Raw genomic sequence first — 69,766 nt, 5'->3', positions numbered from 1 at the left:
TTGAAGACAATGAAGTTTGTCCTATGTCATTACTCACAGGCATTGGGGAACTGGTCTTAATTTAGACCGCTGGAACTGAAATTTGTGCATATCAGAACTGTGCAAAGTGAGGAGTTATTATACTCATTTCCCAATGAGAAAGTGATCAAACCGGTTTCTGGCAGAAGAGGTTATCAATGCAGAGGTTCTACATTAATCATTTTGTAGTCTTTGGAACCAGTTCACTCAGGTCAAAGGTGAAACCTTGGGCTTCCCTGTTGGCGCAGTGGTTGAGAGTCTGCCTGCCAATGCAGGGGACACGGGTTCGAGCCCTGGTCTGGGAGGATCCCACATGCCGCGGAGCAACTGGGCCCGTGAGCCACAGCTACTGAGCCTGCGCGTCTGGAGCCTGTGCTCCGCAACAAGAGAGGCCGCGATAGTGAGAGGCCCGCGCACCGCGATGAAGAGCGGCCCCCGCTTGCCGCAACTGGAGAAAGCCCTCGCACAGAGACAAAGACCCAACACAGCCAAAAATAAATAAATAAATAAATTTATAAAAAAAAAAAAGGTGAAACCTTGATGTATAGCAAAGGTAAGTCTGTATTTAAGAGAAATGAAGTACAATCCATTTCTTGGAAACAAACAAGTAAAGTTTGAACCAAGACCTTCCTGTTAACAAGCAGGCAGGTTGAATGTTCCATTGAGAATTTCCTGTTCTCTATTAGTTCCTCCCTTCTCCTTCTCCCCTCCTTTTAGTCACTGAAACACTTCTAATCAGAGATTTTTAAAGTTTAGCCTTCAGAATCACGCAGGGCTTGCTAAAACACACATGACTGGAAATTCACATATTCTGACAAGCTCCCAGCTGATGCTAATGTTGCTGGTCTGGGGACCACACTTTGAGAACCACTGCGTTTGATGGTAGACTCAGGAATGGAATTGAAATCTCTTTAATTAAGTGGCTAATTCACAAATTTTTTGACTAGCAAAAGCTTGTGATCAATTGATGAAACATGAATACTTCTCTCAGGCCATAATTTAAGTCCCTTAAGCCAAATCCACAATTCTACAGATGCCACTTTTTCCAGTATGAATTCAGTTTGCCTTATTGTACACCTATACAAACATTTAAAAATCTTCAGAATACTCTCTAGCTATTTTGAACATTTACAAAAATATTTGTGACAAAAATTAAAATCTAAAGACAAAAAATACAATTTGTTTTGCTGTGTAACAGAAAGAAATAATGTTTATGTTCTTAATGGCTTGCTTTTTGAATCAAGTAGGTTTATTTTTATTTATTTTTTTATTTTTGGCTGTGTTGGGTCTTCGTTGCTGCGTGCGGACTTTCTCTAGTTGAGGCGAGTGGGGGCTGCTCTTTGTTGCGGTGCACAGGCTTCTCACTGCGGTGGCTTCTCTTGTGGAGCACAGGGTCTTGGTGCGTGGACTTCAGTAGTTGCAGCATGCAGTCTCAGTAGTTGCAGCATGCAGGCTCAGTAGTTGTGGCACACGTGCCCTAGAGCGTGCGGGCTTCAGTAGTTGTGGCTCACAGGCTCTAGAGCACAGGCTCAGTAGTGGTGGCGCACGGGCTTAGTTGCTCCACGGCATGTGGGATCTTCCCGGACCAGGGTTCGAACCCATGCCCCCTGCATTAGCAGGCGGATTCTTAACCACTGCGCCACCAGGGAAGTTCACCTGAATCAAGTAGGTTTTGAAACATAATTTAAAATGTCACAAGAAGTTGGAATGAAGTCTGTGGTGTAGTAATGCACCAATGCTAATTTCTTATCTTTGATAATTGTAATATGATTATGCAAGATGTTAACATTAGGGGAAGCTGGGTGAAAGGTGGTGTACAAGAACTATCTGTATTATTTTTACAATTCTTCTGTAAGTCTAAAATTATATCACAATTTTAAAAGTTTTAAAAAACTCATAGCAAGAAGAGCACTCTGATATATGTATACTTATAAATCGAAAAAAGTTTTCATCTGCAGAAAATTACTTGGGTTTCCTCATTTATCTCTACAGAATAATTCAGTTGCCACGTTCTTTCTATTTCTCATAGTCTCATGATAATTTCAGAGATGGTCTAAATGGATTTTATTGGGATACCAGTTGAACTTTGATGGAGGTGTAGAAAATGCCTATGGATGAGGTTTTCTGAAATTGGTAACCTTTACTATTATCCCCTTCAAAAAATGCTTATTTTTATTTTTTGAATAGGTAATATATTTATAAGACCTAAAGTTTAAAAGGTACAAAAGTGTATATAGTGAAGAGCCATCCTCTTACTCTTGTCTTACTGCCACCTAATTTTCTCCCCAGATTCAACCAATAATATTATTCCTCTGTATCCTTTAGGTATAGTTGTTAACACATAAGCAAAGAAACGCATGTCTATTTTACAGAGAGTGATAGCGTAGTTTACTTCTGTATCTTCTTCTTTTATTTATTTATTTTTTTACTTAATATATTTTGGAGATACAGATTCTGTATCAGTGCATAATAGGCTTCTTGATCCTTTCTTGGGTCTGCATTTTATCCTGTTGTGTGGATGTACACAGTTCCTTTCACTCATCCCCTTCATGGATATTTAGATGCCTCCCATCTTTTGCTATTACACATGATGCTGCCATGAACAGGTTTCCCCCATCATTATTTGCACATGTGCAGTTATATCTGCAAGAAATGTAAATCAAGGGTCATGTATGTGACATTGTAATTTGGAAGAGTGTTATTATATGAACTTTTTGATAAGCAATTATAAACTTTGTACAAAGTGCAAAAGAACAAAAGGGTAAATGGTGAAAAAGAAGTCTTCCTCATACCCCTTTCCCTCTAGCTCCTCTCCCCAGAGGTAACCTCTGCTACTTGCTTCTTGGCTATGGACAATATTTCTGGCCACTTTAATCCAGTTTTTCAAAATCTTTAGCCAGTGTGTTGGTCCTTCCTTCTTCCCTGCCTTCTCCTTCTCTTCTCTTTCTCTTCCTCCTTCTCCTTTTTCTTCTTCTTTAAGATTTCTATTTTAACATTACCCTTGATTAATTTAAGATGGAAAAATCAATGAAGGCATTGCTATATACGTGTAGGGCCTTAAAACAAAATTCTTTTACAATCTCTCCTGCGAAGTGTATCCAACTGTTGTTAACAGACAAGGGTATTCCAAACCTGGGAATAAACTGTCTCTTAGAAGTCTTTTGCGGATAGTCATTGTGTCTACCTTTCTTTGTGGCTGTTTCCACTCATCCTAAACAGATGCTTGCAATCACGAGAGCACACTCATATCAACAACTCTTCACTGGGTTCCCAAGGAGGAGAGGAATGCCATCTCTCAGCATCGTTTTCAACATTGAGAGGCTGGCAAAAAAAAAAAAGGGCAGCTTTTACAAGACTCCAGGGCAATTCTGGAAAAAACTGCAGCATACAGATCATGCCCATTCACTCCTGGACTCTCCTCCTTGATGGCAAGTGCTGAACTGGACAAGGCGAGGGAGCAGATCTTTGCTAGTCTGGGGAGCAGCAAAGACAGTTGAGGTGAAAATGACATCCTGTGAGTGTCCAAAGCTTCTGAGTTTGGGGTCAAGTTGTAGAAATGGGTAATATATGAAAAAGTAGCCCTAAGAGACTGGAGAGTTGATAAAAATAATAGCAAAGGTGACTAAAAATCAGAAGTGGCTATTTTATAACAGCCATAGAGAGATAACAGTGGAAATCATAATAATTCTTTTAGCAGTCAGGAACCTGGGTACAATCATGAAGCACTCAAAAGCATCACAAGGATCAGTATAAATATTGGCACACTTGCACAAAGGGAGAGGGCACACACAGAGGTGTGACAATCTTTGCTCCCATGTCAGAATATAATTTAGGCAAAGAACTTCTACCTGCTTCATGTTGACAATAGATGGCATACCCAGAGACCAATTTTCTTTTCCCAAACTGCAAGTCATCTCTCCTCTGTTATATATAATTTTTAAAAATTATTAACCTTAATGTAACTTTTGATATGTACATATGCACTCACACACATATATAGTCATGTAAGTTTAAATGACAATACTTAAATCTTTAAAACTCCAGCTCTTAAAACAACTTTATCAAGTATATCATAATTTGATGTTTATATGCTTTTTAATCTTAATTTGAGTATTCTAAAGGAAAAAAGTATTCATGCATAAATAAGAATACATATATAAAACCATGCATAGGTGTTGTGTAGGAGCTATGCATTTTATTTTTTATTTCTCTCTGTGCCGGGAGACCATTCTCCATGGGGTTCTCATGATTCTGCACATCATAAGAGCAGAAGCAATGATTAACTTTGTTCTGGACTATCTTTCAAAGATGTTTGTACAGTGAACAAACAGGAGATAGAGATTGTGTCTTCCTCCAGAGCAAAGGCTGTTTTTATTTATTGCCCATCGTAGTGATGTCTCCCTCCAGTACAAAGTTCAGGTGGGCTTACTGCTCATTATAAAATATTCGTGTTCTTCAAATTCAGGGTTCCCCTCCTGTAATGCAATCCACTGTGTGGGCAATGCGGGTATCCCCTGACCCTCTTTGTGTCACTCTGTGGGAACTGGCACTTAGGGGACTGGTGAAATGCTGGGACTGCTGGGAGTAATACTATCTCTGACCCAGGTGTCCTGTGTCTTCTGCCACTGTCCATGAAACTGTGGAAGGCTAGCTTGTTGGCTGAAATTAGAGTAAAATCTTAGATTCTTCACAGTTCTTGGCACTCTGAATTTTATTTTATTTTATTATTTTATTTGTTTGGCCACACTGCACGGCATGTAGGATCTTAGTTCCTGGAACCAGGGATCGAACCCAGGCCCCCTGCAGTGGAAGCACAGAGTCTTAACCACTGGACCACCAGGGAAGTCCATTGGCACTCTGAATTTTAATATTTTTCAAAATCTCAGGTAAATATTGATTCTTAACTAGGTATCTCAATAAACTATTAGTCTAAGTTTCCAAAGACAATTTAAGATTTTAGAAAAATATATTAAGTTGGCATTAAAGTTCACTAAATACTATTTAAAAACTTTTATCAGAAAGATATCACATCTTCTAAGTTTACACATAAAGGGAAGTGAAGAAACTCTCCAGGTTCTCATAAATTGCAATATCATCTGAGGTTTTCAAGACAAGTTTCTAATGACACCAATCATTCAGATAAAAACTCAGCTCAGTTGTATGCCCATATTCATGTTTATATACGTTAAGCAATAATAATTTATAAGGCGAGTGTTTAGAATTTTGGAATTTTCATTTAATTTAGCATTTTGTAAAATGCTGTATTTCTCACATTTGCTAAGTTTGCATTTTTATTTCTCATATAGCAAAACCAGGAGAAGATATGTAGCTATCTTTCACACCCAGAATACATAAAACAATTTATTAAAGTATTTGAGTAGTATCACATAAACTTAGCTTATATTTTACTTTTTATTCATGCATTTAAAAAGTAATATGAAAACTCTATGAATCTTCATTAAACGGATTTTTAAAAGTCTTTTCAGTTGGAAGCTGTGTCTTTTTAAAAAATCATTCTATATATATATCTATTTTTTAAATTTATTTTGGTTGCACCAGGTCTTAGTTGCGGCAGGCAGGCTCCTTAGTTGCAGCTCACAGGCTCCTTAGTTGTGGCTTGCAGGCTCCTTTGTTGTGGCATGCAAACTCTTAGCTGCAGCATGCATGTGGGATCTAGTTCCCTGACCAGAGATTGAACTCACATCCTCTGCATTGGAAGGCGGATTCTTAACCACTGCACCACCAGGGAAGTCCTAGGAAGCTGTGTCTTTATAATTCATCATCTTACAAATGGAAAGGGTCTCCTGTATTTGTTTTTTCTTTCCCTTTTTGTAACTACTCATTGTTGGCTTGTTGTCAATTTTCCTACCTCTATTTTTTTTTTTTTTTTAATATTTTCTGTACCTCTTAGGGTTGTGATTTTTTTTTTTAATTATTTATTTATGGCTGTGTTGGGTCTTTGTTTCTGTGTGAGGGCTTTCTCTAGTTGTGGCAAGCGGGGGCCACTCTTCATCGTGGTGCGCAGGCCTCTCACTATCGCGGCCTCTCTTGTTGCGGAGCACAGGCTCCAGAAGCGCAGGCTCAGTAGTTGTGGCTCACGGGCCCAGTTGCTCCGCGGCATGTGGGATCTTCCCAGACCAGGGCTCGAACCCGTGTCCCCTGCATTGGCAGGCAGATTCTCAACCACTGCACCACCAGGGAAGCCCCTACCTCTATTTTTTATGTTATAAATAAGAGAGACAACAGGTCATTCAATGAAAGTTAAATTTTCCTTTTTCTCATCTAAAAATATTTTTGAGAGTGTTTATATTAGAAAACAATAGACATACTCTTTAAATTTTCATTAATAACTTAGTTATCTTTATATCATAATTTATATGTTTTAAGTTTTATTTTGGTCAGAGTTTTAACTCTCATCTAAAACTTAAACTTTTCCACTTGGAAGGCACCTTTTCCTAGGAAAAAGACTTTTTAAGTTTCAATTTTCTGAAGACTAAACGTTAGCCTACTTGATGCCTTTCTATAAGCCATAGAGTATAAGTTTACTGCCGGGCACTTGCAGATAGAGTGACAGCCCAGTATCTATCTTTCCTCACAGCCTGGAGATTTTTTCCTCAGGCGTAACGTCTCATTTTTTTTTAGAATCTTTATGATCCCTTCCCCTAGACTCATAAAGTCTTAGTGGTCTTTTGTCACCAATTATAGGCATCCCATTAAATTTGAGATATTTTACTGGACTTTATTTTCTAATTTCCTCCATGGGTGAGTCATCCTATATAATGCAAAGGCTTCTACCAAGGGAGGCTCTGTCCTGTGTCTTTTGTGGCATATCTACACTGGTCTGCCAGAACAGAAAGCTTTTACTGCCAAAGCCTTCAGAAAGGCTAGAGTCCCTTTTGGGGTCCTACATCCTCCTGGGTACATATGGACTTTCACATAGAAAAATAACCATGGCCATATAACAAAAGGAATCAGTAAGCTCTTAGGCAAACTGAAATGATACAGCAGCCCTGTAAGAACAAGGAAAAGAAAGGATGCAAATGTATTCATTAAGAAGAGAAAGCATGTTTTCCCAGTGGACTTGAGTTTCCTATAAAGACCTTCACTTCTTTTTTTTTTCAATCTTTAATTTTTTAAATTGGGGTATAGTTGTTTTACAATGTTGTGTTAGTTTCTATTGTACAGCAAAGTGGAGTTCCCTGTGCTATACAGCAGGTTCTCATTAGTTATCTATTTTATACATATTAGTGTATATATGTCAATCCCAATCTCCCAATTCATACCACCCTCCCTTCCCCCCTTTGTGTCCATATGTTTGTTCTCTACATCTGTGTCTCTATTTCTGCCTTGCAAACCAGTTCATCTGTACCATTTTTCTAACTCCACATATAGGGGTTAACATACGATATTTGTTTTTCTCTTTCTGACTTACTTTATTCTGTATGACAGTTTCCAGGTCCATCCACATCTCTACAGATGACCCAGTTTTGTTCCTTTTTATGGCTGAGTAATATTCCATTGTATATATGTACCATGTCTTCTTTATCCATTCATCTGTCGATGGACATTTAGGTTGCTTCCATGACCTGGCTATTGTAAATAGTCTTGCAATGAACATTGGGGTGCATGCGTCTTTTTGAATTATAGTTTTCTCTGGGTATATGCCCAATAGTGGGATTGCTGGGTCATATGGTAATTCTATTTTTAGTTTTTTAAGGAACCTCCATAGTGGCTGTATCAATTTACATTCCCACCAACAGTGCAAGAGGGTTCCCATTTCTCCACACCCTCTCCAGCATTTACTGTTTGTAGATTTTCTGATGATGCCCATTCTAACTGGTGTGAGGTGATACCTCATTGTAGTGTTGATTTGCATTTCTCTAATAATTAGTGATGTTGAGCAGCTTTTCATGTGTTTGTTGGCCATCTGTATGTCTTCTTTGGAGAAATGTCTATTTAGGTCTTCCACCCATTTTTTGATTGGGTTGTTTGGTTTTTTGATATTGAGCTGCATGAGTTGTTTATGTATTTTGGAGATTAATCCTTTGTCCGTTGATTCATTTGCAAATATTTTCTCCTATTCTGAGGGTTTTTTCATCTTGTTTATGGTTTCCTTTGCTGTGCAAAAGCTTTTAAGTTTCATAAGGTCCCGTTTATTTATTTTTGTTTTTATTTCCATTACTCTAGGAGGTGGGTCAAAAAAAATCTGGCTGTGATTTATGTCAAACTGTGTTCTGCCTATGTTTTCCTCTAAGAGTTTTTTGGTGTCCGGTAAAGACCTTCACTTCTGCATTTATCCTCTGGGGGGCAGCAATTCCCCGTAAAGGAGGAAAGATATCCGTGGGAAAAGTGAGGGCCACTGGCAGTCATTCATTTCGTTTCTCATTTTTCCTGGCAGTGAGGGAAAACTTGCTTCTTACTGGGGCTGGACTCTCACAAAAAATCCTCACTCACCTGAATAAGATTTAAGCTGAATCACCTCTCAAATGTAGAAACACTTATTCAGAAAGGACTATTTTGAGTCAGCTGCTCACAAATCGGTCTCCACCTATTTTATGGATCCACCTTTTGTAATATCAGTACAGTAACAGCAACAACAAATACCATACTTACTGAATTTTCTTACTCACTAAGTTTTTCAGCAGTGTATCATTATTAAAAGTTATTCATATATTTATCACAATTATGAAGGAACTTATGAAAATCAAGTCTAAGGGCATAAAAAATGGTCATGATATTTGTTGAATTAAAAAATAGAGATTATATGTTTTATTTACAGCATGATTTCCTTTCTGGAATACACATACCTACAGGCATTTTGAGAAAATATTTCTGGAGAGTCATAACCAAAATTTCAACAGTGGTTTCCTTTGGCTGGTGAGATTACAGGAGTTTTTATTTCCGGTTTTAACTTATTCTGTGTTTTCTAAATTTTCCATACTAAGCATTAAAGTATGTACTATAAAATAGTATATAAAATAAAGAATAGCGATATCATGAACCTTAGAGAAAAATTAATAGTGAAATTCAACATTTAAATGAATACTTAAATGTGAATAGCCTCCATCTTAGTCCTACATTTTCCTGTTACATGTTCTGGCTTTTATTTATTAATATTTACCTAGCATATAGAACTAGCATAAGGTTGTTTTGGGGTAAATAAGATTTCAGAACTGAGTGGTAGTAGATGTTCAAAACAGAGAGAAAAAGTGCAGGAGAGAGGCAACTGCTCATTATTACTCTTGCAGGGCAACTGGGCAAATGTCACTGCCCACGTCTTGTTCCTTCTCCTCTTGGTCCATCAGTTCTAGATTTCCTCATTATAGGATTCTAGAATCTTGGAGGAGGATGGGCCACCCCTGTCATCCTGTCCTGCCCTCCTACCCAGCTCAGAGGCTCTTCCCAGAATACCTCTAACTTCCTGGCCTCTTCTTCAGCACCTCCAGAAATGTGGAGCTCAGTACTTTTGCCTGAAATGCTTTCCCCCTTTCTCTGCCTGCAGCACTTCTACTCATCATTCAATATTCAAATCAGGTGCTCAGTTTCTCTGAGGCCCATGTGGCACAGTCATTGGTGCTTCTGAGTGTGGACTCTGGGGTCAGAAAGACCTGGGTTCAATCCTGCCTCTTCTCCTAACACTTGCTGTGTGATCTTAGCCAGTTTATCTCACCTCTCTGAGCCTCGGTTTTCTTACCTGTAAAATGGGGTTCGCAGATGTGGTCATGTGTGTGGGCTCTTCATGTGGTGTCCAGTACATAGCAAGCAAGTAATAAATGGTAACTGCTACCATTAACATCAGTGGTTTCAACGCTGACCTGCAGGTTAAAATCACCTGCAGAGCTTTTAAAACATGATTTAATAGGTCTGGGCTGATGCTCCTAGCAAAGTTTGCATTTTTTGAAAGTTGCCCAAGTGATTCTAATGTGTAGCCTGCCAGGTGGGGAACTGTTACACCAGCAGTTTTGAAAGTATGGTACCTGGACCAGCAGCACCAAGGAACCTGTTAGAAACTCAAATTCCAGGGCCCCCTAGCAGACCTACCAAATGAGAACCTCTGGAAGTGAGGCCCAGCAATCTGGGTTTTAACAAGCCTTCCAGGAGATTCTGAGGCATGCTAACATTTGTGAACCACTGCACTAGATTGTAAGCTAAGTAAGGGCAAGAACTGTTTGTCTTGTTCAATGCCGTACATATTCTTAGGGCTTGACACTGTGCCATACACAAATTCAGTTTAGTTCAATCAAGAAATGTTGGGACTTCCCTGGCGGTCCAGTGGTTACGACTCCATGCTTCCACAGAAGGGGCCTGGGTTCAGTCCCTGGTCGGGGAATTAAGATCCTGCAAGCTGCACGGTGCGGCCAAAAAAAAGAGAGCTTCCCTGGTGGCTCAGTGGTTAAGAATCCACCTGCCAATGCAGGAGACACGGGCTCAAGCCCTGGTCCGGGAAGATCCCACATGCCATGGAGCAACTGGGCCCGTGAGCCACAATTACTGAGCCTGCGCGTCTGGAGTCTGTGCTCCACAACAAGAGAGGCCGCGATGGTGAGAGGCCCGCGCACCGCGATGAAGAGTGGTCCCCACTTGCCACAACTAGAGAAAGCCCTCGCACAGAAACGAAGACCCAACACAGTCATAAATAAATAAATAAATAAATAAAAGAACGTGAATTTCTTTAAAAAAAAAAAAAAGAAAGAAAGAAAAGAAATGAAGAATTGTCGATTGAGCGCTAATTTTCTTTAAGGCATTGTGCCTGGTCCTGGGGATACGATGCTATACGAGACAGGTGCTCGTCCTCAGGTTGCTTGCAGCCTCTCAGACTCAATTCTTCCTTCCTGCTCTCACTGCTCCTTAAGCACACCTCTACCTACCGTTGTAAACTTTATGCTGATTTATATATTTTTTTTGTATGTCTTTGTCCCCCACTAAACTGATCTCCTCAGGGCAGGAACAGACTGTACTCATTTCCTAGGAGATGCTCAAAAGCAGTTGCTTTGCTGGGCCTGGCTCTGCATTTAAGACCAATGGAATGTGTTCCCCTAATGAAAAATGATAGGAGGGAAAAGGCTGGTGTGTCAGTCAAGGTTTGATCAGGGAAGCAGAACCACCGTGAGGATTACGGTACAAAAGATTTTCCTTAGAAATTAGACTTTACACCATCCTGGGAGGGACTAGGGAAGTAAGATCCAGGGAAGAGGAGTTGGAGGATCAGAGAAAAGTTACAAATCAGCCTTGGGTCCTTTTTTAATTTTTTAAGTTTTATTTTATATTGGAGTATAGTTGAGTAACGATGTTGTGTTAGTTTCAGGTGTACAGCAAAGTGATTCAGTTATATATATACATGTATCTATTCTTTTTCAAATTCTTTTCCCATTTAAGTTATTACAGAATATTAAGCAGAGTTCCCTGTGCTATACAGAGGCATTGGTACTTTCAAGAAAGCCGGAGCTTTTAGGGAAATCTGCCCAAGCACATCCAGCTGCCAGAAGGACAGCAGAGAGTTAGTGAGAAATCTGCAGAAGGCTGTCGTCCCGGTGGGCCTCATGTGGCTGGAGGTCCACATGGCCGGTAGTGAGAGGGGGGTCACATACAAAACAGGGAGGATGAGGGCGGGCAGGAGCTCTCAGCGCCTCTGTGTCTTACCCCACGCCTTTCGGGAGGAGCAGCTCTGTTTCATTTTCTCAGTCACATATCAATTTCTCCTCTGAACGACTCTAGCCTAGAGCCACATAGCAGAGGGGCTTCTTTTATAATCCCTATTTAGCCAAATTGACATAGTACTAAATCACCCAGCTGGTAAATATTACTTACCTAAAAAGCTGGTATTTATATTCTCTCCAGGAGCTACTGTTTTACCCTTTACTTACTTATTTATTTTTTTGCTCTGTGTGGTTTGCGGGATCTTAGTTCCCCGACCAGGTTTTGAACCTGGGCCCTCGGCAGTGAAAGCGCGGAGTCCTAACCACTGGACCACCAGTGAATTCCCAGCACCCATTTTTAATAGCCATGATAGAATAGTGTTATTCCTAGACGCAGTAGGGTACCATCTCCAAATGCCATACAGAGAAAATAAAAGGCAGGAGAGCTGTTATAACAAAGGTTTGTTGCTAGATTCGGGTTTCTAGTTCAGTAGTAGAAATAGAAGTTAAGGTTATTTTCAGAGAATAATTTCTTTCCTTTATGTTCTTTTTGATACAAGCATTCCTGTAATTGCAGGTCCCCACGTTTCTCACAAGCTTAGTCCATGCGTATCTAATGCTACATCCCTGTTTATATGGCAGGTGCCACAGATACCAGAGAAAATGAAATGATTTGAGGTGGGACATAGCAGTGTTTTACACTTCATTTGTATATAGATTTCATATGTATATTCAGCTACTGAAATATCTTAAATTATGACCATTGGGGTCAGTCTGTTTATGAGCTACTAGAAAGCACACACCCACTCCCCATTTCCTTGTTTGTGTTAATGGCATCACCATTCCCTTAGATCTTGAGACTGCAAAACTTTTTGTCATCTTTGGTTTATTCCTGTCCTTCATTCTTCATTCTCAGTAAGTAATGTGTTTGTAAGTCTTTGAAATGCCATACATACCCATCTTGTACTCTCCATTCTTATTGTGACAATCCTAGTGCATATAATACTTACACTCATCTATCTCTCTGTCCATCCATCCATCCACCCATCCATCAATCCCTTATGAGTTTCATAACCCTACTTTCAAACATATTTGAGTTAATAAAATAGAACAATGTAACACTGGATAATTAAGATTAAAAAGAGAACAGAGAGGGCCTAAATCAAATGGATGTATTAAAATCAATGGAGAACTTTTGAAAAATACTGATACTCAGGACTATTCCCAGAGATTTGGATTCACATGGTCTAGAGTTCCCTAGGTGATTCTAATGTGAAGCAAAGGTTGAGAACCTGTGGAATTGGAAATAGGGAGTAGTTATTACTGGCCACTTGATCTGAGCTGATTACAACATTTGAATCCTGAGTATGGCTGCAAAGGCAAAAAGGAATATATGCTGTGTTAAACACATCCCATTGTCTGACAAAACATTTTTTCCCCCCACGGAGTTAAGCTCTAAAAGGAATATATTGTGTATGTCTTAGTAATGTAATAATAGCTATTCTTTACTGTGTGCTTTCCATGTGCCAAGCATTCTGCCAATTAAAGGAATTATCTCTTTTAAGTCTCACAACACACCTATGATGTGAATATATTGTTAACCTAATATTTCAGATGAGGAAACTGGGGTCTTGAGACGTTAAATAAATTGCCAGCCTTAGGACTAAGGCTGTATAACTGCAGAAACCTGATTTTTAACCACTTCACTACTGCCTCTAAAATGAATATGCTGGGCAAGGCCTCCAATGAAAGTTTTGCAAAAGATAGAATGGTGTTCAAATGGAGATTCTTATAAAATAGAGGCTGAAGGCACATAATTTTAAAAAGCAATTTTGCAATGTGTTGAGACAGTATTTTATTTTCTGATCATCTAACATTATAGGGAGAGACACTGGAACTTCTGAAAGAGTGGAATGTTATACTTACTGGATCCTCGTAAGTCTTCTGATGGGAGCCTTAGAGAGGCCTGGCTTCTTCCACAAGGTAAAGGCACAGAGCACCAGCAGAGAGGGTGGAGCCTGAGTGCCAGACAGACTGGATGAGGCCAACAAGCATTGTCTTTTGGAACCAGGATTAGAAGCAGGAAGTGAAAGATGGGGTAAAAAGCCAATAAGGGCATCCTACTTGAGGTGCTAGGACTAGACGAGGTGAAGAATCTGGGTTGGACTGGACAAGAGGAAATTCCTGCATTGAAAAGAAGCACAGATGGATGAAGCTGTGTGGTTCCAGAGCCAAGGTCATGAACATGGGTGTGCCTTTGGCTTGGGAGTAGGCGGAGGGTGCAGATACTTCAGAAGAGTGAAAGGTAGGTGCTGGGTCTCAGGAAACTCATGATTATTTTATCTAACAAGGGTCTGAGGTGGAAATACTTCCTGTTGTCGAGTAAAGTGAGACCTGTAGACTTTGTATAACAGCCCTGAGTGGTCATTCTTCTGTTGAGACGTGATGGTCTGGAGATACCCAGAACACTGCCTTGAGTCCAGGCTTGTCTCATCTAATCAGTGCTCTCCAGAATCTTCAGCATAATGGGTCTTAAATGCTCTTTTAGCATGTCTTAGCTCAGGACATGTAAAAGGTACTCTACTGCCTACTTCAATATAAACTCCCACTTGGTAGCACAGGAAACTATACTCAATATCTTGTAATAACCTATAATGGAAAAGAATCTAAAAAAGAATATATATATATATGTACACACACACACACACACACACACACACATATATCAATCATTTGTTGTATATCTGAAACTAACACATTATAAAGCAACTATATTTCAATAAAAATTTTTTAAAAAACCGTCCCACCTGGGCTTCATTTTATCTTTCCAAGTTGGTCCCTCCATCTCTTCAGCATCTTCCTGTCACATTAGTCGGGTTCACTGCTCCACAAAGATCCTACTTGGATTAAATGTCTGTTTCATATGCTTTCGTCTAGGCTTCCCAAAGTGATTGTAAGCTCTTTGAGGGAAAGCATTTATGTCTTTTAAATTTTATTTCTCTTCTTTTGCCTTGAGGTTCCCATAGGCTGAATATGTGAACACAAGTCAACTAAAGATGAGTAGAAGCACCCGATCACCACACTCGTGCTCTGAGCACCCAGGGAACCCCAAAAATGTGATGAGCCGGCAGGTATTTAAGCTAAGACTGACAAAAAAGTAGGCTTACATCAATTTCTGTCATCTTATTGGTGGCATCTTTATCTTACTCCGTAATTCTTCTTCTTTTTTTTTAAAGACATAGATAATGACTTTTTTTCATATATAAATTTATTTATTTATTTATTTTTTCTGCGTTGGCTCTTCGTTGCTGTGCGCGGGCTTTCTCTAGTTGTGGCGAGCGGGGGCTACTCTTCGTTGCGGTGCACAGGCTTCTCATTGCGGTGGCTTCTCTTGTTTCGGAGCACAGGTGCTAGGTGTGTGGGCTCAGTAGTTGTGGCTCGCGGGCTCTAGAGCTCAGGCTCAGTAGTTGTGGCGCACGGGCTTAGTTGCTCCGCAGCACGTGGGATCTTCCCGGACTAGGGCTTGAACCCGTGTCCCCTGCATTGGCAGGAGGATTCTTAACCACTGCGCCACCAGGGAAGTCCCTTACTCTGTAATTCTTTAAAATGATTGCACACGTTTCTCTTTGTTGACTTTCTCTTCGATCTGGACAGTACAATGGAGTGGGATGTTTTAAATAAAAATTCAATATTAAAAAAATAATAAGTATTTCTCTTTTTCTCAGGACTGACTATGGTAAATAGCCAATGCCTGTGCTTGACTCCATTCTAGTTTACCATGAGCAGGACTCAGAACAGCACCAGCCACAATGAGATATTTCATAAAGGTTTTGGAGCGAAATAATAATCATCTCAGAATCAGAAATTATCTTGGTGTGTTTTTTGTAATGACAACATTGATGATAAAGCCTTGTGATAATATGGTGTAAAGGCGTTCAAGGTCTGAGTTTGAATGCCAGCTCTGTCGCATATTAACTTTGTGACCCTGGGCAGGGCTCCGTGAGCTACAGTTTCCTCATTGTAAAAGAAAGGTGATCACGGGGACCTCAGAGTGGTTGTGAGGACTAAGTTACACATGAAAAGGAACATTCAATAAGTGTGTTTTGTTACAGAAAATTTTAAATCTCTTATTTTTTATTCTACTGGTTTTCTATTTTTTCCTTTACCCGGATCAGAAAGATAATTTTACATTTCCTTTCAACTTTTTTGAGACTTAATATTTTCTGATAATAAGAAGTTGGTAGACATCATATTAACAAAAGATTTTTTTTTCTTTTTTGGTAATTACCTGGATCATAACAAATAATAATAAAACAAGACAAATTTCTCTCAGCTTTGGGCTGGGAATCAGGAGGAGGAGGAAGAAGGGAAGGGAGAAAGAGAGTCCTTTAGACTGGTGGTAGAAACATAACCCACTAACCCTTGATTGGGCACCCGTGACGAGGTCTCTGTGGTGGGGAAGCCCCACCAAAGGGATCCTTTCTCGGTGAGCAAGAATGCTTCAGGGCTGGGCTGTGAGCTCCAGGGCAGAGCTCTAGTGCCCGCTCTCTGATCAGCTCGACTTTGCTGCAGGTTGGTTGTGACTGAAAGGAGACCGCTGTGAATTAACTAGGAGGGAGAACATCAAGTCGGAACTTTATTTCACCCAGCCACAGAGGGATACAATGGCATTCTTCTCTATTTAAATTCTATCCCATCTTCTTGTCCTTCCATGCAGGGCTGCTGACAGAGGTTGTCGGGGCAATTGTGCCAGGTGTGGAGATTCTGCCCACCGGTCAATTGACCTCACTCTCAGATGTTGGCTCTGCCCCTGTCTCCTGAGGTCGGCCCTTGTACTCGCAAGACTTTATGTGCCTCTGTAAGTATAGTAAAACTCCATTAATCTGATGTTATCATTCAAAAAGAGAAAAGTGAAACCACCAGTTGACAAGATGAGACTTTTTCCTGACATCATAGGTTATTTATTTGCAAATACAGATAATATTTGAGATGAAATAAAAACTCAGAGGCTCAAATGCATCCAATAAATTGAAGGAGCAGTGACACATGCATCCACAAGTGAGTGTAGCTGTATAAAGCCCTATCTGTTTCCCTAGGCAAAAGCACAGCAAAGGTTATAAAATATATGCCTCCCTCACATTAAAGATAATCATATCATTCTCTTTTGCAAAGTCCGTACACTTCAATGTTGTAGCAAAAAAAACAATGCAATTATAAAGTGAGGCTAGAGAGGAATTTCTCATAAAATTCCTGAACAAAATTTACATCACATCTCGTGATAATCCCTTATCAATCATTAAAAAAAGATATCCTTAAGCCTTTGTATTACTTCTTCTGCTTTCCATCCTTATCATTAAACTCAGAGCTACTAAACACTAAGGACTACTCAATCTAGCCCTGGCAACATATAAACAAACAGAAAACTCCTGTTTGAAAGCCCTGTTGCAAAGCACAGTTAATAAGTAAACAGAAGTAACTGACTTATAAGAAACACTCTCACCCAGAAGGAGAATTATCAGAATAGCTTTGTCAAGTGGGAGTAACTGTTTAATATAACTAGCCCATTTTGGAAACAGAAAGTCAATTAATTTACTTTCTCTCTCCTGCCTTTGGCCAATCTGTCTTTCTCTCTTGTCCCTCTTTGACCTCTGGAGGTTTTTATTATTGTTTTTTCCCCATTAAGAAGTTCAGCATTCAGTCTCTTGACTTCCCTTATTTTCACATGTGTTCAGGGCCCAGATGTCACAGTTTATTCAAAATATCAAGAATCTTTGTATGAAAATTGATGATGTACGTTTTAAGGTACACATTCGTTATCAGAAAAGCAAACTGCAGTAGGCCACAAGTCACATTAGTTTGTCCATTTTCTGTGCTAGTTGAGAAAACTCATGAGGAAGACTCAGAAAGGAGTTTGACTTCTGCGCACAGCTTTATGTCGTCCGTAGAGATTGATGGTGTCCCCATTAGGAGTCTCACCATTTCTCTCTAGACTGTTCTGAACGTTCATGGTCTTAGTTGTATTATATCAGGATATTTGGACAATGGGGAGAGGGGATGATGAGATGTTAAAGAAATACCTGTGGCCACGTAAATTAATGAAGAGCATCAGAGAGACTGAAATCATGAAATTCTTTCATTTCTACAGTTGGATTCACTCCATTAACTGGCTTCCAGGGGCGTCCAGGACATTTGGGGGAAGTTGTCTCTGGAAAATCTGGAATCAATTTAAATGCAAGGCTATTTGGCTCTATCTGGATGTCAGGGATCCAATCATCATCACTCTCTGTGGGAGGTGGTAGTGTATTAGGCGTCACAGTTGCAATGAGATCTGAGTCCTGAAAGTCAGGAGAGGTATCGGCTACACCTGGCTGGGCTAGGGAAGGGAGGGTTGTTGGCCCTTCTGTCTTCTTTCGTATCTGTGCAGAAGAGGTAGTACTATCTTCATAAAAATTTGCCAAATACTCTGTTCTCCAACCATTGTGCTTTCCATTGTTTTTTCCTTTATTTTTATGTTTTCCGTGGCCATGACCATGCTTATGTCCATGGCCTAGGCCATGTCCCCTTTGATGTCCATGACCCCCTTGGTGCCCATGGCCAAGACCATGACCCCTGTGGTGCCCATGCCCAAGACCATGACCCCTTTGGTGTCCGTGGCCTTGGTCATGCTCATGTTTATGGCCATGGCCAAGGCCATGTTTTATTTGCTTTCCATGGCCCCAGCCATGCCCATGAGTGGGTCCTTGTTCTTTTCCTGAATCCCGCTCTTCATCTTGTACAGGTGCCAGGAAAGTGTGGGGTGGACTTACGATTGTTCCTTCTGTAGTTTTCTCTAGTTGTACTGATCGGAAAGGTGAAAAACCTGGAGGCCTTTTCAACAGTGAGATCTAAACAGGAGATATTAAGATGAATGCATTACTGTGAAAACCACACTATCAAAGAAGAAAGAAGGAACAGGGACCTGGCAATGTTATCTCAGTTTACAGTGGGTCATGTCTTTGCCAGATTTTAAGTACTATATTATAATAATAATCCAAAAAGGATGAAAATGAATAATATTTTTTCCTTTTTTGATTGATTTTATAATTTGTAGATATTGATTCTTTTTCTTAATAATACTCTAAACTAGAAAATTTTTTCTTTATCTGGAAAAACTGGATGGTTAACTATATAATCTCTAGGGTACTTTCTAAGCCTATGATTCTGTAAAGCCATGGCACATTACTTATTAGTTGATGCTATTTCTATTAGCACAATTACTGCTTCTATCCAAAAAGGCCCTACCTAGCTTTAAGAATGGAATACATAGGCAGCATATACCACAATCACTCTGTTGAATTGAAACACATTAGAATATATATGTTCATAAGCTTGAAACACAGCCTTTGTATAATGTTTGTATTAGAGTATATACATACCTACACATGGCAAAAACCTAAATGAGAACAAAGGGAGCAGAGGCAACTTGCATTGAAGATACGGATTTGTGTTTTGTTTCTACCTATACTTTCACTACCTATGAGGACGTGGCAGTCGGAGGCACTGTTTGGTGATGCAAAGAGCATGGTCTTTGAAGTCAAACAAGCCAGACCTTACTAGTTACCAGCATCATGGTGAACAGAGTGGGCTCTGATTTGACCTAGATTTGAATCCGAGCACCACTAGCTTCCCTCTCCTCATGTGTAAGATAGGAATGATAAAAGCACCTGCCTCACTGAGTTGTCAGGAGGAACATATGTGTCAGGTCCTCAGTACAGTGCCTGGGAGGGAGGAAGCACTTGAGAAAGTTATTATTCACTTTAGGACTTTAGCATCTTCGTAATTTTTAGTGTCTCAACCTTGACAGTGGGGAAAGTATTACTTACCTCCCAGGGTTCTTTTAAGAATTAAAAAAATGATGCAAACTAACGCTTCTCAAACTTGAATATGGGTATGACTCCCTTGGGGACTGTGTTAAAATGCAGCTTTTGATTCAGGAAATGTGGGGTGGAGTATGAGACCTGCGTTTCTCCCAAGCTCCTTGGATGTGCTTCACTAAGAGAGCCTGTGGACCCATGGGGCACTGACAGTGTCTGAGGAGTAATTAAGAGGACTGCTGCTCTCCTTTCTAGTCATAAAAAAAAAGAGATCAGCACAGAAATGTGAGAGTTCTCCCCATTTTAAAGGATAGTCCCCCAATTCACTTAATTAGTGGTTCATTTTCAACCCCAAAATATGATTTTTCAGAATGAGCATAACTAACCCAAACCAACTGTAATTAGAAGCATACCTGTCCAAGTGATTGACAGTTGACAGTAGGGTAAATTTTTTTCTCCCAAGGTACCACGTAAACATCAGCTTTACAGTTTAGAATTAGCTATCCACGAAAACAGAAGCCAAAAGACAGAACAGTGTTATTCATGGGATACATAAACAAACATAAAACATCATATAGGTTTCCAGGGAATAAGTAAGACTGTTGTGTTACTACTCACACCATGTTTATTGATCTCACAACTTGTGGTCAACTCTTCATTACTTTCCTTAGAACATGTGGTTTCCCTGGCTGTGAACACAATAGAATATTTTTTTCCAGCTACCACCTGGAAAATGAATTAGTACAAAATAGGAGCTTAATTAACACTGTGTAATAAATCATATGTTTTACCATAAGGGCTTTTAGGGGAGAATATTGAAATTTTAATTATACATTGACCAAATGAGAGCTACACTCAAAAAGCACAAATATTTGACAACAAAACTTTGTTTGTATGCATGTTAAAATATCTGGCTATTGGTTGGGCTCATTTCCTTTTCTAAATGGGAAAAGAAAACCAGGCTATAACTTTTATTTTTATACTTTTCTGAGTTTTATTGTTTAGCAGCTGCAAAATTCACTAGTAATTCTAAGCCTCAAGTCATAATATATAGACTCTAAGAAGAGTAGGAAGTAAAACTTAAACATTTCCTTTAAACACAACCTTATTGTCCTGCCAAATCTTGAATCAGAGAAATACTGAGTTAGTACCACTGTAGATATTATGTGGATTAAATTATGTGAATAGGAAAATTATTTGGATTTCTAGCTCCCTTCTCTGAGTTTTTTAATATTAAGAAATTATTTTAAGCTCTAGCACTCTAGCAATATTTTTAATCATTATACAATGCTGTCTTCTGTTAACATTTGTGGCCCAATTTTTTCCTTTCTTTTTTTTTGGTCTAGAAGAGGCACACTTTATTTATTTAAAAAGTAAAAATCATTGTGTGTTTTTTTTTTTAATACACTGACTTCAACAAAATTCCAAGCACAGTTTTTTTTTAAAGCCTTACAGCCTTTATATACTTGAAAAACACACTTTATAAAATGTTTTAAAATTATATATGTAAATTTAAAAGTTAGGGACTTCCCTGGTGGCGCAGTGGTTAAGAATCTGCCTGCCAGTGCAGGGGACATGGGTTCGATTCCTGATCTGGGAAGATTCCCACATGCCGTGGAGCAACTAAGCCCATGTGCCACAACTACTGAAGCCCACGTGCCTACAGCCCGTGCTCTTCAACAAGAGAAGCCACCGCAATGAGAAGCCACGCACCGCAACGAAGACCCAACACAACCCAAAAAAAAAAAAAAAAAGTTAGTTGATGTGGCTCAATTTTCAGGCTAAGTTATTCAGTATTTCGTTCTAGGATTTAAATGTGTGTGTGTGTGTTAGTGTGTGTGTTATGGACTGAATGTATCCCTCCCAAATGCATATATTGAAGCCCTAAGGTGATGGTATTAGGAGGTGGAGCCTTTGGTAGGCAGCTAGGTTTAGATAAAGTCATGATGGTGGGGCCCCCATGATGGGATTAGTGTTCTTATAAGAGGGAGACTAGACCCCGTTCTCTCTCTGAAATGTGAGGACACAGTGAGAAGGCAGCCATCTGCAAGCCAAGAAGACAGTCCTCACCAGGGAAACAAACTGGCTTGTTTTTGGACTTTCCAGCCTCCGGAACTGTAAGAATAAACTGCTGTTGTTTGTCACCTTGTCTATGGTATTTTGTTATGGTCGCCTAAGCAGACTAACACTGTGTGTGTGTGTGTGTGTGTGTGTGTTTAATATTAAATAGCTATCAAAAAGAATATATCACATATATCTGTTGACCTGGAGGGTTGACCATTATTGAAAAAATAAAGTTATAGGGTGATAGTATAATCCCATTTTTGTAAAAGCAAATCATAACAGTCTTTCCGATCTCTTTATGTTTTCTAAAAGCATGGAGAAATTATGGTGGGAGGAGGATGAGGAGAGCAAAGAGTCACAGGAAGAACTAAACTCCTCCTCTACATTTTCTGGCATCATTTTGCTAGGTAAGCACAGTTAAGTTTTTAGGACAAATTTGATAATTAACTTTTAAAACTCCAGATATGTATAAGTTGGGCAGAAAGGTTCGAAAAGCGTTTTAGAGTCTATACTTTGGTGATCATGAATTTTGTTGCTTATTTCAGAGTATACTTTAATCCAGTTTGTTTGACGTTACAGTTGATCAATGTGATGTCACCTAAGAAAGCTGACAATATATGACACAAACTACAGCTGTTGGCTCAACACTATTCAAGGTCCAGAGGGGAGGAATAAAGTAGACCTAATAACATCTTCTGTTCTAGGGCCTCAAGATCGCATCCATATTGCCATTCTTATCAGGTGTCATTCTTATCAGAAGTCTTCCCTGTTTAAGCCCATCCTGCCCAAGTTTTGTTTTTAAGGTAGAGAACACTATGTAGCAATATAAGTTCCAAGTGCATTAAAACATTTAAATTAAAGTAATAAACTAGAAAGATATAATAAACATTCATCAGTTCTCAGGATGATGAAGGCTTTTTGTAGGTGAAAAGCAGAGGAAGCAACCAGGAGGAAGGAAAAAAGGTCTAAATTTGACTAGACAAAAATGAAAACTGATTCTCAAAAGTCACCATAAGTAAAGTAAAAAGGCAAACTGGGAAGAATATGATGTAGGGTCAATATTCTTACACATAGAAAGCCCAACACTAAAAAACTGGACAAAGGACATGACCAGATCTTTTGGAGAAGTTAAAATGGTCATTAATCCTGAAAAAAAGTTTACCTTCACTAATAACCAAGGATACGTATGTTTAAAAACAATGCAACATCATTTTTAACCTTGCGTGTTGGCAAAGATGAGAAACAGCGATGACACCTGGTGTCGGCCAGGTGTGGGAAACATGCATCTACATGCATGTATACATTCTTTCTCATATTCTTTTCCATTACACTTTATCACAGAATATTGAATATAGTTCCCCGTGTATGGCCTGTTTTCTCACTGCATATTATAACATAAGCATTTTCCACATCAAGAACTCCTCACAAAGATGATTTAAAATTGCTGCTTAATATTCCATTGTACAAATATACCAGACATTATCTGATCATGTCTATATTACTGATCATTTTTATGGTTTATTTTTTTTTGCTTTTGTAGTTAGAGCTGCAATGAATATCATTGTATTTAAAGACTCCTTCTATTTTAGACTTCTAGAAATTCAATTACTTCGCCAGAATTATAAGCTTTTTTTTAGTGAGATTTTCTTCGTATTGACAGATTATAAAAATCATCTTGGTTTGCTATAGGAGTTTGGTTCTACTTTGATTACTTTTTTTAGCTTGTATTTAGGGAAGCCCGTTTTGAGGTTCCATAAAAGGAATTGTCCATGAATATATCGGCCATAGGTTATTGGAGTTGGAAGGGATTTGGGCTCTTCTAATCCAGCCACTCATTTTACAGATGCTGTGTGAGTCTGAATGACGGCCCAGGATCACCTGGGATGTAAGTGGTCGATGCTGTGGCAGAGCTGAGTCTCCTGACCTCCAGACCGGGATACTCCTTATCCTCTATTGACAGGCATGGACGGAGAGATGAATCCCCAGAGGGTACATTTGTAGGAGAGAATGACACCCCAGGCAGGGAACAAATGACATGAAGATGAATGTGTGAAGAGAGCCTGGGGGACGATTGGCTGATGTGGCTGAGCGCAAGTTATTAAGTGATGTTATAATGAGAGATGAGTCTAGAAAGGCAGAGGATAAGTCTTGCTTTTCCTAGCCCTGAATTTTATTAATTATATATATAATCATTGCTAATATTTATATAGCACTTTAGATTTTGAAAAGTGATTGACATACATTATCTTCTTTAACCCTCACTGTTAGTCCTTTACGGATAAAAGAGACAATATTTTAAATGACTTGTCCAAGATCACACACCAAGCATGCAGCGAGGTTGGGACCTGAAATTCAAGTCTACCAAATCCCATTCACCAGGTATACTGTTTCCCAATCCAGAGCCAAGATTAGTGGCAAAATTAGTAAGCAATTTGCAATAGATAATCACTATTTTTGTAGCATAATTTACAGACCTGCACTGTTGCTTTTTCCACAGTGTCAATCTTGAAATAGAAGGTTCCATTATTCTCTACATTAAGCTTTGCGATGGAATGATCCAGAGGTTCCTCCAGCTCTGGGCTGTTGACAGGTATAGGTCTGGGGCAGCCAGCGCAAATCCTGGTGGGTGGTTGTACAAAATCTTCCACTGAAAGAGGCAGGTTTTATATCAGCGTGTGCACTGAAGGAGCCATCTAGCCTAGAATTGTACCTTTCCCACATGTGATCCAGCATCCGTTTATAGAGGGCCACGTGGCAGCCCAAGGCCCAGCAGTGAGTGGGTGGAGGTTGCCTGTCACACCTCCAACTTACTGTCTCTCCTCTTTTCCTCCTAAGAGCCAAGTGTGTTTAGGGAAACTTTCAATCAGAAGGTGTTAGTGACAATCAATAGGCTGCACTTTTCTTAAGTTTTTGCATTTTTAATGGAAACTGTACAAAGCAATGCTTAACGTAAAGGAACGATTTTCTAGTGGGAAAAATTTAAATCCTATGATTCTGGTGAGCAGGCAACTTCCATAATGCTTTATATTGTACAATGTATACAACTATCTTCCAAATATGAGAAAAGCCAACTCTTGGTATAAGAAATACTGACTTGACCTTAAACTTGCACTATCGCCCTTTCCCCACATTATAACATGCAAGGGAAAAAAACTTTAATTGAAAGGATTTTATTCTGAGTAGTTAAAAATGAGATACAGCTTCCCCAATTCACAATATCTGATGCAGGGACAGCTTGTATACAAGAAAGACCAGCTGACATATCTGAAGGCTAGCTTTGCCCAGAAAACATAAATTTTCCCTTCTGTCACCATATTCCCTTCTGCTACTTGCCGAGCAACCTCAGCTTCACCTGCTGCAGCACAGCGGGGCAGAGATGGGGCACAGTGTTCCTAGTAAGGTCTGTGGGTCATGTAGATTTTGTGGCATATCATGGGAACCAAAGCACAATATCTATGGAAAGATTTAGCCAGTTGTCTGGGACAAACATGAGCACCAACATGTATTATCCTGTACCTGGATAAAGGTCACATTTCTGCGAGAAGGAAGCAATTCTTAGCTGGATATCCACGTATGCTTTATCTGTACATTCACCGATATTCTGGTTTTTAAAAGGCATATAAAAGCATAAATTAAAAACGTTTTTAAGAATCTTTAAACAACTAGTAAAATTAAAAATAGGATGTTGACTTTGCAAATCATCACATAGAAAAAAACAAAACATAGTCTATTTTCAAAAGACAGAATAAGAAACAATGAAAAAGCAGCACCAACACCAACAACAAATACATACACACAAACACACAGAAACATGAAAAAAGATGACAAGAATATCTAATGTAGAAATAATAGCCATACAAGTGAATGGGTAACATTTTCTTTTAGCAAGACAAGGACTTTCAGATTAGGTTAAAACCAAAATCAATGTACTACATCTTCAAGAATAATAGCATATAATAAAAAAGATAAAGAAAGATTAAATATAATGGATGAGCAAAGCCACAAGAAGCAAATATGAACAAAAAAGGAGCTAGGGTCTTATTAATACTGGACAAAGTAAAATTCAAGGTAACAACTCATAAAGGTAAAAGAAAGATAATTTTATTTTTATCTAAAGGCATGGAATCAAAATGCGTAAAGCAGAAAACATATATAAATAGAAATGGATAAAAATAATTGTGCTGGGAAACTCCAATATATAACTATTATACAACAGGCAAAATGTATAAAAAATAAATAAGGTCATAGAGGACTTGAATAACATAATAAAGATTTGTTGAAATGGTATTCTCACATGATACACACGATTTAAAATGATACTCTCATAAGTACGATGCAAATAATATTTCTAATTGCTTTTATACTAGGTTACAAGAAAGTCTCAATAAATTTTGCAAATTGAAAACAATACAGGCCATGTTCTTTGACCTCAGCACCACAATGAAACAAAAAACCTCCCTAAAAATTAATAACATAAGCTTAAACAAATAAACAAACAAAAAGTACTTGGAAAAATAAACACACTTTCCTAACTAAAATCTTCCTTGATAAGGAAAATAATAAAAAACAAACTGAGAAAAACGAGAATTCCACATGTTGCCAGGGCAGCACTCAGAGTTAACTCCTGGCTTTATACACTTCCATGATTTAAAAAGAGAGGCGAAAATAAACAAAACAACCCCAACCTCAATGTTTATCTCAAGAAGTTAGAATAAGAAGAACAATAAACAGCCTTAAGGAAAACAAGAAGGAGGAAACAATAAAAATAAAAGCAAAACCGGTGAATTAGAAAACAGAAAGCACTAGCATTAATAAATAAATCCAAATAATCATTCGTGGGGTAAGGAAAAAAAATCAAATGCATAAAAAAGGAAACCTAACAAAGGATACAGAGAAATGTAAAAATATAAGAGCATATTATGAACAAGTGTATGCTAATTTAAATCTCAAAGAAAGACACTTTTCTGGAAAACTATAAATAACCAACACTGTCTTAAGAACAAGAAGAAAACTTGAATGGACCAATGACTAAAGAAGAAATGGAGAATGCTATTATTACTCTCAATTTACATCCCATTTTTCACCTCCAAACAGCATAGATGTTTTATAGATGAATAATTTTAAAAATTAAAGAAATATATACTGTATTTCCATGCTATGTAAACCATTTCTGAATACAGAAAAACTACCCAATCATTCTATAAAAGTATATTCTGGATACCAAAACCTTAAAAAATAGAATGCACACACAAACACACACCCAGAAAACTGTTACACCACTTTCACTTATAAATGTATATGTAGACTTCTTAACTAAACTAGAAATAGAATCCAAATGCATATTTAAAGAATAATTAACACTAAACAAGTAGAGTTTAGTTTAGGAATCTAAAGATTACTATTAGGAAAGTTGTCAAAACAGCATAGATTAAATTAGAAAAATATGATATTTCAATACATATTCTAAAGCATGTGCTAAATTCAACACCAATTCCTTATTTAAAAACAAAACAAAGCTCTTTAAAGAGGAGGAATGTAAGGATGTTTCCTTAACATGAGGAAGACTATCTACCTGGATCCCATAGCAATATTATACATAACTACAAAATTCTAGAGGCTTTCTCAATAAAATCAGGAATAAAACATGAATTTGTGTGATCACCACTATTTCAAAAAATATCTCTGAAAATTTGGGTCAATTCATTGAGACGTGAAACAAAAAAATAAACATTGGAAAAGAGGAGATAGTATTATTTGCATAAGGTGTTATTATAGATCTAGAACAATCAAAAGAATCAATGAAAAGACATTAGAGTTAATCAGAGAGTTCAATAAAGTTTCTGGATATAAGGTAAGTGAATCAAAATGTATACATTTGTATATAACAATAACTTATTTAAAAGAGAATGAAAGGAAAAGAAAAAAAAAAGGATTTAATTCCTAATAGCAATAACCAAAAACAACAAAACAAAACCTAGTAATAACTTTAGTGAGCATTGTTCTGAATATATTTAAGAAAATCACACAACTTTAGAAGTATAGAATAAAACTTGACTACATAGAGATACATACCAAGTTCTTGACTAAAAAGACTAAATATAGTACATATACCAATTCCTCAAATTAATTTAGAAATGTAATGCAATTCCAATCTATGTGACAGTGTAAGTTTTTCTTCCAAACCTCTTCTAAGATTGGTTTTAAAGATATAAACACTAGAATAATAAATCATGTATTCAAACTTACTATGAAGCTATGGCTGTTAAAATATGGTAGTGTTGGTACAAAAACAGAGAACAGATTTTTTGTAAGAAATTATTACGGGATAAAGTTTGTTGCAAGTTTTGTGGAAGGAAAGACTGTTAAGGTATCTGGTTATTCTCTTGAAAAACTCAAGTTAGATACCTCACAAGATACATCAAAATTAATTCCATATAGTTTCAAAAGCTATATTTAAAAATACTGACCATAGACAAACTAGAAAAAAAAACATATATATTGACTGCTGAGCAAGTTGTAGAAAGATTCAAAAGGAAAATATTGATAGATTTGGTCACCTATAAACAAAAACTATTTGTAAGTCAGAAATACCATAATGAAAACTAAAAAGTAAATAAATGAGAAAATATGACAAAACACTGATACCTTTAAAATATAAATACTATTTCTAAGTCATTAAGATTTATCCCAAAAAGAAATGGGCAAAGGATATAGAAGACAATTCATAAATTCAACCCATAAATTTCTAATGAATGTATGAAAATATAATGCTTAAATAAATGCATATTAACTATGTTGTTGATTGAGAAAATAAAAACTAAAAATGTTTTTGTCTATGAAATTAGCTGAGTTAAAAAAATACTGAATTCTATCAAGGGTAAACATTGCTGATGGAATGTAAATTGGTGCATTTAGCAGTTAACCTATATATATATCAAGAGTTTTAAGAGCTTTCATACAATTTTATACTATGTGTAAAGCCAGGACTTTATTCTGAGAAAAAAAAAAAAGCCAAACAGAAATAGCTTTATTCTAAAAGATGTTTGGTGAGTTATTAATTATAATAAAAATGGAAACAACCCATTTTCTTGGTGGATTTTGAACAAATGACCAAAAATAGGAAAGTAATTAAAAAAATAATCTATGGCATCTTCACTAGGATATTAAAAGATATTTTAAAAGTTTATCAAGAGTTCTAATGACATAGAAGAATTCTTAGGTGAAAATAATGTAGCATGTAAAATAATTACAACTACAAAAAGACAAAAAAAAAAAAAAATCACTCAAAATTGCCCATATTCCCCACCAAAACAGACAAGAGGGAAATACATTCAGATGACTTTTGGTGTTTGGGTGTGTGGTGCAACATTATTTTTTTTCTTTGTTTCTGCATTGTCTTGAAGCTTTCTATAAATGTATATTTCCAATAAAAGAACACATATATAAGAAATGTACTCCAATAAAGATGTTAAAAAAAAAAGTCATGTTTTTTAAAGATACAGGGAATACCACACTTATAGTACCTTAATTTTGGATGGGGAGAAGGATGCTGGAGATAGCTTAGAAGTTCTCAGTATTATTAGCACATTTGGTTTACCTGAGAAACTGTTAGATCATCTGACTCCAGGGACTCACCCCAGACCAATTAAATCAGAATGTCTGGTATGGTACTGGCACAAAAACAGAAATATAGATCAATGGAACAGGATAGAAAGCCCAGAGATAAACCCACGCACATATGGTCACCTTATCTTTGATAAAGGAGGCAAGAATATACAATGGAGAAAAAGCAGCCTCTTCAATAAGTGGTGCTGGGAAAACTGGACAGCTACATGTAAAAGAATGAAATTAGAACACTCCCTAACACCATACACAAAAATAAACTCAAAATGCATTAAAGACCTAAATGTAAGGCCAGACACTATCAAACTCTTAGAGGAAAACATAGGCAGAACACTCTATGACATAAATCACAGCAAGATCCTTTTTGACCCATCTCCTAGAGAAATGGAAATAAAACCAAATATAAACAAATGGGACCTAATGAAACTTCAAAGCTTTTGCACAGCAAAGGAAACCATAAACAAGACGAAAAAACAACCCTCAGAATGGGAGAAAATATTTGCCAATGAAGCAACTGACAAAGGATTAATCTCTAAAATTTACAAGCAGCTCATGCAGCTCAATATCAAAAAAACAAACAACCCAATCCAAAAACAGGCAGAAGACCTAAATAGACATTTCTCCAAAGAAGATATACCGATTGCCAACAAACACATGAAAGAATGCTCAACATCATTAATCATTAGAGAAATGCAAATCAAAACTACAATGTGATATCATCTCACACCGGTCAGAATGGCCATCATCAAAAAATCTACAAACAATAAATGCTGGAGAGGGTGTGGAGAAAAGGGAACCCTCATACACTGTTGGTGGGAATGTAAATTGATACAGCCACTATGGAGAACAGTATGGAGGTTCCTTAAAAAACTAAAAATAGAACTACCATATGACCCAGCAATCCCTCTACTGGGCATATACCCTGAGAAAACCATAATTCAAAAAGAGTCATGTACCACAACGTTCATTGCAGCTCTATTTACAATAGCCAGGACATGGAAGCAACCTAATTGTCCATCAACAGATGAATGGATAAAGAAGATGTGGCACATATATACAATGGAATATTACTCAGCCATAAAAAGAAACGAAACTGAGTTATTTGTAGTGAGGTGGATGGACCTAGAGTCTGTCATACAGAGTGAAGTAAGTCAGAAAGAGAAAAACAAATACCGTATGCTAACACATATATATGGAATCTTAAAAAAAAAAAAAAAAAGGTCATGAAGAACCTAGGGGTAATACGGGAATAAAGACGCAGACCTACTAGAGAATGGACTTGAGGACATGGGGAGGGGTACGGGTAAGCTGGGACAAAGTGAGAGCGTGGCATGGACTTATATATACTACCAAATGTAAAATAGATAACTAGTGGGAAGCAGTCGCATAGCACAGGGAGATCAGCTCGGTGCTTTGTGACCACCTAGAGGGGTGGAATAGGGAGGGTGGGAGGGAGGGAGACACAAGAGGGAAGAGATATGGGGATATATGTATATGTATAACTGATTCACTTTGTTATAAAGCAGAAACTAACACAACATTGTAAAGCAATTATACTCCAATAAAAATGTTAAAAAAAAAAAAAGACTTAGGGTTTCCCTGGTGGCACAGTGGTTGAGAATCTGCCTGCTGATGTGGGGGTACGGGTTCGAGCCCTGGTCTGGGAGGATCCCACATGCCGCGGATCAGCTACACCCGTGAGCCACAATTACTGAGCCTGTGCGTTTGGAGCCTGTGCTCCGCAACAAGAGAGGCCGCAATAGTGAAGAGGCCAGCGCACCGCGATGAAGAGTGGCCCCCGCTAGCCGCAGCTAGAGAAAGCCCTCGCACAGAAACGAAGACCCAATACAGCCAAAAATAAGTAAAAAAAATAAGACTTAAATGTTCAGTGTGTACACTGTTGGACGCTGCAACTAAAAAAAAAAAAAAAAAAATCATAATGTCTGGGGGAATGATCTGGGAATAGGTGTTTTTTAAATCTAGGGTAGCGCTTCTAAGGTGCAACATGCCCTGAGAACTACATAGGAAAACCCTTAAATCAGTGCTTTCCAAACTTTAATGTGCAGATGAATCACCTGAGAACCTTGTTAATATGCAGATTCTGATTCAGTAGCAATGGGTGGAGTTGAGATTCTACTTTGCTAAGAAGCTCCCTGGTGATGCTAATGCTTCTGGTCCATGGACCACACTTTGAATAGCAAGGCCTTAAATCTCACCAATTGTAGGCAAAATATTTCATGTCCTTTAATTACTGTAACAACTCTGTGATATAGGTGCTATTACTCTTCACGATTTTACAAATGAGGAAGTGAAGGCTCAGAAAGTTATACCAAATCTGATTGGCTTTGTGACTCCAACCAGCCTTTGCAACTCTCTGTGTTGCAAAGAGAAAACTCAACTGGGGGTTTATAAACAGATGCAGCAAGATTAAAGCTAGATAACATTTAGGCCTATATAACCTCAAATGGCTAAGCATAAAAAACAGAAGATGTTAATAGATGCTTAAAAGGCCAGACTCAACTCAACCTGACAAAATTAAATAGTGGCTAGAACCGATGTGTTTAGAGGGTTCCTCTCTCTCTCTCCTTCTCTTTTATACTATTTTTAAAAATTCTGGTAAAATATATATAATACAAAATTTGCCATCATAACCATTTTTAAGTGTATAATTCAGGGCCATTTATTACATTCACAGTGCTGTGCAACCATCTCTACTATATTTCCAATAGTTTTCATCACCCCAAACACAAATTCTTAAGCAAAAAATCCCCGTTCTCCCTCTTCCCAGTCCCTGGTAAACTCTAACCTACTTTTTGTCTCTATGAATTTATGTATGTTGGATAGTTCATATAAGTGAAATCATATACTGGTTGTCCTTTTGTGTCTGGCTTATTTCACTTAACATTTTCAAGGTTCATCCGTGTTGTAGCATATATCAGAATTCCATTCCTTTCTATGGCTAAAGAATTGTTATATACATGTCACATTGTGTTTATGCATTCCTCTATTGATGAACATTTGGGTTGTTTTCCACCTTTGGCTATTGTGAATCATGCTGCAGTGAATATTGGCATATAAGTATCTTTTTGAGTCCCTGTTTTAAATTCTTTGGGGTATATATCTAGGAGTATAATTGCTAGGTCATATGGTAATTCTACATTTAACTTTTTGAGGAACTGCCATACTGTTCTCCACAATGGCTGCATGATTTTACATTTCCATCAGCAATGTACAAAAGTTCCAATTTTTCCACATCCTCCCCAATACTTGGTATTTTACAATTTTTAAAAATTACAACCATCCTCTAGGTGTGAAGTAGCATCTCATTTGTGGTCTATATTTACATTCCCCCTGATGGCTAATGATGTTGAGTATCTTTTCATGTGCTTTTTTGGCCATTCGTATGTCTTCTTTAGAGAAATGTCTATTTAAGTCGTTTGCCCATTTAAAAATTTTGTTGTTGCACTGTGAAAGTTTTTTATATATTCTACATATTAAGCCCTTTTCAGATATATGATTTGCATATATTTTCTCCCATTTTGTGGATTGTCTTTTCAGTCTCTTAATAGTGTCCTTTTTACTTTTTTTCCCCCCATTTATGAAACAAACACATACTTGATTAGAAACATTGGGAAGTATTGAAGAGTTCCAAAAAGTATAAAAAATCAGAAAAAGCAGCCATAGTTCCAACTGAAAGTTACCCATATTTTATATTTTGGCATATTTGTTTTTCATCACTTTTTATATTTACATCTACTTTATGTACCTGAGTAAATCTGTATGTGTAATTTTGTACCGTGCTTTTTGTGTTTTTTACTTAACATACTGTAACCATTTTACTAGGTCACTGAAATCTCTGCAAACATAATTTGAATGGCACATATTCTACTGTATGGATATACTGTAATTTACTTAACCATTCCATATGTTGAAAATATGTTATTTCTAATATTTTCCTATTAATAAAAAGTCAAAATTGACATCTTGCTACCTGGATTTCTCATTTTCTTCTCATATAATGGACTTTGAGAAGTAGAATGACTAGGTCAGCGGTCCTCAACCTTTCTGGCACTAGGGACAGATTTCGTGGAAGACAATTTTTCCACAGATGGTAGGGGGTGGTGGGGTGGGGGAGATGGTTCAGGCAGTAACGGGAGCGATGGGGAGCCATGGGGAGCGATGGGGAGCCATGGGGAGCGGCAGATGAAGCTTTGCTCACTCGCTCGCAGCTCCCCTCCTGCTGTGTGGCCCGGTTCCTAACAGGCCTCAAACCAGTACTGGTCCACGGCCCAGGGGTTGGAGACCCCTGGACTAGATGAAGGGACTCGCAGCCACCCCTTGCTTAAAGCACAGACTTCTGCTAAAATACAAATAGCCCTGGGAAGGTCATCATGCCTTATCATCTTAACATGCACTAACTCCTGCCACCTGAGATGCTCTCTTTTAACATAATTTTGGTTCAGGTAATAAGATATCATCCTGGAAAGGGTCACTAAGGGAGAGAGACGCAGGATATACTTAGTAAAGATAAAAGTAGGGGAGGGAAGGTGAGACAACAAGCAGAGACAAGTTGGAAGTGAAGGATTGTCCTGGGTAGAGCTCGGGAGCCTTGTAAGGACATCAAGCACATGGGGAGGAGAGGAGACAGGAAAGCGTGAAGACATGAAAAGATAAACTTGACCGTGGCATCATTTTGTCTCAGGCTATTCCTAGTCCCTGGTTATATCTGTAAGTGCTTATTGCCAGATGTACAGACTCTGACCAGCTGGGTAAGCAGCTTGACCAGTGACGTGAACTGTAGAGTCCCAAGTGAAAGTGAATGTGAACTGGCATATGTCATCAAAAATTTTAGTGACCGAGTCTTCCTCCACAGCTGAGAGTTCCCACACCTGTAAATACTGGACACAAAAGGCTAAGAACTTTCTAATCAGATTTTCGCCTACTTACACCATTTGAAAGGGACTTGCAGTCTGGAGTTAAGAATAGAAAATTCTCCTTGGAACAGTTAGTCTGCACAATTGAGTAAGTAATTTCATAGTTCCATCCAGCCACCACCTGAAACGATTTTGGATTGAATATTTAAAGGGCAGTTTAAACATAATTCACAGTGTTAGGAGGAGCTTAGAATACTGCCTTTTTCATAAGTGCTCAAAAATACAAACTATTATTATTACTAGGCAAAAGTCATTACTGAATAAATATTGAGCACATTATGACTCTCACACCCTTCAACACAACACACACACAACACAGCTACACATCTGAAAATGAAAAGCAATTTGTAGATGGAGTTACTGTATTTCCTTAAATAAGACCTAGCAATATTTCCTCTGCCAGGCAACAGGAAAAAAATGATCTGTTGAATTTTGTAAAATATTAATAATGCTTTTCTAGATGGATAAAGAAAACTTTGGAGCTGGAGTGGCCTTGACCAGTAGGTCCTTAGGTTCCCAGACTGCCAGACAGTAAGATTTCTCCTGCTTTATCTGGGGTGGGTCCCACCCTGATAGCTGGATATGGACAGAACTGAGTAGAGCATGCATCTTGCATGAAGGCAAGTCGGAAGGTCAATTAAAAGCAGGAAATGCTACTGACCAAAGTGGGTCCCTCATAATTAGAGGCTGAAATCCAAGGGGCCCAGTCAGCTGTCAGTAAAGTCTTCATGAACTGAGGCAACGGAAAGACCAGATTTACAAGTATTTGTTTTTTTCTCTGCTGAAACGGAAACCATAATTTAGAGGGTACCCAGCAAGCTTTGCCAACTTTTTTAGGTACAATTTAATATTGGGGGGCCATGTTTGCCTCATAATAGTTAGGTGATGAGAGAGTCTTCTTAAAACCCTAAAGCCAGAATGACTTTTCCATTTCACCATCTCCAGGAGAACATGCAATGCTCATCACCCATTCATTAAAAACAAATCTCCCAGGAAGCGGTCTGATTAGGCTCCCTTTCCCCATTTACATACTGCAGTATCCAAATCATTGTGCCTGAAGAGAAAGCCTTTGCCTCCTGAGCTAGTCGTATGAGAACATGAAAGAGTTCCTCACCACCACCTGTGGAATCATATGTTTTCCTCTGGCCAAAGGTTTATTTTAGGTAATGAAACCCTAAACCATAAAGATCTAACAAAGTTTAACAATACTATGACATGGGAAAAATTAAAGAACAAACCTGTCTTTGGGCCCTTTTTACTTCTTTAAGATCAAAGAGGTGGGGGTGATCGGTGTTGTTGTTAAAGTGTTGAATGGCGTGTCTCAGAACAGGTTCCAAGTCGGGGCTTTTGGTTGATATGGGGTGCAGGCAGCCAAGGCAGTCGTACTGGGCTGTCACCACGGGGCCCTCGGCTTGACAAAGGAAGAGCAAGCAAAAGGGCAGTGTTAACGAGCAAAACCTGCATTCACATACATTGCCCTAAATAAGTCAGATAATTTGGAAGGCCCTGATAAGCAAACTTTCCAGTAAGTCCTAGTATGCACTAGAAAAAGAGAACACAAGACTTAATGATAGGGAAGACCTATCATTCACTTAGGGACATCTTATATGCATCCTATTGTGCATAATTATTTTAAATTTTTTTTGAAGTCATTTTAAATTACAGAAGTGATACACGAATTTATCCTCATAAAAATTAAAATGTTACAGATGTATTTTTATTTCTTTTTCAGCGTTAACCAAAGCTCCTTGAAGCCGGGAGCAGGATGTAATACATTTTGTATCCATTCAATTCAACAAACATGTATTTCACACCTGCTATAACATGCCCTGTGTTGAGCATGGCTGTGTAGATGCATTAATTCGTTAGTAATGGTCACTGCCGTGAAGGAGTCGGGCAAAGTCAAGGGGGAGAGACGGAACTGGAGATGGATGATTTCAATGTAATTCAGCAAGAGCCTGGAAAAGCAGGAGCCCAGAGTGAGCCCAGGGAAGCCTTTCCTGAGGAGAACACGCTGAGCTAAGAAGGGTGAAGAGCAGTCAAGGTCAACCTCTCAAAGCAAGGTGTGAGGCCTGAGGAGAAGGGAGGGACGGCTCCCGAGGAAGAAGGATGAGGCAGGGACCGTGGTGTACACACATCTTAACCAGAGCTTATAGCAGGAGGCAGGGAGGGGTGGTTTGAAGTGTGAGCAGTCTGAAGAGAGGCCTCTGCTCTGGAGTCTGAGCTGTGCTCTCTAGGCAGGCATTCCTAACTATTTTCCTGGGTCATAGGCTCCTTCGATGACCCTAATGTAAGCTATGGCGCCCTCTCCTGGAAGATGCACATACTCACAACCTTCTCCACTTCTGGGCATTCCTAGACCCTCTGAGGTGAACTAAGAATGGTCCCCTGTAAGAATAGGGAGCCACCGAATGGGTTTTAATAAAATGATGTAAAATATTTTAAAAAGGAGAAAGTCTGTGTTAAATCACCACTGTTCATGACACACAGCCCCGACTCCCTGGTCAGTAGCACTACATGTGGCAAAAAGGGGAAGAAATGAAGGAGTCCTGGGCCCCTTGGCCCCGGGGCTCTCACAGCCCGAGGATGTAAGATCCCCCAGTCAGCAGTTCAACGCAACCCCCCTTGCAACTGTTTCTCGGCATTCTCTCCATAAGTTTGTGTCAGGAAATGACATACTGTGTGAATATTCATAGCTTTCCCCGCCTCCTTTCCTTGTAGAAGTTAGGTTGAATCAGGGTAATGGGCAAAGTTAAAAAACTAGAGGGAAATAAATAAATAAATACTGTTGAAATAATATTTACATTTTTTCCGAGAAAAATATACAGACCCTTTGAATAAAATTGTTTCTAAGATGGTTTCTGTTAAAAAAAATAAAATAAAATAAAAAACTAGAGGGGATGACATGGGAAAGATGAGAGAATTACTGATGGGAAAACAAAACAAAAAAAGATGAACACAGGAGGTGAAAGGGAGAGATGGAGAAAAGCCCAGAGGCTGGTTTGCCTGACCTCAAGGGCAGCTCCCACTGGTGTAAGGGAAGCGATGGAGCAGCCTTTGAGGGTGAGACGAGCAGGGAAAGATGCAAACTCAGTTTTTCTGGGTGACAATGATTTTCCACCCTGCCTCAACATTTCCAGAGAGATTTTTAAATTAAAATGTTTCAAATTTTGAATTCTGAAACATATCTGGCCAAAAAGGTTTCAGATAAGAGATTGTGGACCTAGCACTAATTTCTGAAGGTGTGGCAAAGAGCTTTTTCTCTCATGGTACATGACGTGCTCTGCTCTGGATAATGTTAAAATGTGCTTACGAGATAGAGTTCTTAAACCAAATAATAAAAAGCTACCCCTATCAAAAGATTTTAATTACTTGTGATTTCTGTTTTGGACTATTTTTCTTTGAATGCAACTTCTTGCAGGAATGGAAACTCAAGGAATGTAGTTTTTGTGGGTACCATATAGAGGATTAAGGCTGGAATAGAAGGATCCCTACTACAGTGGGGTTCAATAGTGTGGCTGAAGATGCTGTTCTGCAGCTCACGTACAAAAACGTTATCTTGCAGAAGGCCAGTTCCAGGATGGCTTTTGTGACTGACTTCACCTAGACGAGCCCATCCTTCTGTACGTGGCACCTCTGTCACAAGAGGGAAGGAGCTAACAGTGGTTATCTGTTGATAAGTTTCTCCATACTTAGATTCTAAAGGAATATTGTTTGTGGAGGGTCTATTCCACCAACTCTGCTAACTGCTAGCTGTGGGGTCTTGGGCAAGATATTTGACTGTTGTGGGCCTGTTTCCTCATCTGTGAACTGGGGATATTAACATTTGCCTCATAGAGTTGTTCTGAGGATTAGATATGTTAATACACATGAAGTGATTAGAACTCTGGCTGGTAATAAGGGCTCAATAAATGTTAGCTATTATTACCTTTACCTTGATTATCATTAATACCTTATTATGATTACATCTTCAGGTGTATCATCTAGTTTCATTCTAAACAATTGTGCAAAGTGGGAATTACTGTGATCTCCTTTTATAGGTAAGGAAAAGGAAAGCCAAGAAGGTGAGAGCTTTGAAGATTCCAGGCCAGATCTGACCTCAAAGCCTGTGCTTCTCTCACTCTAGGACGCTGCCTACAGTTGAAGCCAGTTCTGTGTCTTCTCATCCTTTTGCACACACCTAATACAATGCTGCTCTTGAGGAAGAGAATCAGGATAGTGCCGAGGAGCGTGAGCCCGGTCCCACCTCAGGACTCTGCGGCTCCACTCCTCCAGCGCCCCCGCAAGGCTGCAAGTGGTATCGCCACTGCTGCCCTCCGAGAAAGAGGGGTCTTTGGTGCCACACAGAAGAGGTTCGTTTTTCCCCAGGGCAGCACCACCAGGCACAGCAGCTACCTGGAGTAATCTGGCAGGTCTGGGTAGCCACGGAGAACTTCATATTCCCCCTCTTCGCCACCGTCGCTGTGCATTCCCCTGTAGCCTAAGAAGAAAAAAAAAAAAAAGATTTATCTTAATCTTTCAGATGAAATCCACCTAGTACTATTGCTAAATACGGCTTTCCTTTTTAAAACCTTGTCAAGATTTTTGTTTTCTAGCAGAGTTTTGAGACACAAGAATGAACGTTTTGCAGCCTAATCATTATTTTATACAAGCCACTGATATTCGTGAGATATTGGAGGAAAGGCAGTTTAAATGGCGAGGTTTTAGAGTATGAATCTTTGTTTTGAGCCCCGGAGATATTTCTATTTCATCAAGATGCACACAGTGCCTGAGAACCAGCCTGCTAAACCGTCCTCTTGATTTACCTTTCAATTTCAGTGTTCAAACTGCATACAGGAAGCCAGGGTTTTGACACTGAAGAGGTGGCTTCCTGGACTGTGGGGAGAGTGGCTTGCTTCCTGGCAGGTACCATCACACTCTCCCTCAATTACGGCCCAACAAGAAGCTGTGCTGTGCCAGGGCAGGGTAGGCGTTAGGTTAAGACAGCCCTTGGTAAACTTGGCCGAGCAAACTGGAGGCTCGGAAACTGTCAACACACTCACAGCTTGTGCAGAGTCACCGTAGTTACAATCCTGCCAGGTTTTGTCACTTTGAACAGGACAGTCGCCTTCCTTGATTTGGTACTTGAAGGAATAAAACGTGTCGGGATCATCCTGAAAAACAGCAACCAAAGATACGTACGGTTCATCTAACTGACCCAACAGCAAATAATTTGAGTGGGATCTGGTGCAGTTATATTTGATCTTGATTTGATTCAATTAAGGCAAAAACATTTATTAGAAATATTGAAAGTTTATAAATATTTACTTGGAAGAATGTTCATAATATACTATTTACAAATATATATATATTTAAATTACAAAGTAGATCCATAGTTTTAGCCCATTTTTGTAGAAACCAATTTATATGTAAATATATATAAATTTTTTTTTTTTAAGTCTGGAAAATTATGCAGGAAAGCTGTTAAAATGTGCGTCTTTCAGTGGTGGGAGTACAGTTCTCTTTCACTTTCTTCTTTCAACAAACATTCCTGAATTGTCTATTTTTTTTGAACAAACATATATTATTTTTACAGTTAGAAAACAAACCAGAAGACTTTTTTCATTAAAAAAAAAAAGTAACAATTATCTGGATGGTGGGAATAATTATGGGTAATTTTAGTATTTTTATTGGCATTATTTTGTTCTCTATTTAATATAGCATGACATGAAATAATAAATTAAACTTTTAAAGTATAAAGGTGCTGACTTAGATGAGCCTTCAGATGCAAAGTCCTGGTGTGTCAGAACAGCAAGGGACCTCAGAGGGGATGTTGTCCATCTTCTCAGTTTGCAGGTGAGAGAAAGGAGGCCCCAGGTAGATGGCCTATGCCTTAGGCAGCCTCCCCACCTTGGAAAGGCAGCGCCAGCTCCGGATGGCAGGTCTCCTGACTCGCCAGGCAGTGCTCTCTCCACAGTGTTTGCATTTGGGAGATGATGGAATCAGACAAGATAGACTCCAAGGTTCCTTCCAGGTCTCAGATTTTAATAAAACCTAAGTGGTCATGGTACAGGCAGTCCCCACACAGCAAGGTAGAGATAAAGAGTGATTCTATGGACATTTTAGAAAAAAAACCACATTTGCCATGGATGTCTGCCAATAAAGACTACAACCATACTAGAGAACACTAGGACTCACAGGACTGCACGAGTTTGTGAAACAGAAAGGCCGGACTTTCAGAAAACAAACAAACAAAAACATACCTACTGTACTTTTTCCTTTTTCCTTATCATATCAAATACGTGGGGTTTTTTTCCACCAAAGTAATCAATTGCTTAACTATCACAGAAACACAATGTTTTATAGTGAAATTCACTTAAACAAACGATTAAAAGATTTGTAATTCTTGAAGTCACACACCCTGTCAGGGTTTGTCTCCATCCTGAGTGCATCAATCAGTGATTTTAAAAAAATGCTAAAAACCAAGTAGAACATGGCTGTCACCTTGATGCATTCAGCCATACGGACTTCATGGTAGGTATTTTGTCCAATGCAGTTGAACCAAGTTAAGCTCATTTCTGACTCCTCTTAGACAAACCTTCCCTTTCCCCTAGCTTAACTGAGGTATAATTGACAAATAAAAATTGTATATATTTAAGGTGCACAATCTGATGAATTGATACACATGTATATTGTGCAATGATTACCACAAACAAGCTAATTAACACACCCATGACCGCACATACTTATATTTTTGTGGTGAGAATACTTAAGATCCAGGCGTTCAACAAATTTCAAGTGTACAATAAAGTATTATTAGCTATAATCACCACACTCTACATTAGATCCCCAGGACCTATTCATCGTATAACTGAAAGTTTACACCCTTTGACCAGCATCTCCCCATTTCCCCCACCTCCCAGTCCCTGGCAATCGCCATTCTACTTTCTGTGTCTGTGAGTCTGAATTTTTAGACTCCACACATAAGTGAGATCATATCATACTTGTTAGACGTACCCCTTTAAGAACCCGCTTCCCACCTGAGGTCTGGAGGTCTTCATATTTTTGTCTAGGACTGGTCACCCAGTAAATCCTCTTGCTGCAGCCTGACCGAGTTCCTGGATTCTCCCACTCTGCACAGTCCCTTTAAAATTTCTCCATCTACCTTTGTTTCTTTTCACCCTAGGATATGCTGCTCTGATCACCCAGGACTAGTCATACCTTTCCCTTCACCCCCAGGCCAGAGAATGGTGTTGGTCTTTTCTAAGAGCTGTAAGCTTCCCTTTGATGATCAGTTCTTTGGTGATTGGGGTGCGTGTGTGTGCGCGCGTGAGGCCTGGGCTCCAAGTGACAGCACAAATCCCCAACGACCTCAAGGTTAAACACAGCTCACTCACCGTCCTGATGACCTCAGTTACGCGGTACAATACAAATTGGTTGCCACTTTTGTTTCCACTGTTATATTTCTTCAGAGCAGTGTCCACAGCTTTAAATACATCCTGGTCGTTGCAGTCGATTTCTTGCGAGGACTCCTGGGTTAAACTTGGTAGCAGCCTGGAGCAAAGAAAAAGGATGGTGATTAATTTCATGATTTAAGTCTCCCTCTGGGAGTTTCACCAAGAATTGGGAGCCAGTTAAGTTGCTGATTTTAACTATCTTCAGCCTCTATCTCCTCAGGGCTCTCCTCTTGCTGCCTCAGTGCTCTGGGGGCCTGGCTAATTCCTGCTGCCAGGCACTATTTGCTTATTCCAAAAGGACAAATGGCCCTGTTGGGTAATCCAAGCAGATTTCAGGCTGAAACATTACAATACTGGGGTTGTTGACCTGCTTGTTTGCATTTGGGGAGCATGTGGGAGCACAGAGCACATTTCCTGGTGATTGCACAACTTTGTCTAGCAAATCAGAGCAGACTCTAATGAAGAGAAAAAAACACCAACTACCTCCGTTATTCCCTTGTGACTTTCCCAAAGCCATTTATGAAGGTCACGGCATGTGGCAACAATGCAACTGTAGATACAATGTGCAGACACCTTTCAATAAAATTGCTCTGCATGTTAACTTCTCTAGCTGCAGAGAAGCAAGCTGCCAGCAATCATATTGCGTGCCTGCGGAGCCCATGCACAGTGACGTAGTGAGTGCTGGGGGTCCCACACCAGGATATTGGTGCAACTAAAAATAAAATATGGACATCCTTTCTGGTCTGTGGTCAAGCCAGCCTCTCTCCACTCACTTGCATTAGTTCTAGAAAGGAAAATGCTCCCCAGGGTGGAGGAGAGAGAGGAGAAGCATAAGAAGAGATGGGTTGGGGCTTCCCTGGTGGCGCAGTGGTTGAGAATCCGCCTGCCAATGCAGGGGACACGGGTTCGAGCCCTGGTCTGGGAAGATCCCACATGCCGCGGAGCAACTGGGCCCGTGAGCCACAATTGCTGAGCCTGCGCGTCTGGAGCCTGTGCTCCGCAACAAGAGAGGCCGCGATGGCGAGAGGCCCGCGCACCGCGATGAGGAGTGGCCCCCGCTTGCCACAACTGGAGAGGGCCCTCGCACAGAAACGAAGACCCAACACAGCCATAAATAAAAAATTTTTAAAAAAATTAAAAAAAAAAAAAAAAAAAAAAAAAAGAAGAGATGGGTTGGGTGAAGCCCTGCATCCCCAGGCCTTGCTTCTGGCTTGGTGTCTTTCACTACTAAGCCTCTGCCACCTGTCTGAGAAAGATGGACTCTTCGGGGAGAGGTGGTCTAAGAGTAGGTTAAAGACAAGGGCTAGCCCCTAGCAGATGTTTGCCCTCAAGTCTTATCCTTCTCACCCACCAAAAAGGTGTTTGACTTCTTTGTTGTTGATAGGGTCTCTAGCTTGGCAATTCAGTCTCCCTGAGAGCCCTTGGAAAAGAGGGGTCAATGTGGGCTGAATGGTGGCCTTGTAGTGGAGTGGCAGGAACATTTCACTTGACAGTAATCCAACCTTGATTCCAATCTAGCTCTGCTCCTTAATTGCTCTGTGATCCTGAGCAAGTCAGGGTCATATAACCTTTCTGAGCTTCAGTTTCCTCCTCTGTTAAATGTAGAATAGTATCTTCATGCGTTTTTTTGTTTTTTGTTTTTTTTTTAAGGAGTGAATGAGTTAAGATATGTACAGGGCCTGGTAATTAGTTCTTATAAATTATAAACACATTTAGAGTGGGCTGGTTAAGAATGCCTGATTTACTGAAGTGGTTTCAGGTGCATGGTGATGGCAGAAGGTAGATTCCAGTATGTGTGTGTATTGAGGCGGGGTCGGGGGTGGTGTAGGAAAAAAAAAGCTAGAGGTGAAAGAGACTTAGGTAAGTTCTTAGACTGGGAAGAAGGAGAGATGTGCAAAGATGGAGATGCTGCAGCTGGGAGAGTGAGCAGGTGACTGAAGGTTCATGGTCCAGGAGGACTCGGAAAAGAATACAAGGCTGATCATGGTGATGTTTCAAGTGAAGACTCAAAAACCGGACTTGGAGGAAGGTGCTCAACAGACACAAACTTTCAGTTATGAGATAAATAAGTACTAGGGCTGTAATGCACAGCATGGTGACTGACTATATAGCTAACACTCCTGTGTGATACATAGGAAAGTCGTTAAGAGTAGATCCTAAGGGTTCTCGTCGCAAGAATTTTTTTCTTTTTTTTAAAATTGTATCTATATGAGATGATGGATGTTAACTAAACCTACATTTCACAATTATGTATATCAAAGCATCATGCAGAACACAAACGTACACAGTGATGTATGTCAATTATTTCTCAATAAAACTGACAAAAAATTTAAAAACACAGGACTTGGCAGTGTATACAGGAAATAAAATAAGTAGCAAAGAATGTGACTTTGGAGGAGGCTGATCTGGGTTGTAAGCCCAGACCCACAATTTACTGACTGTAAGATCCTAAGAAAGGAATTAAACGTCTTTGGGCCTCATCTTTCTTCTCTAAAAAATAGTAATGGTGGCAACCCATTTTCCTTTCCTCCTTGGAATACAGCTAGACTTCATTTCCTGGAGCCACAGTGTTGACACTCTAAGTATTCAATAACTAATATGACAAAAGCACTGACCAATCAGACCAGATACGACAACCAGTGAGAAGAGTCACCAGCCATAGACAACTAGGGTGGCACCTGCTGAATGCCAGCCCTGCAGAATCACATTCCTCCATGAAGGCGTGGACACAAGGAGTGGAAAAAGGTGAAATCCAGGAAGACCAAAAAAACACATAGCTTAATAACCCACAGAAGCATTTGAGCAGTGTTTTATAATTTTTATTAAGTCCTGTCACAAATATTGCTTGAGTTATTAAAACTATTTCCTGGAAAACATAGGATTGAATGCTCTCAATTCATTTCAATTAAATGCATTCATAATATGCAAATAGTTGCTACAGGTGAATAATGGGGTAAGAAAGGATTCCTACTTACTTTAGGGATGTTACATTGTTCTAGAGGTTTAGACAATATACCATTGATTGCTCCTTTTCCAGATTTTTGTTGTTGTTGTCATATGATAGCTAAAAAGTATATGAATGCTTCTTTAGTGTTTGTTATAATTAGTAAACTGTGGGACTGGGATTAGAACTCAGATCAGTGTCCTTCAAAGTCACACTCTTTCCTATCAGTTATACACCTGTATACACTGCCAAGTCCAGTTGTAACTGAACAGCACCCTTTGGGCCTTCCCAGGACCAGACCCCCACCGCATGTCCTCTGCCTGCCTCTTGTTTGTAAAAAGGCTTTAGTCTCCTAGACCTTCCCCGAGTTCCAAAGAGCAGATTCAAACAGTTACTAACTAGGGAAGTGAGGGAATGCAGAGGAAGAAAAATCAAGTCCAACATAATCTTATCCATGACTGTTAGTTTAAACTAATGCCTTGATTTATGACCCCAAACTGTCCTGTGGCTTTAACCAGCTGGTTCCAAGCGGGCTTAAAATTGATGACCCTGGGAGGGTCAATTAAGAATTGAAACTCCTAAACCATCACGAAGGCTCTAAGAAATAATAAAATGCCTCAACCATCGCTGCTGCTCTCTCCTAGAAAGAAGTTAAGGGATCACAAGACCACCATTGACTAATCTGCTTTGCAGGAACACATAGATCAATCACAATCACCAAGAACACATCGAGTCACAAGATGGCGCCAGGATGTCTGCAACTGAGGTCTTATCAGGAAGCGAAAATCACAAAGATCCCCTCCCCTTTACTTTTTTGCCTTTCAGAACCTTGTACCCCGGCCAGCCAGGAAGATAAATTTGAGAAAAGTCCCATCTTCCACGCTGGCGCCTCCTCAACTAATAAACCTTTCTCTGATCCAAACTCTGACATTTTTTTTTGGCTTCACAGTGTGTCAGGCACACAAACTTAGGTTCGAAAACACTGTTTTTGAGTCTTCACTTGAAACACCACCGTGATCAGCCGTGTATTCCTTTCCAACTCGTGGACCGTGCACCTTCAGCCATCCCCTCACTCTCCCAGCTTCAGCTTCTCCATCTTCGCGCGTTTCTCCTTCTTCCCAGTCTAAGAACTTAGTTGCTTTCACCCTTAGCTTTCTTTCCTACCCCGCCCCCCACCCACCCCTCAGCCCCGCGGTTAGAATCTACCTTCTGCCAACACCACACACCTGAAACTGCTTCACTAAGTCAGGTAGAGAGAATCTAAAGTCTTAGTAGCCTATGTCTAAATGCTTGAGACTTGATTTGGGAAGAAGGAAAAAGAAAGAGGATTCGAGTGTGAGAAAGGAGTCTTTTGGCAGCAAAAACGAATAAAGAGGAGTTATCTGAGACTAGAGAGTCCCTAGCCTGGGGAGAAGATAAGAGAAGAACAGAGGACTTGTGAAGCAGAGGACACCTCTGTCCTGCTTTCTGGGACTGTAGCTTGGAGGCAGCAAGATCTCAGGGAGAGACCAGCCATATGGTGTCTCTTGGCAGTCACGTCCATTAGTCATCTTACGGAGACTCCTGTGTCCCAGTTTGGTGCAGAAGAAGCAGATAAACGAGACCTAAAGAGAGATGTGAACGGGGCAGTAAGCATCCCTCAGCCGGGGGACCTGGTGGATTAGTGATGAAGAATCAGACCTCCTTCTCATGCCCACCGCCCAAACACCTTGACACTATGGGAGTAAAACTCTGGCACCACTTCGTGTGGGGAGTAGCAGGAACTCCAAGAAGGACTGAGGTTAAATTTCCCATTAGCTCAGTTAGGACATCAACCTGAAATAGAAATTAATTTGTTCCAAAACACAGATGGGCTGGAAATAACAAGTGGAAGAGAATTTGGGTCGCTTTTATAAGAATAATCCTCTAAGTGATAATGCATTCCTTCTTGGTAGGCCCAGCCTCAGCATAAGTACTGGCAGAGGAAAGACGCTAGAATTAAAGGAGTTAAGTTCAGGAAGAAAGAAATTCTGAGGATCAGAGATTTGCCTCAAGTGATGTAGTAGCCAGTGTTGGACTTAACTTCTAATCTGTAGTGCTGAGATCTTTCCTCTCCTTTCCATTTGTCTCTCTCTTCTCATGCCATTTCCACTCCCACTCACATTTTGCCCTATGTTGAGTATGAAAATAAGGTTAAAATAACTTGCCATTTTGCATTTATTACTGGTCACATTTTATTTATGTTTCTAATCTAGGACATGATTCATTTTTCCCATCAAGGAAATCAGATTTTACTTATTTTTTTATTATTACTTTTTTTAAAATTTATTTTTGGCTGCGTCGGGTCTTCGTTGCTGTGCACGGGCTTTCTCTAGTTGAGGCAAGTGGGGGCTACTCATCGTTGCGCTGTGCGGGCTTCTCATTGTGGTGGCTTCTCTTGTTGTGGAGCATGCTCTAGGCACGTGGGCTTCAGTAGTTGTGGCCTGCGGGCTCAGTAGTTGTGGCACACGGGCTTAGTTGCTCCATGGCATGTGGGATCTTCCCAGACCAGGGATCAAACCCGTGTCCCCTGCATTGGCAGGCAGATTCTTAACCACTGTGCCACCAGGGAAGTTCAGGAATCAGATTTTATTTTGGAACTGTATATGCAAAAAAACTTTGAGATTTGTAGAAACTCATTCTTGAATTCTCCTGGACATGATTCAGAGGCTGATTGGGGGAAGGCCTGAATCTCTGGCTGTAGGGGATTATTGTGGTTTGGCAATGAGAAGCTGGGAAAACTTGCTTCGGGAAGAGGCAGAACTTCACCTTTCTTTAGTGGAGGGAGTCAGTGAACATATTCAATTTGTCTCCAATGGAAGGTCCTTTACCTGGACGTCTTTCTTCTGAGTGCCTAGGTGGTGGGCCATGGCCTTGGCGATGGTGGTCTTGGGGACCTTGGCTATGGGGTGGTGGATCACAGGGTCCATGGTCATAGAAATCATGGCCATGGGGATGGTGTTCATGGGGACGATGTCCATGGGGATGGTGGTGTCTGTGAGGACGGCGCTCACCAGAACTATGATTATGAGGGGCCCCATGGGTCCCACTGGTGTCAAAATGAGGGTGATGGCATCTTGACCCTGGAGGGGGCAATGGTAGAGGAACTCCTGCTCAAAATGGTGGACTGTCTGAGTAATTTTTGTCTTCTAGAGGAGGTGGGCATCTAAAGTTATGTGACTCGTGGGGATTATGGTGAGCTCTAGATCCATTGGGCTTAAATGGAGGCCTGCCAGCAGGAGAACGCTCATGCTCACCAGAGTGGAGGGGAAGGCCCAAACGATGCTTCACACCACTGATGTTTGTATGTTCCTGGTGAAGGACACAGAAGAGTGAATATCATCATGTAACACAAAAGAAGTTAGATGTTTAATTTAATTTACACCAATGGCTTCCAGACTTTTGGATTCCACAACTAATTTTAAAAATAGGGGCTTCCCTGGTGGCACAGTGGTTGAGAATCTGCCTGCTAATGCAGGGGACACGGGTTTGAGCCCTGGTCTGGGAAGATCCCACATGCCGCGGAGCAACTGGGCCCGTGAGCCACAATTACTGAGCTTGTGCATCTGGAGCCTGTGCTCCGCAACAAGAGAGGCCACCATAGTGAGAGGCCCGCGCACCGCGATGAAGAGTGGCACCCGCTTGCCGCAACTAGAGAAAGCTCTCACACAGAAACGAAGACCCAACACAGCCAAAAATAAATTAATTAATTAATTAATTAATTTAAAAAAAGAATGTAATTAAAAAAAAAAATAGGAGACGCCAAAAAATGGTTCCTTGAATTCTTATCTAGCCAACTTGGCATTTAAAATATGAACAAAACTATCATCTACCACCATTATTATTTCACAATAGGAATTATACTTTGATAACACAAGAGTCAGAAAGTTAATCTCACAGTAAAGGAAACTCCTTTAGATGGAATAAATGTTGTATTATGAAAACTTTCCTTATTATTATTCTTCTCATTTCAACATAATCTGGTGAAATTACATTATAAAATGATACTCATCTATAGATCAACCTTTGGAAAACTAGTGCTTTGTAATTTATATTCTCAAGGGTTGAGGCTTTATGGTACAAACATCTCCTACTCCTAAAGGATGAGCGCTTACCTCTTTGCACTTGTGGAGCCATGTTCATGGTGACAAGCCTGCCCCCTCCATTTTGGGGGTGAGGGTTGGTACGTGGACATTTGGATTATACTCAGGGTTTTGTTTTGTTTTGTTTTGTTTTTTGCTGATGTAAAAAATACTGTGAAGAATATCTTGGTACAGAACAAAACTTTCTGGGACATATGTAAAATATTGTTTTGAATCTTATTTCATATACCTATATATAGTAAATTTTAGGCTAATTCATTCTTCTTAGGTTCTATGCCTAATAATAAAAGCTAGGAATTATTAAGTGTCAGCACTGGAATCCTGACTACAAGGGCCACTTTCAAATTCATTAGAGGTTGACTGAATTGATCATGATTTTACTTTTCTGGCAAATCTTACCCTCAGTTCTTGGGGAAAAATTCATACTTTTTGTGTCATATCAGCAATTGTACTTTCCCAGGGGCCTATTCTCTCTGTATTTCTCTTCCCCCTCATCCCTCATCCAACATCTCTCTCTCTCCCTCTCCCCATTCTGTCTCTCTCTGTCTCTGTCTCTCTCTGTCACACACACACAATACACACCAACAGCCATAAGAACAAAATACACTATATGTGTGAAAATATCACTTAGATTGGCACTGCTCATGACAAAGGCTACTTAAGCAACCCGCCTTAAGATTGAAAACTTCACAGTTTATGACAATGTCTTTTGGGGTTTCCAAGTCAGAGTCTTCTACATCATAGGACAAATCTGCTCTGCAGAATCCAAAGATCTATAAAGAAGAGATAAACCTGTTAGTGTCTGTGTGTGTGTATTTGAGTGTGTGTGTGTGCAGGTGGTATGAAGGTGCACAGCTCTTGTTGTGAACTTCCAGACATTTGGGAAAGGAAAACAGGCTTTTGAAAAATCAAGGTAATATTATCAAATATCTCCATCAGCTATTTAACCATTTTTCCTAGTCAACATTTTGGGGAAAGTGTAGGTTCTGAAGGGTTTCATTCCGAGTTGCAGTGGTTCCCTTCCATGAGTGGTCCCCTCCGCTGGGCTTCCCCATGGGCTGTAGGAGGAACTCTGCATCATTGATACCTTGCCTTTAGCCCAACCTTCTTCATGAAGACCTGAGTTGCCTGTGTCTAGAGAGAGTGAAGAGTGGTGTAGAAGAGGGATTTGCACAACCTTAACTGGCCTCTTGGAGGAAAGTGTTGGGAAGAAGGGAGCCAGTATAAAAGTGGGTTTGCATAGACCCTGTCAAAGTGACTGTCTGCTGGCCCTACCCTAGGTACTGAGGCTGCAACTGGCTGGCACCCCTATGCCCCAGAGGCCCCAATACCCAGCTGTCAAGGTTAGACTAGGACAAGAAGAAAACTCTTTTTTTAGAAGAGACTGTTAAGCACTGAGGTTCTGAGTACAGTTTTGGAGTCAAACAGCCCTATGTTAATCTTGGCTTTGCCATTTACTAGCTGTGAGTTTAAGCAAGTTACATACAATTTCTGGATTTGTCTTTGTAAAGTGAGTACATGCTAACTATCCACAGGTTGTGGGAAGGCTTAATTAAATGAGGTAATGCTGGAAAACACTTGGCACTGAGCTCCTCTTTTCCAGCTGCCATGTTTCTCTACTGAGTTTGCATTACCTACACCAAGATAGGGGTTTGTTGGGGATGGGAATGGAGGAGGCGGGGTGTCCTTCCTGTTAGCTGTTAAGCAGGATTCTAGAACTGCTTGAGGTTGAAAAGTTGAACAGTGAGAGAAGGAACGAATGAATGCCTCCTTTCTTTCCATCCTGGAGAATGTGTTATTAAACCTCAGAAAAATCCTGGACTTGAAATCAAAAGGCCACCATTAAAATCCTGTGTCCTAACACTTCCTAGCTAAGTGCCCTCAGGCAAGTGTTTAAACTTCTAGGTCATCTTGTTCCAGGGAAATGGAGGCAAACACTTGCTTCTCCTCAGAGGGGTTGTCACAGGGCTCCAACGAGGCCGTAATATGTGTGCTTTGTAAACTGTAAGTCACCGTACAAATGCTGAGTGTTATTAAGGAGATCTTCCTGCAGGTACCTGAGTATCAAAGTGTAAGTGACTAGGGGAGCAATACCATTGACTGAGCAACTGGAGGACTGGATTCTAACCTCAGCTCAGTTGTGAACATCAGGCAGGACCCTTTGTTGAGCCTCAGTTACCTCCTCATTTGTCAAATGGGGTCACTGAGTGGAGTAAACGAGGTGAACTGAGTGAAAGCACCCTTGAGTGTCAGTTCTTAATACAAGCAAGTTATTAGTTTTAGCTAAGTCTTTAATCCTAATGGGTAAAGAACCTGGTGCTAAGTTGAGGTATATAGCATATATAATTCTATAATATACATGATACTCTCATGATTCACTTAACTTCTCTGTGCCTCAGTTTCCCCATCTGTAAATCGGGAATAAAAATAGTACCTACTTCATAGGGTGGTGGTGGGTTAATAAGGTCACATATGTAAAGCACTTAGAAAGTTGCCTGCCCCATAATAAGTGGTCACTAAATGTTACCTAGTATTTCACAGAGGCTGATTATACTCACATGAGAGTGCCTGGGAAAGTGGTGACTGGAGCAGTTCCTCACAGAGAAGTCCAGGTAGTAATTGGTTCTTTCCCCTCCTCTCTAGAACAAACTGAATCCAAGCAGTTTCAGGACATAAAAAGTAAAAAAGACAGTGGATACCTATGATCCAATATACAATATAACACTATGAGGATTCAAAATCCCCAATATGTGCCATTTTTCTGATGGTCTCTGCCTTTAAAATATTTATCACATAAGTGATAAGGTGAATACTATTTCATTGAAATGTTCAAATAACACAGACATAATCAAGCACAGTGTGAAAAATCACCCTTCCTGCACCCCAGCCTCCCCTTCTCAGAGGTACCATTATCATCCACTTGATGAGTTTTTCCTTCAAGCCTTTTCCCAAATATGTTGCACATATACACATATATCTAATTATTTAACATAAATGGGATCATAGTCTAAGTATTGTTCTGTAACCTGTTTTTTCCATTAGCAATGTATCTTGAAACACTTTCCAGTGCATATACATCCAAAACGTTGTTTTTAGTAATTACGTTGTATTCATTCCATTGCTTGGATGCACCATGATCTATTTAACTTCGCATTTTCAAAACGCACAACAGACATCAACTAGCTGCTCTACAAGACCCCTCTGGGTGGGAAGCACTTCGGTCCCTGGACTGGGAGGCATAACTGTCCCACTCGAGCTACACCACTGGGTGTGGTGAGATAGGCACTCTGAGCCTCAGTCTTCCATTGTAACACAAGGAGGTTAGGACCCGATGATTTTAATGACTCGCATCATCTTATTATGCTCTTTCTTCTGTCTTTCCCTCTTCCTTGTTTGGGTTTTCCCTTTTCTCTGTTAGATATTCAGATCCACACACCCCAACTCCAAAGACTAAAGAACTGAAGGAGGGCAGCTCTATGGTATCTGCTGCCTCTCTGCTGAGGCTGCAACAGGAGTCTCAATTTAAAAGGCAGCTGGCCGAGTGAGGCCAGCGGAGAGGGACAGTGCCGCTGAGTTTGCACCTGCCAGGTTGGAGCCTGGGCCCTCAGACTCTAGCTAAACATTAGTGGTGATTCACAAGTCTTGCAACCCTCTTCACTTTGTCCACTCTGAAAGAAGCAAAGTCACCATTCTCCCTTTTTGTACTTCTCCAGGGCTTTGTCAGCTTGTTTTCTGTAGAGCTCAGTATCCTCAAAGAAATTTGAGAGTACTGGGCGGTCTTCAGTATTGACCAGTGCTGAAGAGACTGGAGAAAGTAGTTGGCAGCTTTGTGGTTACTGGGTTGGAAACAGCAATGTCAATGCTAGGACTTAACACATATAAGCATGGCAGCAAGAACAACAATAGCTTCCAATTTATAGATGGACAAATTGAGGGTTGGGGAGGCTAAGTAACTTGTCCAAGATCAAATCAGCCAATCAGCAGCCAAGCCGCTTAAACCCAGATCCTTCCGATGCTCAAGTCTCTGTTGTGACCCTTATTCACGAGGCCCACACCCCCATCACTCATAAAGCGCTAATATTTTGATGACCTCTTCCTGTCTCTGCCAACGAGAGAGAGGCATTGTTAACAGAGAGAGGAGAAGGTACAGCTCAATCTTTCTTTAAGGCAACCTCCTGAGGGAGTTGCTGACTATTAAATTTTTGTATGTTGAAACATGTTAAGATTAATTATTTTAAAAGAAGTTCTGTGATAATTCTTTTTGAAAAAGTGAATTAAAAGAGCATGGAATTTAGAGTCAACACCGGTGGTATAAGGTCATGACTTTGCCACACTTTGGCTGTGTTCACTGGGCCAGGTCATTGAATCTCTTTGAGGCTCAGTTATTTTATCTCTAAGATAGAAAGTATCATAATCTTTACTTCATAGTCTTGTTGTGAGATTAAAGGAGATAATACATCCTTTGTATAACTGCTTTGTGAACATACATAACTTTCAGATGTTGATGGCAATACTTTAGTGCTAAGTACTTTGCAAAGTGTACTACACAGGCAATTTTATTTAATTCTGAGAAGGAACCAGAGGGATAATATTATTGTTATCCTCATTTTGCAAAGGAGGAAAGCTTGAAGAGGTTAAGTAACTTGCCCTCAAGACCACACAACTGGTAAGTGATAAGGTTGGGATTTAAACTCAAACAAATCTGACCCCAGAGCTTATGTTCTCTACGATGATGCCATACAGCCTCTTGTAAATTTCTATTTTTATATGTTGAATTTATTTAAAAGAAGGTGTGCCAATAATAGGAAAAACCCTCTCTCTTCTCTTCTCAGGAGAGCAAGTAATAATACGTCCACAAGGGCAGGAACCATTTCTGATATGTACTTCATAGTCTTATATGATGATACCACTGTAAGACTGAATTTTGTGTTAATTAGAATTCATTAGCATTTTAACAGATGATCATACCAGAACTTGTGGTGCAGTTAAAGTCATTCACTCTAAGATTCTGAGACCCATCCAAACGTGTTATAGCTATTACCTTACATTGTCCGATCACCTGCAAGAAAGAGGGGTTTATGTTATTGCCTACTGCTTTCCTCAGGTTGACACGAGGGAACAAAAAAGTGAGGCACCATATTCCTACTAACCATTTGAAATTTGTCTGTGCTTTCTCTCACCAAACCCCCTCTCAAAAACCTGTATTTTCTTAGCATATTTCTGTGATCTGGATGCTATAAGCATCCAAAACCCTCATGAGAACCATGGAGAAACTGTTGAAACAGATCATGGCCATATCCCAAATATTTGCAAGGGAAAAAAATGCTAAAACCCCTGGGTATGTAAACATCTTATTTTCTGGATTTGAAATCTTATATCTGTGCTCTTTCATCTTTGTGTCCTCCTCCTGTGGCAGGGAGCCTGGGCTCTGAGTACCCACGTGCAACGTGCAGAACAAGACCCTATTCCTCATGGTGACTGCAACTAATCCCTTTGGCCATTTCTGTTAGTGGGACCAGTATTCATAGGACACGGCTACAAGTTCATAGGTTCTTAGACGTTAGGTGATTTGCTCAAGGTCTCACAGCTGGTCATGCTATCACATGGGACTACAGGGCCCACTGACTTTTCTTGAACTGGGTTCCGAGGTATAGCTCTCAAGAAAATATTACTCGAGGTCAACATAGTCTTCATGAGCCAAGAGGCAGAAGCTGCTCTTATTCTTTCACAGTGTTAGCCCGGGTGTGCAGCCACTCTGGGCAAGCACAATAGACAGAAGTCAAGAACGCTAAGAGGAGAGGAATGGTACCCTGTTTACTTACGGTATCAGATGGACGTATAGAAACAGCTGGCTCACAGTCATCCCAGTGTTTCCTGGATAGGACTGAACAGTCAGATTCTTTCACATCCAAGACTAAATAATAGACAGCTGTGGATCCCTGGGGAATACCAAGAAAGCAATGGGTGGGTAGCATGTGGGAGCCCAGAGCTTTTTCAAAAAAAAACAATCTTTTTATTTGTTAAATAGAATTCCTGCTCCTCTCCAAGTCATTGCAGATGTCCTACCTTTGTGTCATTTGATCTATTTATTTAATAAAACGCTTCAGAGAGTTACTTCCGAATGCTCTTTTTAACTGGTCACAATGTTGCTCCTGCCCTTGAACTTTAAAAAGCAATCACTAAAAAGCAGTGTTGATTTGGGCGGAGGTGTTGACGGTACAAGCCTAGAATATAAGTGCTGACAGTCACATCACGGCCTCCAATCTGTATATGCAGTTGTGTCCTCTCATCCAGCTCTACTCCTAAACTTGGATTTCTTGTCTTTTTTAAAAAATACAGATTGACTTTTTTCCCCTTTGGTTGCACCGCGTGGCTTGCAGGATCCTGGTTCCCTGACCAGGGATCAAACCCGTGCCCCCTGCAGTGGAAGCGCAGAGTCTTAACCACTGGACCGCCAGGGAAGTCTCAGATTTCTTGTCTTGGTGTCAACTTGCCCAAAGCTAAATTCAGTCTCTTCTCTTACAAACCAGCTCCCTCTCTCAACTTCTTTTGTCTGGTCAGTGGCACCATTAATTATTTATTGCCTTAGTCTTTGTCTTAAAGAATGTGCTGTCCCCAAGCCATTAATGGTCTTTCTTTGAAACGTCTCATGTCTTTTCTTTACTCTCATTGCCCTAATTCCCATTGCCTGGGGCTGCTCCTCATGTCCTCATTCCTGAACGTGTGAAGTAGCTCCTAGTTGTGTCCCTGCTCCGGCCCCTATCTTCCCAGGTGCAGGGACATCCGCCCCCCCACCCCCACACCTTCCCCACTGCCACTCAGAGGTCGCACTGTGCTGAGGCATCCTGCGTCCTACACGCGTGGAAGAGAGCCTGGAAGGGGACTACTGGTAATCAGATTGCTAGTGGAATCCTAAATCCCTCCACTCTCGTTCTCTGTAACCTTTAAGGCCTTGGTTTCTAACACTGTAACAAGTATAAATATCTCTGCTTGTCCTCTTTGGTGCCCCATGGTCTCGCCTCCCTGATTTCAGTGGTTCCACCAAAGGGTAGGTTATTTCTGGCGTGGTGGTGGAGAAGCAGAACTCCCTCCATAATCTCTATCAAGCCCTCAAATGCACTCCGAATAAGCATATAACTTAAGTGAAAACAGTAGGCTTGCTTTCTTCAAGCCTACAGTCTCTCTTCCAAGGTGATAGCTGCTCCAAAGCCCACAGAGAACTACTGGAACCCCACTGCTTTTGTTCCGCTTCTCCCTAACACCTTCCTTCCTGATCCCCTACCCACACAGAGGCGGTATGCCTGGCATTCTCCTGGAAGGCCATTACACAGGCCACCGTCCTATTCAAATCCTGCTCATCCTTCAGGACGCAAAGGAAGCCTTCTCCCATCCCATCGTAATAGTTCTTTTATGAGATCACTCCAGCATCTATACCACTCACTTGGTCACTTGAATATATCCCATCTTATGCAGTTCACATATATGTGCATGTGAGCTGATTATTATTTCCTTGAGAGAAAGTCCCACAGTTTATTCTAATCTTTCTCTTATAGTTCTGAGCCTTTGACTGGGCTCTGCATAAGTGTTTACAAGTACTTACAGGCTGATTCATAGTGAAGGACATACTAGTAACAGACATTCATCTGAAGGAAAAAAGAACAGTCAGAGCAGCCCACAAATGAAACAGACAACCCTGCCCAAAGCCAATCCACTGTGCAAAGCAACAGGCTTAGGGGCTAGAGTCTCAGTTGCCCCTGGTACACCATCTCCCCACTCAGCTCTGCCATGGGCAGCTCCACAGCACTTTGTCCAAGTGCACATCAGCGACCCGCAGCAACTGGAAAAGGTAGCCATCCCCCCGTCCTTTACTGATCAGGTCTAGAGCTTTCCCAGCCACGGGCTCAGCAGCATCGCAGCCTGTGGGACTCACAGCACAGGAACGCTGCCGTGGGATCAAAAGGATGAAAAACAGTGCTGCAGTGAGTAACTTCATTTTGTTAAAATGTGAAAACCATTCCTTGCTCTGGGATACCACAGCAGAGAAGGTTATACAGATTTTCTAAAACACACACACATAAACACACAATTGATTAAACAAAGTCTTTATACATTTTTGTTATGTAACTGGGTATGTTCACCTTGACCCCTGGTTCAAATATCGGTCAACACGCTGTAAATGATTAGTGGGTCCTGGGGACAGAAAGTTGAAACATGCCACCAGTGAGTGGGTGAAACTGTGATCTGCACAAATCTGGATATTTCTAGTAGGTACCAGATCCAAAGTGTGTTGTGTTTTTTTTTAATTAATTAATTAATTTATTTATTTGTGGCTGTGTTGGATCTTCGTTTCTGTGCGAGGGCTTTCTCTAGTTGCGGCGAGCAGGGGCCACTCTTCATCGCGGTGCGCGGGCCTTTCACTGTCGCGGCCTCTCTTGTTGCAGAGCACAGGCTCCAGACACGCAGGCTCAGTAGTTGTGGCTCACGGGCCTAGTTGCTCCGCGGCATGTGGGATCTTCCCAGACCAGGGCTCAAACCCGTGTCCCCTGCATTGGCAGGCAGATTCTCAACCACTGCACCACCAGGGAAGCCCCCAAAGTGTGTTTTTGACCGTAAGCACTGCCTGCATTGGTATACGAGGTGGAGTCAGAAATAGTTTTCCTCCATCTGACAGCCAGAAATCTCCGCCATCAGTCCCTTCTTTAGATTGTGGCACTGAAAGTCCTCAGTAGAATGTAGCTGCATTATTGAAGGGAGGAGACATGTTAAATGGTTAACACCATAAAAGGAAGAGAGTTCAGGTAGAAGAGAAGGATTGAGAGGCTGTCGCTTTGAAGTCAGATCTGAATTTCAACCCTGGGTCTGTTACTCTCTTTCTGTGTGATGCTGGGTAAGCTATAAAACTTCTCTGATCCTTAGTTTCCTCGTTTATACAATAGGGTTTAAAAATCTCTTGGCAGGCTTGTGTGATGATTAAGTAAGAAAACATGCATAAAAAGTCACCAATATGATTCTTAGCACAGATCCAGGTGCTAAATAAATAATGCTATTTTATTATTATAATTAGTGTGACTGGGAAGAAGTTGGGGGCACACTCATGTCATTCCAGTTCTTTGTGACCCTTAAAGTATGCTAAAGAGAATTAGTTCATGTGGAAGAGGATGGTGGTGAGGGTAGAAGTCAAGCCATTCTATGCCCATCCCAGAGAAGGGGTTAGAGGGGCTAGACCATTGGGGGAGGGGCTCAGCACTGGGGGACAGGGCTGGGATTAAGCTGCTTCCCCCACCCTCACTCCTCCTAGAAAGCCAATATACCTGCAGGGATCCCTCACGCCAGCAGAGCCCAGCGGCATCAGAAAGGACCAGAGGGAGTCAGCCCAGCTTGCATCCCCGCTACTAGTGACTTACACGGCATCTGCCTTCCTCCCCACTCTCTTCTCTGCGGTGAGTCACCCGAGATGCTTTTCAGAATCCTTACTTCCAGGCCTCCCCCAGAGCAATTAAATCAGGATCTCTGGAGATGGATCCAGGTGTTGGGAGTTTTTCCAATGTGCAGCCAAGGCTGGGAACTGGTGAGGCTCTAGACAGAACCTGAACGGAGGGGAAGAGTTTGAAGAGAGAAGCAATGGGGACAGGCGTATGGAAAGCAGACCTCACTTCCCAGAGTCACAGGTTGGTTTACCAAGTGTTAAAAGGGGAAGAAACCCATTTCGGATTATATTTGAGACTGAACTTTTAATATTAGTAACACTAGCTTTTAAATATCTAAACAGGACAGCTTCAGTGTAGTTTAGAATGACAGGATTAGTATGGAATCTGGCCAAGGTGTTACTAAGCAGCTCCAACCCAAGGTTGGAGGGGGGAGAAAGCCATTAATTAGAACAAAACCGTTTTATGTTTCAATAAGTTGAGCTCCTTAATGAGGCCTTTCTATTATTGCTACACTGGTCACACCCAGTATGGAGTGCCCTGGGCGAGCTAAATGCTGGTGGAGGGAAAGAGATGGGAACGCTGAGCGGATGGGAAAGGGCACCGAGGGTGAGAATCAGCTTTTCCTACATACTGTTGTGCTGAGACCTAGGGGTAGTCACTAGAGCCATGAATTCCCTTCAGCTCGCTTTATTGAACCTGAAAGACAAATACAGTGCTAGTGTGTTGTGTTTCTTGCTAGACCCTGATTGAAATAGGGTCAGAGCCACCACATAATACCCCTACTTAGTCATTTTTCCTTCTTAAAGGAGGCAGATAAGAGTAATAGAGTGTGAATATTGTCTATTGCTCTTAAACAAATTATGCCAAGCCATATGTGCCTCTTCTGAGAAACAGCTGCCAGGAGAGAGGACAATAGTTACATCTGCACATTCCCTGTTGTATGAGTTTGCTAGGGCTTCCAGAACACAGTACCACAAACTGGGTGGCTTAAACAACAGAAGTTAATCTCTCACAATTCTAGAGGCTGGAAGTCCAAGATCAAGGTGTCAGAGGAGTGGTTTCTACTGAGGCCTCTCTCCTTGGCTTGTAGATGGCCATCATCTCCGTCCCCAAGCGGTCTTCCCTCTGTGCTCATCTGTATCCTAATCTCCTCTTCTTATAAGGACACCTGTCATAGTGAATTAGGGCCCAGCCTAATGACTTCATTTTAACCTAATTACCTCTTTAAAGACCCTATCTCCAAATACAGTCACATTCTGAGGTACTGGGGTTTAGGACTTCAGTATATGAATTTTGAGGGGACACAATGCAGCCCACAACACCTGTCCAACTTCAAAAGATATGTGTATATGTAAATGTCTGCAGACATATATGTGTATGTGTCTATATATTATACATATACACACATATAATATATATTTTTTTATATTATGTAATTTTTAAGTGAAAAAATTGGGAATAAATGTAATCTGGGCCCTTAATTTCTCCTCTGGGAAACAACTTTTAAAGGAATCAGAAAGTTCCCCAACTTGGACCAATGTTTGGTTCTCTCCAGGATTAACCACAGGCCACAGGTAAATGTCACTTCCATCTACCCCATTGTTAAGTGAGTCTATCAACTCACTTGGGACTTGGAGACTATTCAGACAGGCTAAAAAAAAAAAAAATTCCACCTTCAAGTTGAAGGTTGTGCAGACAATATCTGACCAATACTTGGTGTTGAAATAATTATGGAATAAGGGGGGAGTGAAACTCTGATGAATCCCAGTCTCTTGATATCCTTCAATTTTCATCTTATTTGATCAAAAGAATCACAGTATGCTTTTGCCCAGTGTAAATAATTAACAGAAACCTCAATTACATAGAGTTGGGAGACCAGAAGGGGGAGCGCTCATGCCCTGTGACAAGAGCAGAGCTCAATAGCAAGAAGAGAGACTTCTTCCGTGGCAACAGCTCAGCCAATGGAAAGCCATGGGCTCTGTTTACTATAGCCCTCCCAACTTCCTTTTCCTCTTTATAAGAGTTTTCCTTCCCTTGTTGTTTGGGGACTTCCCTGTGGCTCACCATGGTTGCAGACCCCAAATTGCAATTCTCTGCTGATCCCAAATTAACCCATCTTTGCGGTAGAAATATCTGGCAGTCTATTTGTTTCGGGTCAACATTTTGGTGGCCTGTACAGGGACCAGAGAAGACACCCAACAGCTCCAGGGTTGGTGAGCAAACAGGTGTGGTATCCACAATTAAGCCCATTGTTGCTCATTGCTTTTCCAACCCCAGAGTTTGAAGGTATAGCTTTCTCCTGGATCCGAGCTCACACCCTCTTTGCTTTTGAAGCTCCAGGCTTTATTCAGTATCTATTTGAAGGTTTCCTCTTTCTCGTTAAGGCCTTGTTCTGTATGTGAAGTTGGCACTTCTGTCTGATTTGAGATCAGACTGTTTCACTGAAACTGGCTAGCCTTCAGCCTATTCCCTTTGGAACAAAGGCTGCTTCTCCTGAAGCTGGATACCCTTTGACTCATTCCTTTGGGAACAGGGGATTTTTTTCTGAATTTTTCAGCCTTTGGCCTATTCCTTTGGAATGGCTGTCTTCTGGAGACTGGCTTTAAAAAGCCTTTGGTCTAGATCCTTCAGGACAAAGCTATCTCCTTAAGACTGGCTGGGATTGGCTTGCAAGCTATTTGAATTGAGCCGTTTGTTCTGTAAGCTATTTGAGCTGTTTGAAAATTGTTCTTTACTCTAGAGGAAAACCTCTAAGAAATGGGCTCCCAGTTATCTAAGTATTTTGAGGGTGCCCCCACTACAGGGACTCGAGACGATTTTATGTCTAAACACCAGGGTCCTTCCTCATGTTCATTTCTAACTAAATAAACGGACTTGACCAAACACAATTTAGAATACCAATGACCATTGTGGGGAACTTTTGAAATTCACAAAATTTAATTTCCTTAAAACTGAACTGGTCTTTCCTGGTGGCACAGTGGTTAAGAATCCGTCTGCCGGGCTTCCCTGGTGGCGCAGTGGTTGAGAGTCTGCCTGCTAATGCAAGGGACACGGGTTCGAGCCCTGGTCTGGGAAGATCCCACATGCCGTGTAGCAACTGGGCCCGTGAGCCACAACTGCTGAGCCTGCGTGTCTGGAGCCTGTGCCCCGCAACGGGAGGGGCCGCAATAGTGAGAGGTCCGCGCACCGCGATGAAGAGTGGCCCCCGCTTGCCGCAACTAGAGAGAGCCCTCACACAGAAACGAAGACCCAACACAGCCAAAATAAATAAATAAATAATAAAAATAAGTAAATTAAAAAAAAAAAAAAGTCATTCATCATCAAAAAAAAAAAAAAAAAGAATCCGTCTGCCAATGCTGGGAACATGGGTTCGAGCCCTGGTCCGGGAAGATCCCACATGTCACGGAGCAACTAAGCCCATGCGCTACAACTACTGAGCCTGCGTGCCACAACTGCTGAAGCCCGCAAGCCTAGAGCCCGTGCTTCGCAACAAGAGAAGCCACGACAATGAGAAGCCCGCACACCGCAACGAAGAGTAGCCCCCGCTCGCCACAACTAGAGAAAGCCCGTGCACAGCAACAAAGACACAACGCAGCCAAAAATAAAAAAAAAAAAAAAAACAAAACTGGACTACAATAGGTCAAAAATTTCCAGAAGTGAGTGGAATGCTTATTTCAATCGGTATTTTGAGGCTTCCCAACTATTATCAGGAGTCTGAAATTGCCTCTGCAAAAGATTAACTGAGGCAAGCAAATGATTGAAGAAAGATAAAATGGCTCCTGAAGCCTGAGACTCTTCTTCCTTGGCTTCTTTGTTTCAGGCTCTGCCTCTGGCACCGTCTTCTTTCTTTTCTACATGCCTATGCCTCCACTATACCTTCAAATCCTTCACAGTAATTCTTCTACCAAACTTTCCCTTTTCTCTGAAACTCTCCCCACTCCCTTTTCCTCTGCACTTGTCAGAACCTGTCTTTTTAAAATGAAGTCTTCTGAGGATCCAGAGGCTAAGCCCTTAATTTCTTATACTACCTGGGCTAAAGCTGAAATGCAAGCCATAATCAAAGACCATCCCGAAGAAACTGAAAATCTCAATGATTTGCTGAGGAATTTAATATAGTCGTTCAAACTTATCAACCTGGTTTCTGTGACTTTTCTCAGCTAGTTCATATGCTCATTGGTGAAGGCCAGGCCCAGCATTGGGTGAAAACCGCTAATTAGGAAAGTCCTGAAAGGTCTCTAGAATTACAACTGGGAATCCAGCCTACTAATTTACTATGTGATCAAGCTCAGGCAATTGCTAGGCGACTTTATGAAGCAATTCCTAGGGCTTTTCCAAAGCCTGTTGATGGGAACAAAATTCAGGCTTGCACACAAAACTCTGATGAACCTGTTCATGAATATTACAGTAGGCTCCAGATTCTGGTCTTCCTTCAGATGTTGATTCCACCCGGGTAGGCTTTAACTCTATGTTTATTAATGGGCTGAACCGGGACCTTTCCCTTCTAGTAAAAAGGACCAGGATAGAAGGGAAACTATGTCCACTCCAGATTTAGAGAATCTGGCAAACCAGCTCTCTCGTACTCTAGATGAGTCACCTCCAAGGAAGACAGCCAAAATCTTAATCTTCCCACATGTAAGGGTATATCTATTTGGGGCACATAGAATCCCAGACAAGTTACAAAGGTTCAAAGACTGGTTAATAGGTAAGAAAGCAAGAATAGATGCCTTGGAGTGCTAAAACAGTTCAAATAGTGGGGATCTCCAGTGAACCTCAAGAGGTTCCTGTCTCTGAACTCATTCCCTTTTGTTTAGGCCTTTTGAGAGATACCCACACTTTCCTCCTTAGTCCCTCTGCCGTTATTCATTTATTAGGCTGAGACTTCTTAGAGAAGTATCATGCCTGAATGTCTTTGTCCAAAAAAGGGGAAATAATTCTAGAAAATGGACAGTCATCATCAAAGTTATCCACCAGGTGAATTAAATGATCCTTTGACATCTTTTTTTTTGTTCCATCTCTGATAATAGTAGAGCAGATTCTGGAAACACTGATCATTTGTCCCTATTGAATCAGCTACCATTTTCCTTATGGGCACAATCCACAGTGTACTTCCCATCAAGATTCAAAAAGATCCCTCAAGACCTCTTCCCAGAATTAATACCCTATTTGTAAAGAAGCCCTTCAAGTCATAAAGCCCATAATAGAAGATTACAAGACTCGTGGTCTCATTGTCCCTTGTACTAGCTCCTGTCATACTCCCATTTTACCGGTAGGAAAAACCTAAGGACCAAGCGTGGAGATTTGTCCAGGACCTCCGAGCAATAAACAACATTGTTATCGCTCATACCTTACTAACATCCATTCCCACCAGAAGTAAATTTTTTACTGTAATAGATTTATGCAGTGCATTCTTTAGAATTCCAGTTGACAAAGCTGGCCAATACCTTTTTGTCTTTACTTGGGAAGAAAAACAGTTCACCTGGACAGTAATGCCTCAGGGTTATACCGGAGTCCTTCTTGTTTCTTACAAATCCTGAAGGCTGATCTGGATGATGTAAAGTTCCCTAGGGGTCCTACTTTGTTGCAACAGGTGGATGATTTGCTTCTTTGCTCTCCTCCTCAAGCCTCCTCACAGGAAGACATCATCCACTTGCTAAAGCTTTTAGCCTTAAAGGGACATAAGGTTGCCAAAGAAAAATTGCAGCTTGTCCAAACCCAGGTTTGACATTTAGAGCATCTGATATCAGAACAAGGACTACACCTAGATCCAGATAAGAATTCATAGTGTCCTAAGTCCCCTCAGACCTAAAACTACGTGCCAACTGCAAGGTTTCCTCGGGCTAGTTGGTTATTACTGAAATTGGATTCCGAATTTCTCTCTTAAGGCCAAACCTCTATGTTTTACTCAACAATAACCCAATTCAATTTTATGGGAAGAACTGGATGACACAGCCTTCAAGGCCTTAAAGAAGAGTTTGATGAACTCTCACCTGACTTTGGGCATCCCAATTATCAGATTCCCTTTTTCCTTTCTATATACGAAGAGGAAGGGAATGCCTTGGGGTACTCACCAAAAACACAGGGGTCATGATAAACTCTCAGGGTATTATAGTCAGCAACTGGATTCTGTGGCACAGGGATACCCCCTTGCCTTAGAGCTATTACGGCTACTGCCCTTTTGGTTAAGACTACTGAGAAAATCATTGTGGGATACCCTTTAACCATTTTTGTACCTCATGCAGCAGAAGCCTCCTGAACTCTTATCACACTCAACATTTCTCAGCCAGTCACCTCACCTCTTATGGAGTCCTTTTGTTAACTGTTACTTACAAAACTCTTTTACGTTGTAATAACCTTAACCTGGCTACTCTTCTCCCCTCTGTCGCTGATGAAGTCCCTCACAACTGCTTAACTGCTTAACGCTGACCAACCACCTCACGATCTGTAGGAAATTCCATTGGGTAACGCTAATTTCTCATGGTTCAACAATGGGCTGTATTTAAAGGCGATAATGGCAGATATTGGGCTGGGTATACCATTACAACTCCTTTTGATGGTATTGAGGCAGCATCTTTACCTATGGCTACTTTGGCTCAACAGGCTGAATTATACGCTCTTACACAGGCTTGTCCTTTAGCCAAGGACAAAACTGCCAATATTCATACTGGTAGTAGATATGCTTTCAGAGTAGCTCATGATTTTAGAGAGTTGTGGGGAAAATGTGTCTTCCTTACTTCCATGGAAATAAAATTTAAGAATGGCCCCTACATTTGGGAATTATTAAATGAAATACTTTAACCTGCTGCTTTAGCTATTAGTAAGATCCCGGGGCATTCTAAACTGGACTCTCTGGAAAGTAAGGGAAATTTACCTTGCTGAGATTTCTGCAAGCAATGCTGCCCTTAAAGGGACCAACAGTAGCCAAACCTCTGTCATGGTCCAAAGGGATATTTCCCCAAATGCTAATTTAGAAAAACTGTCTGGAGAGGCCCTAAAACTGCGCTCAGAAAAACAAGATTTTCGGCAATTGTTGATTTTATAAAAAGAGAAAGCTCTGGTTTGGACCAAATAACAACACAGTCCTACCAGAGATTCTAAAATTCCCACTCCTTACCACTGTATGTGCATTAAACCATCAGTCTCCTGACAAAATGAGAGACTTCATGAACCAATATTGGTGGGAAAACATTAATAAGGTCGAAAAAAGTGCCTACCTCACTTGTCCCACTTGTCCAAAGTGCAACCCAGGGAAGCCTGTTTGTATCGTTCCCAGACATTTTAAACTGCCAGATGGACAGTTCAAGGCCTGGCAAATGGATTTCATGCAACTTCTCCATCTAATGGATATAAATATATTTCAGTCATGGTCTGTATGTTTTCACACCAAACTGAAGCCTTCCTTTGCAGACAGACTACTGCCTCTTCTGTAGCTAAAGTCCTCCTGGAAAAGATTCTCCCTGTCTGGGGAACTCCTCTCAAACTTCATAATGATCAAGGAACACATTTTATTTGCCAGGTATTTCGACAAATATGTGCTGTTTGGTCGCTTTTACAACACTTTCATTGGGCTCACCACCCTCAATCCTCTGGTTTGACAACATCATGAAGACTCAATGGGAAAAATCTGTAGAGGCCCTCCAACTACCGTGACCAAAATCATTTCTATTGGTCCCTCTAAATCTCAGATCTGCCTATTTTGGAACTCATAAACTCTCACCCTTTGTGATGGTCACAGGGCACCCAATGAACTTGGCTCCTGCTTCTTTTGACCCATGACTGATAAAGGAGAACTATTCCAATGTTGCAAAGGCCCTAATTGTTTCTATTAAAAATAACCATGTTTTGGTAAAGTAATCTTTTCACGGTGTGCCCTCGGGAGAAAAAGACCTTAAGCATCACACCTTGCAACCTGGAGATTTTATCTATTTTGAAAAGACTTCTCCAGAAGAACTCTCCTTCAACCTCATGGAAAGGCCTCTATCAGGTACTGCTAGCCAGCTCTTGTGCCACCAAACTCCAAGGAATAGACTCTTGGATTCACGTGACACACCTAAAGAAAGCACCAAACCCTAACTGGACCTGCCCATCATCTGGTGACCTGAAAGTAAAGATTTCCCAGAAATGAAGCAGATGACAGCTGATGAGACAGCTTTCTCAGGATATCCAGAACAGGCCTGTTGGAAGCTTGTTGCCAAAATTTTGATTATATAATGCTCCAGATGATCTCCAGTGTCTAGGATCTTGATAACATATGAACTTTAGATAAAAATGGCCTGAGAGTTCTCCCTCCTACCCCTCTTGTCATTTAAATGTGACCTTAATAGGTTTCTAATCTTCGTACTTTCCCTTTGATTTGAGACACTACACCCAGGGAAGGTCCTTCCTGACACTGAATGACAAAAAGCCATTGAAACAAGAATACCCAACTCTTGATCAGTGATGTTTTCAGAGAAAGATCTTGATTAAAAGGGGAGAAATGTAAAAAATTAATAAACAGAAACGTCAATTCATAGAGTTGGGAGACCAGAAGGGAGAGCTCTCACCTGTGACCATAGTACAGTCCTATAGGAAGAAGAAAGACGTTTCTTTCCTGGCAAGGACTCAGCCAATGAAAAGCCACGGACTTTTTGTTTAGTATGGCCCTTCCAACTTCCTTTTCCTCTCCATGAAGGCCTTCTTGTTCGCTTGCTGTTTGGGGACTTGCATGTGGCTCTCCACAGTTGCAGACCCCAAATCACAACCCTCTGCTGATCCTGAATAAACCCATGTTTGCTGGAGAAATATCTTCAGTCTATTTGTTTTAGGTTAACCTCAGAAAGATGAGGACATTCTTAAGTAAGGCCCTACATTAGAAACAATTAGCTAAAAGTAAGAAGTCATTACAAAGAGAGAGGCAGAAGATATGAGAGGCATCTATCCATGGCATGGGGCCTTGGATGGTTTAGGAGGGATGCAGCCCAGTGTGCACGTGAACAGTTAAATCTTATGTCCATTTCCGGGCAACATGATGAGACCAAGAGGAGTCAAAAAGACATATTTTATTAGCCTTCTCTATGTTTGAACTGTTTCTCTGTCCCCCTTTTCCCAACACCTCTTATCTCCTGCAGGGCAGTATGTCCCCCAGAATCCTCTACGTGGTTCTCAAGGTGGGAGAATAAGAGGGTTACCCTCTTGAGCTGGTCCTGGGCACTCAGCAGAACGTTGTTCTTTTGAGGGAAAAGGCAGGACAACCAGCTTCTCCTCCATAGGCTCCAGGAAGAGGAAGGAGACATCCAGTGGTTCTCCTTGGGGATCTGTGGTTAGATCCAGCTGCACAGGGAAGGCCTCAACAGGGCCTGTTCCCTGGGAACCTTTAGGCTTGTTATCCAAGTCAGGAAGGTACTGGACAGATCCTTTGGGCACAGCTTTGGCGGATGGGTTGGTGGGAGCTGTGTTTTTCTGCTGGGGCTTTTCCACCTTGGAGAGGTTCACAGGTCTCTGGTCAACAGTAGAGTTTTCACCTCTAGGGGTGGGAGCCTGAAATAAGAATGCTTTCAAATAAGAGAATGTCCTCCAAGAAAATCCCTGCCATGCCTGGTACTAGGTTATGCTGTTCTGTGCCTTTCTGATGGAATTTTCAAAGGGAGACTAGCTATATGGGCCTCTGATTAAAGGGCTTAAGGGAAATTCCCTGGCATCTAGTAGTTAAGACTCCAGGCTTTCACTGTCATGGGCTGGGGTTCAACCCCTAGGTGGGGTCCTAAGATCCCACAAGCCGCATGACCAAAAAAAAATTTTAAATAAATAAATGGTTAAAAAGCAAAACAGATAAGGGTCAGGGGGAACCAAACCTTTAGAAGCTTGACTGTAGGCTTCACAAATTTCAGAGCTGAACAATGATCCAGAGAGGTAAGATGGCTTGTTCAAAGTCCCTAGTAAGGTGTCTCCCCACTCCTAGTAGTGGCAGCAGAAACCACCTTTATTGATTGTTTATTCTGTGCCAGGCCCAGGGCAGTGCCCTTCAACCAGATCCTCTGACCTGTTTCTCATGGGGATCTGAAGGAGGTAGGTATTGCAATCCAATTCCGTAGATGAGGCAACCAAGACTCAGAGAGGTAGGAAATTGTCCATGTTCACACAACTTGTAGGTGGCAGAACAGGACTGGAACCCGGGTGGCCTGACTCAACCACCCTCTCAACTACACCAGGCTGCCTTATGGTAAGTGCTCAATAAATACTTCTGAAAAAGGATTCAGTATTTCCATGGAAACAACTTCTACCTATGGTTCAGGGTAAGAGTCTTTGGGACACTGAATTTAATATCTCAGAGGCCTGAGCCACTCAAGCTAAAGGGGTCTTACTTATGCTATAGGGATCATGTTGTAACTAAAAGAAAGGGTGACAGGTCTTTCTTTTAGCTACCCTGTGGATGTGGCCTTAGGACACCCTGAATAAAGTGGTGATCATGGATTTTAGGAAAATAAAAGGAGAGGGTAGGGTAGGGGCAACTAAAATAATCTGCTCTTTTATTTACAGAAAGACAAACAATTAGACTAAAAAATACCTGTGATTTAAAGAAGTCACAAGTCACAGAGACTGACTTTTCTGAGTCTTGTTCACTAAGAGAACCGTGGCAAATACCAACAGGCTAAAAAAAGGAAAATACAATGTCACATGTGTATTACGATTATCAATGATCATAAATGAAAATCAACTTGTTTTCTGATTACATAGACACACAGCCAATCAACACTTTCATGCTCCTACCATGTAATAGGTAGGCTCTGAGACAATTCTTTAGCTCATCCCTACCAATAATCACCCAAACTAGGCTAAATTACCTCCGATGAGAGAAACTCAGGATTTCTTGAGGAACAAACTCTATTAGAAAATTCTTTGTATTGAGCAGAAATCTGTGTCTATAGAACAGACACAGAAATCTGGGTCTATCTCTTGGCCACACTTCTACCCTTGGGTCAACTAGAAAACTTGTTTTCATCTCTCATATAGCAGCTCTTTATGTATGTTCCACCTGAGTTTTTGCTTCTCAGACAAGACTACTCTCATCTCCTTAAACTTTTCTTTATTTAAAAATAAAATAAGTTTGTTTTCTTATTAGAAATGTAATAAACAGTTATTTAGAATATGGATAAACAAATAGAAAATAAAACGACCTGTAACTACATGAAAGGTACCCGTTTCCTGCAGTGATTTGATTTCTTTTCTTCTAACATTTCTTCCTATGCATACATAACTTTTCTTCTAGAAAAATAGAATTATACTCTTCATAATATTTTATAACTCTCTTTTGTCATTTAACAATATATAGTGAAAATCCGTCTATGACACTGAATAGTTTTCTATGATTTTCTTTATAATGGCTACCTAATATTCCTCTGTGTTATTTAACAAGTTCTCTTTTGTTAGAAGCTGGATTGAATCTAATTGTTTTATGTTTAAACATTGAAGCTATACCTTTTCATATATCCTTAGGGTAAATTCCTAGAAGAGAAATTTTAGAGTCATAGAGTATGCATTTTTTTCAAGTGTAAACAGAGGGCCAGTGTAGACCAAGAGAAAATTACAACTGTAGGTCCAGTTATGTAAAAGACTTTAAACTCTTTTCTCTAATCCTCTCTCATTCTTCTCAGAACTTGGAAGAGCCACAGTTAAATAAATGATTGCAGGAGGGGGAGAAAGAGTGAAAGGACAGAACTTGACTCCTTCCTCACA

At 40.5% G+C, this 69,766-nt stretch overlaps 3 protein-coding genes across 6 annotated transcripts in view; all 3 read right to left on the bottom strand.

The window, feature by feature from the left end:
- Positions 1–16,270: 16,270 nt before the first annotated feature.
- KNG1 (kininogen 1) lies at positions 16,271–41,941 on the bottom strand. Of its 2 annotated transcripts, XM_059920739.1 has the most exons (11): positions 41,505–41,941; positions 39,171–39,281; positions 38,524–38,608; positions 35,367–35,539; positions 34,142–34,249; positions 25,088–25,172; positions 24,046–24,218; positions 20,126–20,233; positions 19,921–20,007; positions 18,461–18,538; positions 16,271–16,510 (listed from the first exon to the last, which is right to left on the bottom strand). In XM_059920739.1, exons 1-11 carry the CDS (start codon positions 41,694–41,696, stop codon positions 16,430–16,432), a joined length of 1,281 nt encoding a protein of 426 aa, XP_059776722.1. In that variant the 5' UTR covers positions 41,697–41,941; the 3' UTR covers positions 16,271–16,429. The 2 variants fall into 2 exon arrangements, with proteins under 2 accessions (XP_059776722.1, XP_059776723.1); XM_059920740.1 differs by lacking the exon at positions 16,271–16,510 and having other exon boundaries at positions 16,593–18,538.
- Positions 41,942–47,101: 5,160 nt separating this feature from the next.
- Positions 47,102–56,622, bottom strand: HRG (histidine rich glycoprotein). The gene is given in 10 exon segments (XM_059919971.1): positions 47,102–47,346; positions 47,349–47,609; positions 47,655–47,838; positions 49,301–49,402; positions 51,188–51,268; positions 52,267–52,323; positions 52,325–52,434; positions 53,598–53,688; positions 54,452–54,568; positions 56,434–56,622. Coding segments are annotated over 10 exon segments (1,437 nt in total).
- A 10,573-nt stretch (positions 56,623–67,195) lies between these two features.
- FETUB (fetuin B) overlaps positions 67,196–69,766 on the bottom strand; it is an 18,861-nt gene continuing 16,290 nt past the window's right edge. For all 3 annotated transcript variants that reach the window (XM_059922068.1, XM_059922066.1, XM_059922067.1), the window contains 2 exons: positions 68,598–68,681; positions 67,196–67,570 (listed from right to left, as the gene is read on the bottom strand). In XM_059922068.1, the coding sequence (XP_059778051.1) occupies positions 67,196–67,570; positions 68,598–68,681 (459 nt within the window). The remainder of the gene's footprint in view (positions 67,571–68,597; positions 68,682–69,766) is intronic.

Source organism: Balaenoptera ricei, chromosome 4, assembly GCF_028023285.1.
Source record: "Balaenoptera ricei isolate mBalRic1 chromosome 4, mBalRic1.hap2, whole genome shotgun sequence".
Lineage (NCBI taxonomy): Eukaryota > Metazoa > Chordata > Mammalia > Artiodactyla > Balaenopteridae > Balaenoptera > Balaenoptera ricei.
Note: the sequence above shows the minus strand (reverse complement) of the source record. Positions and strands in the feature narration are given on the sequence as shown.

Excerpts from the sequence above, each read along its gene's own strand:
- KNG1 (XM_059920740.1), bottom strand. The coding sequence starts at position 41,696 with ATGAAATTAATCACCATCCTTTTTCTTTGCTCCAGGCTGCTACCAAGT. Across the intron at positions 38,609-39,170 it reads ACGGTGACTCTGCACAAGCT|GCTACAGGGGAATGCACAGC; the intron begins GTGAGTGTGTTG and ends TTTTCTTCTTAG. Across the intron at positions 24,219-25,087 it reads GAAATGTGACCTTTATCCAG|TGGAAGATTTTGTACAACCA; the intron begins GTACAGGATAAT and ends TGCCTCTTTCAG.